At 44.2% G+C, this 71417-nt stretch overlaps 3 protein-coding genes across 6 annotated transcripts in view; 1 reads left to right on the forward strand and 2 right to left on the reverse strand.

The window, feature by feature from the left end:
- Positions 1-540: 540 nt before the first annotated feature.
- On the forward strand, positions 541-20472 carry C10H10orf71 (chromosome 10 C10orf71 homolog). Of its 4 annotated transcripts, XM_052799657.1 has the most exons (5): positions 541-827; positions 5013-5075; positions 11745-11915; positions 12792-13191; positions 13825-20472. In XM_052799657.1, exon 5 carries the CDS (start codon positions 14004-14006, stop codon positions 18651-18653), a length of 4650 nt encoding a protein of 1549 aa, XP_052655617.1. In that variant the 5' UTR covers positions 541-827; positions 5013-5075; positions 11745-11915; positions 12792-13191; positions 13825-14003; the 3' UTR covers positions 18654-20472. The 4 variants fall into 4 exon arrangements, with proteins under 4 accessions (XP_052655617.1, XP_052655616.1, XP_052655618.1 ...); XM_052799656.1 differs by lacking the exon at positions 12792-13191; XM_052799658.1 differs by lacking the exons at positions 5013-5075; positions 12792-13191.
- A 12162-nt stretch (positions 20473-32634) lies between these two features.
- Positions 32635-53090, reverse strand: DRGX (dorsal root ganglia homeobox). The gene is made up of 6 exons (XM_052799353.1): positions 52885-53090; positions 49923-50020; positions 49558-49659; positions 46799-46971; positions 46347-46459; positions 32635-35465 (listed from the first exon to the last, which is right to left on the reverse strand). Exons 1-6 carry the CDS (start codon positions 52916-52918, stop codon positions 35200-35202), a joined length of 786 nt encoding a protein of 261 aa, XP_052655313.1. The 5' UTR covers positions 52919-53090; the 3' UTR covers positions 32635-35199.
- Positions 53091-67596: 14506 nt separating this feature from the next.
- LOC128146753 (bone morphogenetic protein 7-like) overlaps positions 67597-71417 on the reverse strand; it is a 6416-nt gene continuing 2595 nt past the window's right edge. The window contains exons 5-6 of the mRNA XM_052798460.1: positions 70570-70771; positions 67597-69396 (exon numbers count right to left, since the gene is read on the reverse strand). Of these exons, the coding sequence (XP_052654420.1) occupies positions 68954-69396; positions 70570-70771 (645 nt within the window). The 3' untranslated portion in view covers positions 67597-68953. The remainder of the gene's footprint in view (positions 69397-70569; positions 70772-71417) is intronic.

Raw genomic sequence — 71417 nt, forward strand, 5'->3', positions numbered from 1 at the left:
CAGAAACTTAGCTTGTTGACTTCATGGCATATTTCCCCTATTATTCAACATCCTATTGCAGTTCACCAAATGAAATCCAATGCTGGCATGTGCCTCCCAGGAGGGCGGCTGGTCTTGTTTGCTTTGGAAGGACAGTGGAATGGGGTCCTTACTCCAAGAACACTGGATACATTTGTCCAGCCTTGATGATGAAATGAGCTATTTATGAAAAAGCACCATAGGACAGTAATGTGTCACTCATGCGCATACTTCATACACAGTATTTTTAATGGTGACCTTAATAAACATTTTGATTCCCACCTGTAGATACAAAAATGCAGTGCTTTACGGTTTGAATCACTGGCAGTAGCGAGCCAATCACACAGCATTACTTTCTGTATTAGTTATCTCTGAAGCATTACCAATGGTGAATCTAAATGTAAAAATAGCTGATGACTGTTTGTTTCATCTGTCTGTTACTTGACACCGCATGGTTATTCCAATACGTATGTTTGCCTCTTCCCCACCATGATCTCCGTTTGGTTTCCCCTTGCCTGATAACTATTTAAATACATTTTACTAACTTTGGATTCCTTGCTCACTTCACTTCACCTGGCTGGGCAGGTCTGCGAGGGCTCAAGGGTTAGCTCCTCCACTTTTACTATTTAATTTATTTTTCAGTGCTTGTTTCTATTAAGATAACCATGTTCAGAAGGAGAGTCTGAAACACATAAATAATGGGACGTGCTAATAGTAAGCAGGCTGCTGTAAAATGTGCTGGGGCTTTGACTTAAGGGAAGAAAGCGCAGCACTGCACTGTCCCTGATCAGGAAGCTGGAGCACAGAAGGTAAGGGGGAAGTGTATGGGTGTTTTTAAAGCAGGGAAATGAAGAATGGTGGTGTCTGAGTGTGTGAATGTGCGTGCACTCAAGGATCAGTTGTGTACTTGATCAGATAAGAGAATTTAAACAGCATTTATATCTTTTTTTTTTGGTGATTAGAGGTGGAAAGTCCTTTCATTTTGTCCAGCTTTTTTCTGCTCTGAAAAATGCAGGATCGTCTCTGAAAGTTTGTGTGTGGAAAGAGACATACATATAGATTTGTATGCAGTGATTACTTTTTATGACACATAATTGTTTGGTAAAGGGTTATGATGTTTTTAAAAGACCACTAAATTGCTACAAAGCTCCATTTAATTGTCCTCCGCACTGTGCTGTAAGCAACTTTAAGCAAATATACATTGATTTTATTTTCCAGATGATTTCCTGCCTACAGATAAGATAGTCTTAAAAATTTTAGTGATTTGTATAAGGGTTTGAAGGCATCTTTATTTCTTTTTTTTGGAACAAATAGGAAGAGAATAATTTAAATATTTTCTAGAGTAATTAGTATTCTACGGAGCCTGAAAAAGTAAAATAGTTCAAATACCTAGGCAGTGCTAAGAGGCCACTATAAATGACTGTGACTATGACTTGTATCCAATTTTAATCAGTGGAAAATTTCTTAAATGGCATAAGCTTTTCTGAGTCCAGTTGTTGCAGAACTTCTTAATCTGCCATCCCAAGGAACTGCATTTTATTAGCCTAGCTGCAGAACTCAGCAGCAAAGTAAGAACAGAAATAATTAAAATTGAGCTTGAGAAGCAAAACTGCTTGTGCTTTTTTAAATGGCCTGTGAACAGGCAATCTGATTAAATCTGAAGAGGGAAAAGTGTTCCAGCAGCAGGCCAAAGTGACTGGTTCACACTGACTTTGTACAGTATCAGCTAGAGCGTTCCTCACTAGTCCTCTGCCATTGCTGGGAGGGAGGCTGGGGAGAAGGAAAAGTGAGAAGAGATAAGAAGGAGAAATAAGCTTTCTGGACACAACCAAAGCCCATGGATCTTTTCCTTCACTTGTGCAAGGAAATGACCATGTAAAAAGCAAATACCCTCAGTTAAATGCTTGAAGGATAAGGCCTGTGGAAAATACTAACAAATAGAAGATTCCCAGTATATTGGAGCCCCAAAAGAACTAAATTTCTCCATCCTTCCATGCTTGTCACTAGGAAGGTATTTACATACCTATTCACAACTTAGTTATCAAAACAGTTGTAACAGGCACTCACCAGTGAACTTGAGGGTCACAGCTGGGTAGAGGTATGCAGGTATAATTGCATCCCTGCACCGCAAACCAAAAGCATGCGGAAATTTCACTCTGTAGCCTTTTATTCCTACCTGCTTCTCTGAATGTTTGTCTTGTCTGTGCTTGCATTACTAGACCTGTGCAAAAGGCCCATGAAAATGTAAATCCCTCGAACACCAGGAAAAAAGCCAACTACCCTATGAGCCAGGTTGGGAGAAAATACCACTTATCTGTATCAGTCTTTCCTTTCTTTAGTCTAGCTGAGTTTACACACACAGAAAGTTGCTGGCAGAGGCAAATTCTGCAAGTGGTTTTTAGCTGCAGGCGTTTTGCTGTACTGGCTTGCCTGCAGCCGGGGTGCCAGGTCACACAGAGCTTTGTCTACTATAAGCGATTGGGTGAGTCCATTGCTTTTAGAGCTAGCCTACATTGCTTGAGGTAGTGTCACATTTTGGGACCAGCGGTCTGTGAGCCAGCTGACAGGCGTGTGGGGAAAGGGAACATAGTGGGGGCTGCATGTGTGATAGGGGAACTTTACCCTTGAGGAAAGGTTGTCACTCTTCAATCAAGCCTGCGTATGGTTTGGGGTGGGTCAGTAATTGCTTATACATACATATCTATAGGTGTATATATACATTTGTGTGTGTATTAAGCTTGGTGTTTTGTGACTATGTTGCTGCTTGCCAGGTTTTTATGGCTTTCAAGTGTGTATGGTCAGATAGACTGCCACTGAGAGCCCTGTCCCTTGGCAGCCACAGAGAGAGAAACTGAGGCAGCATTGAAGCCATAAGAGGACAATGCTTTGCCAGAAGTAAGGTTTCCCTCTCTCTTGGGTTCCCCTGCCAAATGATCCTCTTTGGACAGGCTTAGAAAGCAGATATTTAATTATAGTCCTAAGTTTCTTTATCATCCACCTCCTGTGCTTGCAAATAATGATATACAAGAAGGCATTAGCTAGTAATGATTAATCTAAATCATCTGGTAACAGTCAGACCAATCTTCTTATGAGTCAAGCAGGTCAAATAGTGATGCATCTTTATTTTCAGTCTCTCACACAGCTACATCCCAATAGTTTCAGGGATGCTTTCCATGTTACTTACACACTATGTCTAAGGCTGTTTTGGGAACTGTGATAGGGCTATGACAGTCAGGTACATGAAGGCCACCTAACTCATACTTTCCATTTGGAAAAGATAGAGATGAAAATCCCCGCAATTTTTTGAAAAGTCTCTAAAAGAGATGCATGTGGTTACCATTTGGCTACACCTTAACAAGCAGAGTCAGCAAACAGCAGTATCTCGCAGTTTACAGCTACTGTAGATCCTCAGTCTCAGATGTGCCTCTATCACCTTTACCTGCATCAGGCATAAACTGTCATACCTTAAGGCCAGCTTGGCTTGCCCTGTCAGCTTCATTATAGACCCTTGTACAATTCTGCACACTTCTGATGGTTTCTGTTCTGTTGAGATGTATTTCAGGTGTGTTCCTGTCCCCATCTTTTGTATGTATCAAAGCACAGGGCTCCATTGTGCGGAAATTGGAGCAAATGCCCAGGACTGTCTGGGATGTTGGTGAAGAAGCAGCAACATGCTTAGAAGGAACTGGCCCATGCAAGCCGCATCCAGGGTTTGTGCTGGGGCAGTGGGGCAGTATTCCTGATCATGATGTTGTTGTTCACTGAGACTCTTTGTTTTGACTGATCTGCTTTGAAGTAGTGACATTAGGACTTAGTCAGTTTCTCCAAAACTGAGAAATTATTCTTTCACCAGGCTTCTGAATTGAATGAAGCAGTAGACAAGTAGCTAGAATTGTCACTTGGGGTGTAGGGGAGAATTGAGGAGGAGGGCTGGGGGAAGAAGAAGTGGTTGGTGACAGCACTGGGCTGTGGGTGATGCTATTGCTTGCCTCCAGGGTTTTTGAGAGGGTCTGGGTGGTCTGGAAAAGCACTGTGATGACAGCATCACTGAGGTTGCTGAGGGACTGATTCAGCCAGAGTCACCAGCCTATCTCTTAGGGAACAAGTGTGGATTCTGCTTAAAACTCTTGTTATTTTCCTTTCTGTCTTTTGCATATATTCTTTACAGAATAATCACAAGAAATGCCTTAGCATGTGCATTAACTGTAAAGAATGAGGAATTGCCTTGGGGACACACCATTAAATCATAACAATGAATCAATCTCTGCATAGGAAGAGGGAGTCTGCATTTCCCAGGGGAAAAAAAAACAAAACAACTCCTGTTGCACAATGAAGAGAGAACTGGAAGGAGCTTCCATCTTGCTCAGGACAAGACCACTGTCTGGTTTTTGCATCTCAAAAGGAGGAAAATACTATGGCCTCCAGAGAGAATACCTGGGGGCAAGGGTGGGTGGACTCTCCCCTGCCCTCTCCAAGTCCTCCCATAGGTGGATAGCTCTCCCATGGCCATCTTCCAGACAGCAGGCAGGAGTAAGGCAAGACACAGATTTTGTCCTTCAGCTGGAATGGCTCTGTTATAATCACAAATGGTTGAGGAGCAGTTTGTCATCAGAGGGAAGATGTTACGTGAATGGATGGTTGTGTGCTTGAGTCGTGTGCCCTGGTATGTATATAAGTGTGTATTTCCCTCCCCACCATACTGCTGGCTCAAGAACTGAGCTCCGTTGACTGCACTTGAAAGCTATATCAAGTTGTAAGTAAGAAATATCTCTAGTCCTGCAGTCTGAGCCAGAAAACCTTGAAAACCAAAGCCTCTACCTTCTCTGCCTCCCTCTGGTACATATACCTATTTGTCTTTGGAAACATAAGACAAGTGTTTCAGGATATTGCATGTCCCTAAATCCCATGGAATTCGTTGGGTGAGAAAACCACTTAGAACTTGAAACAATTTTGAATCTAACACGTACAAATGGCTTGAATTCTTTTCTTTATAGAAAACAGATTCAGCAAAATCCTTGTCCAAACCTTGGAAATATCCAGAAGATATTAAGGAGCAGGTGAGACTACCAGTAAAAGAATAATACTTCTTTTCTGCAAGCTTGTTATTTCCTGAGACTGTATCCTGTGTGAGTGGGTGTGGGTCAAATTCTCCTTGTCAAGAAGCTTAAATGGTCTAAGTGTAAACTTGACAGTGCAGATGGTATCGGTGTGCTGGGGCTGATGAGGAGCACAGTGTAAGTAAGTGGGGGATGGTTTCAGATTCCCAAGCTGGAAAGAGAAGTGAGGCATGGCTGGTTGATAGTTGCAGATTTCCTTGTGTAGGTCACAGAGGAGAATACACCTGCTTCCCTCTTGTGTCTAACATATACTTGCTGTTATCATTACAATTTTTCCATGACAGGGGCTGGGGACTGTCTGGCATGCTCCTTTACAAGGCATCCAAGCCATTACATTTGCTTTCTTGACCATGTATTTTTCTTCCCTTCCCCCTTTGTCATCTCCTGGCTCTAGGCATTGTGATGCTGTGGTACTCTACAACTTTCCCTCTACTGTGGGAAAATCTCCTTTCTCCCACTCAGGAAATGAAAACTCAGAAGCTTTCATCCTCTAAGCCTTGCTTGAGACTAAATGAAGGGAGATGAATGCCTGTCTCATCAGCCAAAATCCTGTCAGTGCTCAGTGAGGGGGCTGCCCCAATGCAATGTCAGTTGTCACCTTGAACTAGTGAGGAAGGCTTGAGTGTTCATGATCTCAGAGGGATATAGGTATCAAGCACCTGAGGCAGAACTGAGATCTTTGCAGTAAGTCCATCACCTGCAAATCTGGAAGGATTTCACTATACAATATTATGCCAAGCTACAGCACCACACTTAGTTGAAGGGGTTTTTTTTTTTTGCAGAGGCTCATCGTAAAGTACCATGTCTATGAAGGGCAGTGGGAAGATACATTTTTGCCTTAACTGACAAAGGTTAAGCTCTTATTGTGTGATTCAGAAAACATAGATTTGGTTCCCTGCCCTGCCACAGATGCCCTGTTTGATCTTGGGCAAATCAGTCAGTTGAAGCTGGGCCTTAGCTGCTGACCTGTAAATGAGACAGAAATCCTGCTTGCAGTGGGAGAGTTTGTAAGGATAAATAGCCACGAGGTGTTCATGTACCATATTACTGGGGAGCTGTATAAATATCTCAGTGTATAATGACTGACCTAGTTACAGACAGTGGCCTTTTCCAGTCAGACATTTAATGCCAAGAAATGCACTGTTTGGGTTCAGTTGCTTAAATGTCACTTGTCTGTGATGACTTCAGGTCATGAGAAGAGCACCATCCCTTTGCCTTGTGATTCTTGTAGACTTGTGCTGTTTGTCCAGTGCTGCACCTGCCCTTTGCCTGTGTTAGTCATAGGCTCTATGCCTTTGACTTCCTCCATCGTGTCTGCTTGTTATTGACTCTTCAAAGGCAGTGGATAGGGCTCAGGTAATGAAAAGACTGAACAAGAGTTGCAAGAAAGCCTCAGTCCAGATACAACCCTTTCCGAGAGACATCTCCTTCTTCCAGACTTGACAGGCCTCTTGGCAGGATGGGGCATTTGGAGGACATTGGGAAAGGCAGTCTAGAGACCAGCTGGAAATAACTGTTGGGTCTTTGCCATTGAACGAGAAAGGGAAAGGTTGAGAGAATTGCCATGAATCTCCATAGCTGTTGCAAGGAGTCTCTATTCCTCCCATTTTTCTTCACATGAGGTCTTCATCTCCCAGTGCTTGAAGCTTTGTGGTCTGAGCTGAAGAGGTAAGCGTTCCAGCTGGGGCCTGGAAGAGGTTCACATCCTTTGGGGAAAGGACACAGAGCAGGATATATAACACACAGTCATTAGCTAGGTACACTCCTTCCTTGCATTCATGCTTCCACCAGGTTGCACTGACCTTCCTTGAGCTGTGAGTCTGATGAGTCTCCAGTTCCAGCTCCCATGGCAACAGATGCACTAGCTTCAGTAGAGCTCACTGGGAGAAAAAGACTTCAGCTGTCTTTTCTGGAAAAAAAAAAAAAAAAAAAAAAAAGGTTTGATTAAACAAATAAAATCACAATCATATTCATTTTAATGACATTTCCCCTAGAAAGACAATTGGAAATTATTTTTTTTATCATTTGGAATATTTACTTAGGGAAATTTCAAAACAAGATCACATTCTCTGTTGCAATACCATCAGAGTATTGTTTGATGTGGAAAATAAAATGAAAAGTTTCACTTAATATTGAATAGCATACACCCTCTCTGACTTAAGGACAGTAAAAATATACTATTTTAACTATTATGGTATATACTACATGCTACTTCTCATGGCCTATAGTGTAAAAATAGTGAAATAATCTGAAATGAAAAGATTTAAAAAAAAATTCTGAATGAAATTTTGAAATTTCTAATTTAATTTCTCTCCAGAATCTTTATTCCATGTGAAATTTCAAAAACAATCTAAATGAGAACATCCTCCCATCACACACACACACACACACACACACACACACACACACAGAAACACATTTCCAAAAGATGATATTGTCCACAGGATGGCAATTCAGATTGGCAGACAACTCTGCTGGTCCAGTCTGGGACTGCACAATATCTACCACACCACTCTTAGGTCTAGGTATTCTAGTTAATATTGCAGAAAAGAGAAAAATTACTTTATTCCAAATGCACTGCTATTCTCAGTGGTGACTGATACAGGTTAGAAAATCAGAATTGTCCAGAGGACATGATTTGGTGGCATAGCAATGTGGTATCGGTTCCAAATCCTTTTCCTTCCCATGTTGGTCTGAATGCCACATGGGGGTGAGGTTTGGCTCTTCAGAGATGTTGGATTTCACTTTACTGTGGTTACAGTTGCTTATGTAGCCTTCTGGATAATGCACCAGTGTTGGCTTAGGAAGTAGATGTATTTAGAGTCACCAATTCTGTTCTCAGTTATTCTACTGACGTCAGTAAAATTACTCTAGATTTATATCAGTGTAACTGAGAACAGAAGTTGGCCCAAAGTCAAGAACAGTCTCTCCTCTTCTCTGGCCCAGGACAAGCTGTTCGAGACACAATTGCTGGGCCAAATCCTCAAGAAGAATGGACCCAGTCTACACTGGTTTGGTGCAGACACATGGTTCTTTCACCTTGCTTTCCAGTGCAATGATCAAAGATCTGATGCTGGAATAGCTGAGGTCACCTTGTTCTATGCTAGTCAGTTCTGTCAGTATTTGGGATCTTCACCCTAAGCTGGACAGATCCAATTCTCCACCCTCCAGCAGCTGGAGCAAGTATTTGTATTTGAGCAAAGTGGTTCCCCTTTCCCCAGGCAGGAGAATTCACTTTGGCTGCCCTTTATGACCACAAAGTATAGATGAAAGACATCTTGCTGGATGAGGGAAATGGAGGCTCGTGCTAATAGCTCTCGTCTTAAGAGCATCTTAATCCAGAAGTTGCCTTTCTTGACAGTTCAGAGAAATGTGGCTGGAGCACCGCTGTCTCTCTTGCCAGGCAGCTCCCCTCCTTGGTGAGGGTGTTGTGATCCTCCCCCCAGTTCATGTGCTCCAAGGGCTGCTCAGAGACGCAGTGTGGCTGGAGCAGCCCAGGCAGCAGGACAGATCAGAGAGAGCATTTGGCTCCGATGCAGCCCCATACGACCGGCCCACACACCCTTGGCAGTCCAACCAGCCCAGTACAAGGGATGTTTGGGTATTCTACACCAGACTACAGGGGTTCTTCGTTTCTCCCGGACATCCTTCTGGCTCCTTGTCTCTGACAGGGACTCACAGGGTGACCTTTAACTCCCTGACACCCTTTTGTCTGTTTTCCTAAATATGCAATGAAGACAGCAGTACTGTGATCATTGACCAACAGCAGCACACTCAATAGGCATTCACAAACTGATCACTGCTGCCGTGCAGTATTTTCTGGCGATATCCGAGAGAGCTCACTGAGCCAGCCCCGCTCAGGCTAGCGACAAGCTACCATTGGCTGGGAGCGTTGTCTTACCCTGATGACACATAGCTGAACAGGCCTGTTCCCATCCAGCCCTCTCATCTGACTATGAGCAACCGTGTGTGCCATGAACAAACATGCACCTGTACAAAAAAGTCATCAATTCATTAGGGATTCTCCTATTTCCCATGGTAAGAAGGACTAACTATTCATTGTCATGATGAGCCCTTGGAAGCCCAAAGCAGTGGCATGTGTGCAAGTAGAGCATGCCACTGCATAAACCTCAGCCACCAGTCACCATAGGGCTCTGAGTTTTGGGCTGGAGTTGTGGATGGATACCATATAGAGAGCACTACATGAAGAAACCAGCTTACAAAGATTTAAAAAAAAAATAAATAAACCTTCCCTCCTTCTCCCTTCTCTTCCCATCCTCAAGGGGAATGCAGTGCTGCTGACTTCAAACTGCTATGCAGCTCCCAAGGGCTCTGCCAAAATGCCACTGCGATGTCTCATGGCACAACATTTCAGCCAAATACCAGCCCAAGGGGAGTGGGGGAACCAACCAGTCCTTTATATATTGCAGCAGCAGTGATGTCACACACTCCAGCCAAGTTTGCTGGTTTGCCCAGCTCCTGTCTAGTGCAAAAAGTTGACATTCAGTCTGTGCCAGCCCAGGAATAGTCTCTGTAATTTAACCTCCTCATCAAAACTTGTTAGGCACTGAAGAGAGCCACTGAAAAAAGCCTCCTATTTAAAAGAGAGGGGAGGTTGGTCTCTGATTAAGCTCCTTGAAATCTGTACATTCATGCAAGCTTTTTCAGTAGCTAGTATCAGATGATGCCTACTGCAAACACCTCACATGTTTCTCAGCTTTTCCCAGGCAGTTCCAGATGTGCAGCATTGCTTTCCTCTGTCTTGAAAATACACTGAATTCAGACATCCTTAAATGTTTGAACCAGCTGAAACCTGACCTCAGCTCAAACACTGCACCTTGCTTGCTGGCTGCCATGTTTGTCCAAAAAGGTAAAGAAATGGGACTTTACCAGGTTATTAAACCAGCCATGAACAGCTGCTTTGTCCAAGTTCAGAAGTTGTCATCATATCTATCCAAGGGATAGCTAGATCAGTACAGTGCTGCTGTTTCCATCCAGTCCCAGTAGTGATCTGCAGTTTGAACACTTGGTGTAGATACAGCTTTTCCAGCTTGAAACATTACACTGCCCAAGTACCAGTATTATGGCCAGGCAAGACAAGGATCTTCACAAGGGTTTCAGAGACAGTGACAGTGGCTATTCTTTTCTTAATCAGTGGTGCTGAGTTGTTTTTGTAACAGTGACACCATCTAGGAAAATAATTGCTGAGATTACATCATGATCTCCATGTTTATTGTTACCCTACTCACTTTTCAGCAAATGTTCTCAGTTTACAAGGGACAAGATGTTTCTTCAGACCTCTGTCCATGAGATCTGAAAGCCAAGCTTCCTCCTGGTTCAGGCACCACCACCAATAAATAGTGATAAACATTGTGCTGCTGGAATTTAGTCAACGGCCCCATTGATGAGTGAGCCAGAACAAAATCACAATCTCCCACGGCTGTGTTGGCTTTGCACAGTTAAGAGTACCACAGAAGCAGTAAAATTGTAATTTAACCTCTGAGCAAAGAGATAACTGAGTACACATCTCCGCAATGAGGATGCTTTTTTACGTTTAGATGCAACCAGACATAGCATTGGGGTTTTTTGCTTTGCTTTTACTTTTTTCTTACTCAGACATCTTAAATGGACCACAAAAAGCTCTGATTGGTACAGGCTTGTCCCTAAGCTAACACTGATAGCTGTCCTTCCTCAGGTAAGGTGTAGGAGACCATCCCAGAGGCTGAGTCCTTGTTGCCACTTTTGCCAGTGTGTTTTGAATACCACAGGCTGTCACAAAAGTTTCCTTAGAGCAGACCCTTGCTTCAGGAAAATCTGCTGTATCTACACCTATGTGCATTACCTCAGGGCCAGGCAGTTCTTGTAGGAAATGGATATATTCTTGCAAAGATTAAGCAAACTAGCCTGAACCTTGAGGGTCTCTACAGCAAAAGGACAGCAGCAATGCACGTTCACCATAGCTGAGCTTTCCTTTAGCATCTCCTGACTCTGGTTCGTGCATGGAAGCAAAAAGTTATTTTCTTTACTGTCCTTCACCATCCCAGCTGTCCACCCTTCCTCTCCTTTACAACAGGGGTAGTGTAAAGGCTGGACTTTCAAACCTCAGCTGCATTAGTTCCCACTCCATCAGATTGACATCTGTCTATACTTGTTGGCAGTAGGAAGTCATATACAGGGGGAGTGGAGGCACACATTTTCCTCTGCAGTCCCTCTGAAAGGGTGGCACAGCAGGGACATAGTCAGCAGCAGGGAAGAAGTCATCTGGCACAACCCCTCATTTTAACCTGGAGATGTCACCCAGCCTTTGCAATGGGCAGACTGCCAGGAAACCATTGCTCACTCAGCTGTTAGTCCCTGCTGAGACTGCCAGAGAGTGCTGGAGTCTGTGATAGTTGTTTGCTAGAAACCTGACTGCACTCTGCAAGCTACCAAATCCTAAAGGTATCTGGTTATTATCACTCTGGGATGGATACCTGTCTCTTTCGGTAAGAAATCCTGTAAATGACTCCTAAAATGGTTGTAAAATGTGAAGGAACAAATAAATGAATGAATACAGCATGAGACAACCTTCAGATCATGCAAACAAATGTCTTTGTTTTCAAATTGCAGAGTTCACTTAAGATCAAAAAATGCTGAAGGTCAGAAACATCCAGCGACACTACTTCTGTGGAATCTACATTACTGGACTATTTCTACCTCCTCACTAAAGATGGTCAGAAATGAAGCCAAATACAAGCATGAGAGGGAGTTCTAAAGATGAGAAGCAAAATTACATGGCAGGTATGTACCTGTACTTCCCACTCATATAACTGTTAAGAATCAAACCCGAGTGGGATGGCCTTTCATTTGTCTTCTCTTTTTTTCTTGCTGCATTATACACAGAAATGTATGTGCAGTGGGGGGAGTGAAACTCACTTTTGAAAAATCTTTGTACAAAGCAAAATGGAGAAGCTCTATTAAGCTCATTTTATTTCTGGTGTAAATCTATTGTAGTTCTGCATAAGTCATTGGAATTGTATGGCTGGAAGGACAGAATTGAGATTCACTATGATACTTTGAGTCTAGAAATAGGTTGGCTGAGGTTTTTTTTAAATAGAAAAGGAAGATGAAGAGTCTTTTCATTTGAAGAAACAACTGAGCCTGAGTAATCCAGCTGAGTAAGCCCAGTTCCTCTGACTTTTCATATTTTGACCAGTACTGAGTCACCATAGGGAAAAACGTGCCCTTTCCAAGAGTCTCACTGAGATGGGCCAAAGCGGAATCATGGATTTGGACAGCTGGAGGGGCTGAAATCTGGATTTCATTGCTCAGTTCTACAGTGGATCCAAGCTTGAGATGGAGGCAGCTTCCACTTGTATAGAAACTAGAAGCTGCTGTAGATGTGAACTGTGGTGTTTCAGCTCATCACAAGTTCATGATGCACTTGTACTAGGAAATGGAGAGACAGATGAGAATTTCCTTAAGGAGTAGGTTTTAGTTGGCTCTTGAATATGCTTTTAAACTGAGTCTCCCTGTAGTTTAGTCAATACCCTGCTCAAGCCCTTGAATGTGAGAATAAGTAGCTAAAGAGTTTACAGAGTAAACTTTAAAGAGTTTTAGTGTATAGATTTCAAGTACAGCTGAAGGGTCTGTTTTGCTTTTATTTGTTCCATCCAGAGATTCCCCCATCCTGTCTTCAGACTGATGTGGAGATAGACAAAAAGCACAACGCTGTGGGCCCTGACTGTGCATCGTAATCGGGGATTAATGGAAGGCTGTGATATTTTATAATTGTGTTGAATGGGTTACCTTTTGCTCTCAGCGCTTCTGGAACTGAAGCCAAATGCTCCCTGTGCTCCGTTAGTGGCTCTGCTGGAGTCCCCTAGGCACTCCTGCCTTCTGCTGGCTAAGCTGATATTAGCAGCCTCTTCAGTTTCAACACCAATCCAACGGCATCTGGATATGGGTGGCTAAAGGATTTTACCCCACCAATATATGCTTGGAACATGCTAATGCACAGTAAATCCTCTTTACCTGTAGTGCCATTCTGCTTTCTCGAACAATGGTTCTGCTCAGGGTAATTGTCACAGCGAAGCTCCAGCCTGATACAACCAGGCTCATCTCTATAGACTTCATTTTCTGCAGTCATGAGCTAACACATGAGTGAGAACAGAATCTTCTGTAATAACTTTATTTTTCACAAAATATTTTAACTTATAGTTATGATGTCTTGCCAAGTAAGTTTTATGAACTTTTCTTTCATTTTGAACATAGTGTGCAATGATGTACCCAGTGACATTCTTTTTTTAAGTAAGTTTTGTCCCTTTTTATTACCAATTCTTCCTGGCCAAAAAATGGCTAACCTTCTTAGCTAAATACATGCACAGCACTTGGAAGTGTTTATGGTTGGAGGTATGGAAAGGGAAGTACTTGAAATTTGGCTCTTATATCCTTGTTTAAGAGCCCAAGTAAAGAATCTGAGGTGAAACCACTTTTTTTAATGGCACTTTCCAGAAATTAAACTATCTACCATGAGCTACTTGAATTGACCAAAATAACAATTATTTTTCATGTTGTTTATTGTGTTGCTAGCATCTTGTTTAGAATACATGTAGGAACAAATTAGGCAGTGACAGATATATCTGGAAAATGCTCTCTGTCTGGTGGTGTTAATATAGAAAAATGATAATTTATAATTTTGGCTTTGCAGAGAAGAAGGTTTCCTTCAGCTATTCCGTAAGACGAATCCATGTGCAGCAGCACCTTCTGGAGGAATCACTTTGTGCTTGTGAATTGCAAACAGCTGGAACCACCCCACGCAGTCATCTGCCTATTTGACACTTGAAATAATTAATCCTTTGGATAATTCATTCATGACTCCCATGAACAATGCAGGGAAATAAGAAACATACAGAAGGACATAGTGACTCCTCAAGTATTGGGAGTCTCCTGGATGACACAGACAGAGAGGTGAGCAGCCTCACAGACCGGGCTTTCAAAAGTTTGTGTGTGGCAGAACTCGAAGACTCTTACAATGAACCAGATCTTGCCATTTCACCTGACTTTGCCCTCCAATTCTCTGCTAAATTTCACCCAGCGACATTAAACCATGCCATCAAGAAAAGCAACATCTGTAACAATCTAACAAGAAACAATGAACATACAATATGGGCTTCCACATTCCAGCAGTTACAAAATTGTGCTCCAGAGGAGAAAAGGATTGCTAAAAATAATTCCTTTGCCACAGAAAGGAAAAAGCTGAATTTGCCAGTCCCTGGTCCAAGGAACAATAAACATGTTTCAAAAGTGTCCTCGTTGATTAAGACATTTGATAAGACTGCAGACCAAGGGTCAGGAGGTTCCCTGATAGCCATTAAGCAGCCCATTAAGAATAGCTTTCAAAAATGTAAATTAAATCATGGAAATGATATGGCTTGCTGGGATGACACAGACATTTTAAGCATCCACAAGGAACTTTCTGAATTTTCCGAGGCTGGTCAAGGTAGCCACTGTCTCAGTGGCAAACACGAGCCACAGAAAAGACCTAATAAAATAGACCTGAGTTATTGTGGCTCTGCCGGTTATTATCCTGTGCTGATTGAGATGTCAAAAGTAGCCAAGTCAAATTTTTCCCGTTCTTCTAAGAAGGCTTTAAAAAACAGAAGTATGAAAGTTAATGAGCCAGCAAAAAAAGGTAATTTTCTTCACAGTGAGAATAGTGCTTTTGAATCATGGAATGTTCATCATAAAAAACTGACTGAAAAGGAGGAATTTGTTGATATAAAAATGAAAAAGGAAGGTCTTACATATCTGGAAGAAGCACCATTTATTAAAGGATCCCACACACGTGAACATAAATTGCCACCTGTCAAGACCACTGTAGCCAAGAAGCAGGAGAAAGATTTTCAGATTAAGCCACCTCCACCAGAAGCTGCTTTCAACATCCCTCTCTCAGCTGTGTATGTACCTGAGGGCCCTCTCCCTTCAGAAACTGAACTTCCTGCTGCTCTTCCCCCCGCGCCCCCCCCCAGGATCCACGCACAGCAGGGTCCCCCTCGGCCACCCCCTGTCCCGCAGGCGCTTCCTCTTCCACCCGCCACCCAGCAGGGCCATCCCCCAACACCCCCTACCCCTGAAGCCCCTCCTGTGCCACCACCCCCAGTGCCGGCTCAACTTTCCCCCCCTGCCTTGTCCCAAGCCTCCATCTCACCCCAGTCCACGTCCTACAGGACGTTTTCATCCTCACCCATGTCCCTGGCACCCAGCCAGCCTCCACCGAGACCCCTGGCCACCTTAACTGAAGAGGAGGCCCTCAGTCCCCAACTGGGCAATACCTGTCCGCCCTGGAGGAGACAGAGGGCTACAAAAGGGGCAGCAGAGAGGAGACACACCTCAAAGGAGAAGTTCACAGCCAGTGATGAGACCTGCTCATTGTCCGAAAAGGCGACTGGTGCTGAACCTGGTCTGGACGTGACTCCTCTGACTAAACAGGTAAACTCCCCTGGATCGATCAGTCCCTCTTTCAACATCACCGAACTCTTAACACCCATCATACCACCAAAACAGGAGGTGGACGCTGTTGAAAGTGAGCTGATACCGCTGACACCTCCTCCCACTGAAAGCATGGCATTGAGAGACCACGAGGGGAGCACATTTGGTGATTACAGGTCTCGGGATAGTTACAAATCAAAAGCATCGAGTTTGTTATTCAACTTGAAGGATGTGCGTAAACGTGTTAAAAGCATTTATACCCCTTCCCCCCTGTTAAGGGCTTTGGAGGAGAAAAATAAAACTAGGGAAAATATACAGGAGAGTACAAAAATGAATCCCTCACTCTTGACTTTACAAGAAAAAAGTAACAAAAATATTGGAGAGAAAGATGAATCGAGTGATATGACCTCCGTATTGTCTGGCAGTGTTCACAAAAAGGACAATAAAACTGATTTAACTGGACACTTTACAGACAATTACCTGACTTTGAGTTCACCCCAGACAACAGCAGACCTTTTATTTTACCGAACTGGAGACAACTTGCAGCAAGACGATTCAAAACATGAAGATTTAGTTCAAACCACAAGGGATAATGAAAACTTCCCCTTGTTCAGACATGAATCAAATGAACCTGATTTAAGAAAACATCTGCAGTATCCAGCACTGAAACCATTCAGCAGAGACAATGCAGATGCGACAGCTGGGCAGCCCATGCAAAATCCCAGTGTCCAGGGTGAGGAAAATGAGAGACAGGCTGCTATTCAGAATGAAAATTTTGCCTTCAAAATTCTCCCAAACCAACTCTCACCAGCAGAGGATGTGCCTTACAGTGCCCCCCAAACCAATATGGTGGTACCTGGCCATGAAGCAGAAGGCAAAAGAAGCACTAGTTCTTCGGAGCAATCTTTCGTTTCCACGGTAGAGCAGCCACTTCAGGAGGAGCCGTTTCCACCAGTGCCCCTGATGCAGAAGGCATGCTCTCAAGAAAGCCAGAGGACTAAGAGTGAAATGGGTGCAGACAGTAAGAAAAGCCACAAGGAGAGAGGGAAAGAGGTTGGGGAAGATGAACTGCAATATTATGCTTGTATCAGCTCTGGTACTGGTACAGCAGAGAAGAGAGAGGGGAAGGTTACTGGGAATGAACAGAGCAGTGTGATGAAAGAGAATCTAAGGAGAGAGAAAAGGGAAGAGGCCGACAGCACAGATTCTGCTTCCAACAGTATAAGGGACATGTCCATCCCCAGGTCTGAGGAACTACAAACACCACCATCTTCAAGCTCAACCAAACCCAGTTTGTTTATGATTAAAGATAACACGTTCAGGTCACCTCAGGTAATAAGGGCTGTCAAGCTGCCCCTGTTCAGGTCCTTTTCCCTGGATGATACAGTAAGCAGCAGTTATAAGGAAATGGAAAGTAGGTTTATGCCCCCAGCAGAGCACAACAAGCAGCTCGGAAACCTGTTGCATGCCCAGGAGGTAGGCTGGTCAGCATCGAGGCACAGAGGGCAGCAGAATGTGAAGGATGGAGAAAATGACAGCGGGAAAGAGGCCAGGGAGCCTGGATCTACTTCAGCAACACTGGATCCCAGCCTTCTGGAAGATACAGAGAGCTTTTCATTAGGGAAGCTGATGGAAGAAGATGAAGAGACTTGTGCTTTGTTAAATAAACTTGGGAAAATGAATGAGGAACGCGTCTGCAGAAGGAAAGAGAAGCCCCAGACTAGGAAGGCAAGACACAGCTTAACGCAGCCAAATTTAGGTCTGGAAAATGAGCAAGCACAAAACAACCCTAGCTATCCTGCAGAAAGAAAGATGAATTACTTCAAGAATCATCATTTATCTAATCGCAGAGGTGGCTCCTGTGCAAAAAAAATAATCACTAGGGAGACAATTTCCCCTGTGACTGGCTCCATATCAGAGGACCACATGTATTCTCCTGTACCCCATGAAGCTTTAGAGGACGTCTTACGTACAGAAGGTGCACCGGTTTTGTTAGACAGTCTTGCATGCTCTGCTGTTACAAGCCCCAGGTCAGGCAGCACAATGCACTCTCTTGCTGCCAGTTCATCGTCAGACAAACCAACAATTTCTGGCCTTAGAGAGACAGAGGATGTTATAAACCCTGCCTTGCTGAACATGGCACTAAAAAGCCAAGCTGATATGTCTGCAGAACAGATATTTGATTCAGCACGGAGGAATCTGCTTTCAAATTCTGCAGGGGAAGCTGAGAGACTGGAGCCCAGAGGACCTGGGGAGAGAGCAGCAGGCAAGCCTCCTGCTGTGCCACCAAAAACAGAAAAGGCTCTGCGGCGGGCCAAAAAGCTGGCAAGCAGGAGAAAGAAAATGCAAGAGCAGCAGAAAAAACATCAGACTGAGTATACAGATGCTGTAGGGAGAAAGCCTTCTCATTCTGGACAGACACTAGCATCTCCTTCACCCTTGGGATATTCTCCTCTCCATCCTGCCCCTCACTCAACTTTTACTCCCACAGAAACCAGTACAGGAAGACCCAGTGGTACATCAGCAGTAAGCCCTTCACCCTCTTCAACCCAGCGTAAACTCCTCCAAGACCCTGACTCTGGTCAATACTATGTAGTTGATTTACCAGCTGAAGTTAATTTAAAGACATTTTATGACCCAGAAACTGGCAAATATGTTCAAGTCTCAGTCCCTTCCTCAGAAGGAAACTTATACCAACCCCCCTCTTCAGAAATTATGAATTCTCCCTATGCCTCCTATCCTAGAGTGCTGCCTTTACCAGCTTCATCTGTAGCAGTGCTGAAGTCACCTTCTCAGCTCTCTGAACCTACCTGGTTAATGCCAGCTGTACCAGGAGAACCAGCTGAACTACCTGAAGATGGCCAGCAGGATTACGGATACAGTGAAGCTGTGGATACTCAGGCCTATATTGAACCAGCCTCTTACTCCTACAGTCAAGACACTGAAGAAACTCAGGTTCGCTTAGGAAAGGACACGAGCCCAACCCCAAATACTGACATAGTGTCTCTCACTGAGTTAGATGATTTTGCTGCTGAAGGAGTATCTTGAAAGCTGAAGTAACAAAATATGCCAGCTAGTGTTTTTAAGAACTGTTTGGACAGACACACGCACACAAAAGCACATGCAGATTTGATGTTTGTACAACACTTTATGTCTGAATCTCATTGTGGTTTGGGTGGGAAGGAAAATGAAAGCTGACCATGAAAGATGCAAGGTGATGATCACTCTGAAGAAGAGTGAAATTGAGCAAGCACCAAATTATCAGTGAGATGAAGGGGCAATGCCAGCTAAACAAATAAATACAACAGTATGAAGCCACTGCTTGCTGCTGCTGCTGCTTTGCCATTATGGTGGCTGGGATTGCCAAAGCAAGTGTCCTTTTGCCCAGATGTGTTGCATGATATATGATATGAAGTAAAACCTATGACACCATCCTGTCCATCCTATGAGACCTAGGACAGATGCCGCATCTGCTAAACTTTCCTCACTCACTGCCTTTGAACTATACTGACAGGTAGAAAGCATGGCTACAAATATGCCATAAACCCAAGATTCATTTTTTGCACACTTTGATCGCCCAAATGTTATTGACAAGAAGATTGTATACTGGATGAACAATACAACAGCTGCGTCAAAAAACATTTAAACAACCAGAATACAGTTGCAGCTGCTCCAAATAAGTTCCCCTAGAGTCAGGGGTTATCTATAATGCAGCTTAAAACTTCAACTTATCTTGATGCTTGGCCTGAGATATTTTGGTAAGGAGCAAGGTTGAATGAAATCTCATAACAGTATTTAATTTTTTGTTAGGATGAGAAGATCTTTGCTTATTATAATTGAAATGCTTTTCATTTTGTTTTGTTTTCAGAATCCCACTGAAATACAGCGCTACCTTTTAAACCCTGAAAAACATATGTAATTTTGGTCTTGTGAATTCTTTGATTTAAAAAAAAAGAAGAGAGATAAAAATCATCCAAAGTGTTAAATTTCTAGAAAAGTGCTTCTTTGGATTATCACTTTTCTTTGAAAGATCTGTATCAAAATATCACTCATCCTTGCATAAGCTCTTTTTTATCATCATAGATAATGAGAGAACCTTGGTGAAAAGATGGAAAAATTGAATGTAATGTGCCTGCTTATAAATATCTGTATTTGGAGTGTTGGTTTACTTTGTCTCATTTTCATACTGTTCTCCCCAATTAAAACTGAAGTGCAGGAGATCTAAGGAAGAAATATATCTGACTTTCAGCCTGATTCACACCTTAGGCTATTTTTACGGGATTGTTTTCAGTGAAGTGACTCGACTTCCTGAAAAGAAAGGGAAAACCCAGACCTTTTGTTAATAAATACAACACGGAGATGGGACACAGGCACTGCTTCACTCTCCCAGTTTTAATATCTATGAGAGAGGTTTTCTTCAGTAAATTCTTAATTTCCCAGCACCAAGGCTGCTCAGGACACAGACCAGCGCTTGGTGGTTTGACTCCTTCCCTAACCTGAACTCAGCTCCCAGCCTTCCTCCATCCCTGACAAGAGCCATACATTCAGGACCTGTCCTGATCCCACCAGACACTTCCTTTCATCAATGCTATTTGCTAAAACATTTCCCTTAAAGGGGCTAGACAAACACTAAAGACATCTCTTCGTTGATTTCAGTGGGGTTTGGATTTGGTCTTTAATGGTTTCCTAAGGTTCATTTCACCTGTTATGCAGAGTTGTGTCAGATTTGCCATTTTGTGATTTGGCAGGGATGGTTGCAGCAGAGGTGTGGGGTGGAAATGGAGAAGCTTGTACTGTTTTGGTTTGGGTTTTGAGCACATTCAGCCAAATGTTCATATCTGAATAAACAATTATTGTTCAGTCTCTACCCTTGAAAGTTTTCAACACCTGGCTGGATAAAGCCCTGAACAACCTGGGCTGGCCTAGAGCTGACCCTCCTTGAGCAGGAGGTTCATCCAGAGACCTCCTGAGATCTCTTGCAGCCTGAATTATCCTATGATCCTATTCTGCAAACATTAAAATTTTTAAACCAACTTTGACTTGGAACTCAGAAAATGCAGTCTCCCCTGGGAAAGGGCTCATTTAGAAAGAAATAAAGAATTTGAAAATCGAGAGTGTTTCAGGAACAAGAATAAATTTTCAAGTTGTTAAATTAAGGGAAATGGCCCCTTTTATGAATATTTTTCCTTTTTTTAGTCACAAATATTTTGCTAAACTGACACAGTGCCATTCATGTTGCACTTCTCTGTTGCTGTCACTGTATACAGCATAATGTCTATCCAGTATAGAGCAGAGTGTCATCTACATGTTAAAATACAGATAAATAGATCTATTAAAGTTTTTCATGGTACATTTAGACAGAACCTATGTAACCTGAAAGTCTAGCAGAGCGTACAAGCCATTTTTTTTGTTTGATATTACAAATTTAAATGCCCTTAACAGCCACAAGTCAAGAAGTCAGCAGGTTCTCAGAGGACAGGATAGAAGCTTACTTTCCAAGGGGAGACTGTGGTTACAAATTATCTGTGCACAGATATAAAATAAATGGTAATTTGATAAGCAAAATATACAACTGCATTAAAAAAAACCACCTCTTTTTGCTTGGTTAACTGTAATTTGTTTTGTAGATGTGCACACTTCTCTTTCTGCACCCTTTTTTCATGGGCCTTCTTAAACTCTTACTGTGGAGAATGGGATCATCCAATATACTACTTCCAGGTACGCGAGGAAAGCAGGTTACATTTTTACTCTACTGTGAAGGTAAACTGTAACGTGGGCATCTGAAAAGGAGCCAGTCCTAACCTGGATACCAAATACATTTCAAGTAGGACTTCTTTATTTTGGCCAATCCTTTCTGCTAGCTTAAGGGAGTTGCATTCGCAGCGAACTGTGTCTCTAAACATGCACATGTCCCAGAGGGAGTTTGACCTAGGGAATTTGTAGCTAAATGAAACAAACAGAACTGGGGAGTTTTCAAAACAAATATGAAAGTGGTTCTCATCATGTATCCAGAGCTTTCCCTAGCACACTTTGCCACAGGGAGTGAATGATATTATAAAAGTGTTGCTCCAGGTCCCAGCCTGGTACTGACTTCATTTGAGTATGAACCCATCAGGAAACCTGTCTCTGGTCTAGATCACGCTTTTGGCCAACTTCTAGCTAGGCCATGGGAATGTGTGTGTACAAACACACATGCACACATATAAACAACCCTATATAGAGATATATAAAAATATATTTTGAATATATATAATATACCTATAAAACTGCTGCTTGCATATCAGTGTAAGACAGCAGTAACGCCTGTGATGGTGAACACAAAATGTTTGCGTGTTAAAAGGAAGCCAAATGACATCTTTTCACATAACAAATATTTTTCTTTCCTTACCCTTTTCTGCTCATGTTTGTTGGGGTTTTTTTCCATTGCTGCTGTGGGAAACTATGATGGAAGAGGTCATTACTAGGCAAAATGACAGCTGTGAATTGACCTCTTTCTTTGGGGGGGGGCGCTGCGGGAAATGTGCAATAGTCATGAAAGCAGGTATAGGAAAGTACTGTTTTGTGATGCAAACAACAGTGACATTAAATCATAGGTTAAAGAGGTGTTGAGGCAAACTAAGCTGAATTCTGCCTTGCCAGCAGCCGGTGGTTAGGACTAAGGAGCACAGCAGGCTCTTTGCATGCACAGAAGCACAGCAGGCTGAAGGGAAGAGAGGGGCATTGCTTTCACTGCTCCCCTCTCCTGCACGTGGTCTTTTTTGCATGTTGCATTTCTTGGTGCCCTGAGGCTTGTTTACAGTGGTGCTTCTTCCTTGGCAGATGTGACTGAGGCCAAACCTGGCTTACCTAGTCTTTGGCTTGAGGGTCAGAACTGCCTCCCTTCAAACCTCCTTCTCCTTCTGGGGCAACTGCAATACCCTCCAGTCCAGTTGGCAAATGGCAGCCTTGGACTGCCATCCCGCAGCCATGGCTCTGTCCCAAGAGCTCAGATTTCCTCCTGCAAAATGCTGGATTTGTTTTAGAGAGTGCAGTTTAATTGAAATGGCCTACATGCATGGATTTTTATGAGCTCCTCCTTGGGTATTCAGTGCCTTCCTAAGTCATCTGTCCAAGAAAATGTGTGTTATTGGCACGTTCCATTGATGTAACTGTATCTGCGAATAAGTAATTATTTATTAATTAATAAACAAAATAAATGAGACTTGTTTTACAATACTGAAATGACTTCTAGCCAGCGTTTTCATTTTAATTTTACCTCCAGTTATGCCAGCAGAAAAAGTCAACAACATGGAAGTGTGTGTTTGTGTGTGCATGCGTGTGGTACACAGTTAAAAGCTCTAGGAGATGACTGGATGCAGGGCATTGTCCCCCTTCCTCCCTCTCCTAAAGAGAGGGAGCAGGAGCTGGCCAGAAACACCTTTGGCCCAGGACTCCTGCGATCATTCCCACCCCACCCTGCTGTGTGAGGGCAGCGGTCTGGCCAGAGGACCCTGGGGATGTGGTGCCAGCACCCAGTCCAGCAGCACTGGAAGAGGATCACCTTCTTGCTACCACCCAGAGGACATCAGAACTTTTGCATTCCCTGTGCCCCATTCGCCTGGGGGAAGTTACCAGGTGTGTAACTTGCCCTTTTCATTACTAGCCAGTCCTGCAAACCATATGTCGTCTCCAGTCTTGTCAGTGATGGTTTCACATTTTTTCTCAGTTTCTCTTCTTGTCTGCTGCATTATGAAACACAGTGGAGACTCTTCTCAAAGTGATTTTGGCTGAGTCCTTGTCCAGACTGGCAATTTTATTTAGATCTGTTCTGCTTTGATCCCTAACTAACCAAGCAGTCCTTGCTGACAGTGAAAGTGTTACTGTGGTTTGAATATAAGACAGCACAAACAGAAAAGTTGGCTAGTTATGTTTTTACCAGAAATATATTAACAGATTTTCATATCTGTATTTGGAAGATATACTTTGTTTCCTTTCTGAGTAAATAAAGAACTCTAAGTTTGATCCTCTGTCTCACTGAAAAGCAGCATCAGAAGCTGGTGATATTGTACATGATGGGTTACATGGGCTCTAGTGAATACATACAAATGTGTAATTTGGAGCAACTGGTGTACATCAGTCATTTTTATTAAAGACATTCTGCTTCAGAGCCTTATAGGAGATAGAAAGAACATGAAACACTTGAGTAAATTGAACTTCAATGTGGTGGGGGTTTTTTGTGAAATGCTCATTAGAACAACAGAGGTCAATGATTAATTTATCTTTAGGATGATTATTCTGGTCTTATGATGATTTTACATTTACCACTGTCCCCTGATATTAAAGATAATATTGTAATTATGGGGTTTAAAAGGGTAGGGAATGGCTGAAAATGACCTGTGGTCTTCCCTTGCTACTTTTTGATATTCTCAAAGTTTTTGTGATGTTGATTTTTTACATTAGATAGTCAGGTCTTCAGTAGTCTATGGCCAATTAGAGACTTGTTTCTAATATGCTACTGAATATACTTAGAAAGCAGCATTTCAATAGTGCAGAAGAGAAATCGTTTATGTCCCAATTGCCTAAAGCTCTGTGTTTTTATTAAAGCAAATTTAACTCAAGCCTTTGGGGAAGCAACTTGCAGTGCTAAAAGATAAGCACTTTCCCATGTCAAAGTCCATACTGAATAAATCAAGACCAGGGCTATTCTGAAAGAAGGAGAGGGGGAAGACTCTCTGAGAAGCAGGGACAATCTTTTAAATCCTTCTAGCAATGGAAAGAAGTTGAACTCCAGCAAAAAGTAAAAAATGTGCAAAGCTGGAGATATATTTTAAAAAGCCAGGGCTTGTCAAAGTCAAGCTGCCTGATGCTGGCTTGGACTCCCTTGTCCTGGAGATCCCTGGTGTGTTCACACTCCTGCCCACTGGCATTCAGTGTCAGAGCCTCATCTTCTCACAACTGCCCCTCCAGTTGCTTAAAGCTGGCATAGGAGAATGGCAGTATTCAGAGCACACAAAAATGGCCCCCCTGCTTATTGCCATGCCAGAAATGCCAGTGTTGTCACCAACAACATGAAGCATTTCAGGTGAGCTAAGGTGGCCTTCTTCAGGATCTTCCTTACACTGACAGGCCGCAGATGGCAGACAGACTGAGATAAACAGCAATCCTTTCTATTCCCAGCACTGATAAGCTGCAGAGGATGTGAAATGGATCTGGCCCAAGAGAGACCCTTTCTTTGATTGCACTGAGATTGCTGAAAGTCTGTTGGCAGAATCGGTTTCTGCTCGCAAGCGCTGCCTGCCTGCCTGGATCAGGTCTCCCGAGACTGCGTCCCTTCCCAAGGAATGTGGATGAAAACATTTCAGAATTATTCCATGCCAAAACCGTCTGTGGCTTTGTGAACTTTCCCAAAGGAAAAGTCAGAAAGAAATGAAAGAAGAATGTCATATTGCATTATAAGACAATGTTATTGTTGATAATACATCCATACATGGATGTATCTAGGTATGTCTGCGTGTCTGTATATAATTATAGTATTCATGTTCTACTGAAGTGTTTGGACGTGATCTATACAGTGCCCTTGAACTGTCCTTTGCATCTCCCACCTGTCAGTCCGCGTGTTCTGTTACTTGCAGGGCCTGCCCCAAGGAAGCTCCATTTTCCCCTAGGCTTCCCATGGTCCACTGCCCCGGGGAGGTGAATGTTCGCCTCTTTCCGTACTCTTGCCAGGACTAGGAGGTGCACCTGGGATGCCCCCATACCTCCATCTCTTCTGCTGGAGGAGCGAGCCGTAGCCCTCACACAGATTCCCCTTGCTAAAGGTGGTACAGCTGGTGAGTCCTGAGCAGTCCCCCGGGCTGGGCCACAGGGGACTGTAAAGGGAGATGGAGAAGCCCTTTTGCTTAATACTCCCCCTTCATGAAACCACTGCATTATCAACGGGAGACAACAAACACTTCTCCTGGCAACAGGATCAGCCCCAACCATCCAACCCAGCAGCATAACTGGCCCTAGCACTGATCCTACTAACAGTGAACTTCTTACCTTAGCAACCAGATGAGCCCTAACATAAACCGAGCAGGATCAAATACCAGCTGGAGTACTGGCCCAAAAACCTACTGACACAGCCAAGTCACACCACCACACCTTAGCAGGAATTTTCCAATAAAACAGCTTCTCTGCTGAAAAAAAAAAAAAAAAGGCTGCTGTGACAACACTGAAATTGCTGGTAACAAAAGCACATTTGGGGTGGTTTTTTTTCAACCACTGTCTTCTGAGCTGGGAAATTTGCTGAAAAATTTTTGAGAAGTCCCCATTTGCTTACATATATGTATAAGTAAACAGTCCTAGACCTTTTCTTTTGGATTGAAACAACTTTCTAAAGAAATAATTCATTTAAAAACATGTATTAAGAAGCTGAAACTAAAGCAAAAGTTTTCAAATATCTCAGAATGTTTCCAGTAGTCCAAGTTGGTTTATTACTTTGTGGTTTGTTGGGGTAAATATTGTTTTGGCTTTTTTTTCCCAGTGGTTGGGTTTTGGTGGTTTGGGGGTTTTGTTTGTTTGTTTGTTTGTTTGTTTGTTTGTTTCCCAGTTTGGAATGAGGAAGAGACATCACCATCAGCAAAATGGCTATGTGAGGGAAAAACGGTTTCTGGTCGAGTCACAGACAAGTGCTCCTAGTGTCGGCTCCCACCGATGAGCCACTGTGGAGCTCCCTCTTGTGCTGGACTGTCCGTATCTCTGGATACAGCTGCCATCTACCCAGCTCCGTGCTGACAGTCTTGTTATTAACACTGAGGGGGGGCTCTTCCCGCTGCTAACTGTGTTTTCAAGTGGTAGAGGAACCTGGTTGTAGTTTTATATCCTTCTGGGCATCCAAGACATGTTTAATGGTGTGCATTATCTGCATCCCTGGAGTATACTAAGAGAGGTTATCTGATCGTGCTCAGTAGGACACGAACCACGTGGTTTACACTTGTCAATTTTTACGCTTCTGATCTGAAAAACCCAAACAACAGCCTGGTCCTTGAAAAGCTTCCAGCCACATTCCCGCTGTGAGAGTGGCACTAATGTAAAAGCAATGGTATATTCCTACTGTGCTTGAAGCACTCCTTCAGGGGGCACAGCTTTGTCAGTAAAACTGAGCTTTGTACCACGGCAGTAAGACCACCCTGTAAATAAATCCGACCCAAGTGGTAAAACAAAGGTTTTGTACATGTGACTGCATCTGTACTATCGGCTTTTGCTGGAACAACATTGTCAGCCAAGGTCGCATATGCCTGATAGGGCTGAGCAGGAGGAAGCCCATGATCCTCAGAGGCCATAGATAAAACCACATAGATCCCAATGTGTGCTTTTTATTCTGGCTAATCTTAAATTCAGCCTGAATCAAACTAAACCCTCGCTCATTCCTAATTCCTCCAAATTAATGCTCACATTGCTGTGTATACACCGTTAACTAATGCAACACACAGCAGACATCATCTTCCATACCATGCTGGGCTGTTTGAAGACTTTTCTGCCCCTCGCTGCTTATTGCTGTCTCTGCCAGGAGAAGCACTTCACAAGGGCTTCCCAGTCCGCCTGCAGCGAGCCCAAAATGCTCCCTCCTGCTGATAGAAAAGTGAGATCCTGAGCTCAGGAAGAGGGAGGGTCCCAGGCAGAGGGCAGGGGGGAGAGGGTGAAGGGAAGAGCAATGTACTTAAAAGGTGTCATCATTTACAAAAGTAACAACTGGGCAACGCAAGTCCATTTTGTGGCACGTGCTAAGGTTTGCTCTCCTATGGGCCTTGTTAAACTGTGGCCCAGATATATCCACCCTGACATGCAGGAGCTATGAAATCAAGGCTAAATCACCTGCCCATGCGGTGGCAGTAGGAACAAGGTGTCTTCAGTACCTTGGCTCCTCTTTTCCTGGCTCATTAATGTAATTCTAAAATCTAATTAATAACATGACTCTCATTTATTCACTCCTTTCTGATTTTCACAGTGTCTGGCAAATGGTGTATTACAGAACAGAAGAGTGCCAATGTCACTAAAGTAATTTTAATATGTACCTGATTCGTTGAGCTGGTGCAAAGGCATAGCTCTTAACTCACTGGATTATTGTTTAAAAAGTTTTATTTGATCCGAACTGGGCAGAAATTGGAAGATTTCCAGAGCTTCCCATAAACGAGGCTTCCCAGCCTCAGCAGCTCTCCAGACACTTGACATTTGTACGGAGCAGCAGACCTATGGCATTTTAACAAAACAAATTGAATCCAACCAACACTACCTCAAAAGAAAATTTCAGTGCAGATCTAGTGATCCCTTTGTGTGGGGCAAAGAGTGTCACTTGTATCTTCAGCTGTACTGCTGCTAATCTCTGGTGATGATGTGATGCAGCCGAGTCAGTGTGGCATTGAGCAGGAGGGTGACCCAGAGGCACTGAGGGGTCCCAGATGGCTCATGAGCCCTCACTGAGGGGACAGCAAGCCTCCCAAGCTATGGAGGCTGGTTCAGTTACTAAAAAAGGGGACCCCCTTAGCAAGAAATACCTCCCTTTGGTACATCTGCACTGAAGAAAAGTTACGTAGGGCTCAGGATGGCTGGGCACAGTGCAAAGGGATCACTAGTAAGAAAGCACTGAGTAAGAAACCCTCCTTCCTTTCCTTCCAGCTTGGACCCAGGTTGTGAGCTCCATCCCACAGCCTCATAGTGGAGGTAGGGATAAAACATGCAGCGAGTCCTGGGCTTCACTGACAGAGAAACAGCTCTGTGGGGATCATGAAGCTGACTCACCTAAATGCAGGTCCTGAGCCCCATGGAGGGAAACCCCACCAAAAAGAGATGAAGCTGCAGTTTGTGCACGCACACACACACACGAATGTCTGGCTGCTTGTCTGTGTTATTTGTCTGAACAGCAAGCTGCAACATCGATCTGGATTACTCCCAGGTTCAGCCCCACAGGAGAAGTATTCAGGTATTTGGCTTTCTGAGTGGGATTTTGAAACCTTCCTTTCTGATCCCTGTCAAATGGTGATTGTGAAATCCTCCCTGGAGAACCTCTGGCTCAGTCTCAGTTAGGTTTAGAGAGAAACACGAGTAATGGTTCAGAAGATAGATAGGATCAGCTCTTTTCTTCTGTACATCTTCCTTCCCTGCCAGCAGCCAATTTCTTGTGCACTGCTATAGAAATATTTCTAATAAAAATGAACAACTCCCAGGGACGCTCCTATCCCTTGTTGTGCCAAGGACTGGTGATCACATCAGCGTCTTGGTTCTCAAGCATCTGCCAAAACCTAATGGCTTCAGCCAGCACGACGGAGCAAGGGTGAGCCAGCTGTGACTTAACAGGCAGAATTTAGGTTCCTGGGGAGTCTTCTTTGCAGAGATGGGCTTCCTCATTTAATGGGCTTTGGATCTTATTTAACACATCAGCTCATGTACAGTGCGGGCGTAAAGAAGCTGTGTGCATATAATAAAAAACCTCCAGCCTATTCAATACCTAGGGGAGTTCTAATAAATTTGCCACTATAGCAAGTGTTAGTCTCTAGGGTCAATACTGAATGCTGGAGTTTAATAAACAAAAATTCTGAAGCAGGAGAACTGAAAGGTAAACTAGTTCAGCTGACAAAGCAAGCACAATTTAATTAGAAATTAAAAGTTTCTCCTGGCCTTGACCAGTCCCAAGGTCCAGCGTCTCAGACTGGTTGTGTCTGGGCTGCCTTCTGATGGCTGCTCTCAGGGTGCATTTTCTGACCATATTATCAGAGGTCTCCGAACCTGGGCTGAAGGGCACTGCTCAGAGTACGCAGGAACTTGCATCCCAGAATAGACTTTGGCAGCTACTGAGCCATATATGTCCAGGCCATCCATGGGGCAGAAGATTGGTAAATCGTGAAGGATGACATACTTCCAGGTGTCCACCTGTGTATGGCATTAATGTCACAGTCCTCTGGCTTGCGCAGGGGCTTAGAAAGCAGGGCAGTAACAACCACCCTGCCATTAGACCAGCCCAGAGAAGTGGGTATTTCCTCTGTACAAAACCAGAGATGTCACAGTCTGAGGTGCTCCATGAGACAGTAGAGCGATTTAGATAAACTGTCAACTGTCCAAGATTAGAAACAGCTTCAATGTTGCTGTCATCTTTTATGAGGAAATACAGATGCAAGGTAACTTGCAGGCCCATCAGAACAGACATGGGGTGGACATTAGATCTGAAAGTGATTCAGCTTACAGAAAAAGAGCTGCCTTTTGTTGCTTTGCATGTGAGAACGCTTCTTGGCTAGAATGACATAGTTGGTGGCGGTTTTTTCCTTCTCTGTTTCATGTTGTGGAAGTTACAGCAGTATTGCAAAAGCACTGACTACAGAAGAAACCATCAAGATTAAACACTCAAAGAGTTATGCAGGCCAATACTTTAAATCCTGGTGAGTTTTAACTAATACAAGTTTACCACAGAAGATATGTCACAGCTCCAAAAAATGGTGCTCAGACTTCTGAGACAGCAGACCAGCACCTACTTGTCTTGTGACAGAGAGCTTAGGGCTGGCAACAAGGACATTGTGGTTGGATTATTAAAATATTGTTGACACATGACTGTCAAATAAGGCTGGATTTTCTACATACCAATGAAATTCTCATTCTCACAGGCCAGATCTATGTAAAGGCTTCTTTGGTTGGTATCAGGAAAAGATCATATTTTGTGGTAATATGGTCACCTGAAGTCAATATTTTACTACAGTGCAAAGGAAGTTTTTAACTGGAAATAATAAAGCATGTTTATTGTACTCTCCTGCTCTTTTATTTATGGCAGGAGTGTCAAACTCTTCAATGGAGAGGTCTGAATTATGTACTCGGAGCTCGGGTATCAATTCAGGGCTTCTCACTTCCCCCGCTTCACACACTGCTTCTACCACACAAACAGCCAGGCACAACAGGATCTTTATTGAATAACAGCTCTTTTAGAGGGAGAATGTGCCATAGCAGCACACCACAAGCACTTCATCTCCATCCCCTGCTCCCTCGTGGTCCACCCAGCAGCAAACAACTTCCTCCCACACTGTGCTGGCTTCTTTCTGCTGCAGGGAAGCAGAAAGCTTAAACGCGCAGCAGAAGTGCAAACTTCCCAGAGACGCAGCCCTACCAGCAGGCTTTTCTCCCTGGCCCTGGCACAGGATGGGGGAGTCCTCTGGGAGGTGCAGAGAAGTTCAGCCCAAACTCAGCAAGGGCAGCAACCTGTGGGGAACACAGAGGGGAGGGCGTCGACTGCAAGAAGGAAGAGTTTAATGGTATACCAAGACCTTTTTCTGCATGCACATGGCCTTCAGCATCATTGTAAATAACACTCTTAATAAAGAGCTAATTAGCCTAACAATCTCATTACTATCCAGCATACAGTGTAGGAAGGACTAGCCTACGGCATAACTGAGCGAAGGTGCATTCTCGGCTCCACGTTTCCTGCTATAACGTATGTAGGCATAGGGAGGCCTAAATAGATGTGCAAAAGATAAAAAGCACGGAGAGCTGAGAGAATGGCATGCAACCTTATAAAGAAGGTCCCATGGCCTGGCGCTTTGCATCAACCCCCCATTAACAGAACCCAGACCAACACGCTGCAATAACCCCACACACAGGTCCTGAGCATCGACTCCCCAGCTGGCTCTGCCGTAGCCTCCCCGGTGCCAGGCTCAGCGCTGGGGCAGGGCTCTGCGCAGGGCAGGAGGGACTGTGGCGTGGGGACGGCACAGGCTGAGAGTCAGCACCAGTGCTGGAGGCAGGACCACAGGCTTTCCACAGAGCGGTGAGTGAGGATGTCTGGAAATGGCCTGAGCCGGGAAGGTGGGGGATGAGGGGAAATCTGAACATTGTGGATGTCCGTGATTTCTTGAGAAAAGAGGTCAGGACTGGAGATGCTTTGCCAAAATTGCACAAGTGACATTTGCACAGAGACTGTTCATGCTATGTGTAGCTCATGCTAGTATGGAAATTCACAGAGAATTACTGCAGGGCATCTAGTGACAATGCAGTAAGCAGTTGTTAAACAAAACATCTTTGTCTTACATCCGTCTCTCAAACCTTGGGCTTCCATTTTTCCTTCACAGAACTGAAAAAAATATGATGCAGGCTGATTTTGGAATAGCTCGCATGTAAATCATCCCCTTGGGCTTGGGCCTCTCATGCTGGGGTTCAGCCTGAGTGACTTTTTATAGCTGAGTTATAAACTTTTAAATGCCAGACTTAATCAGAGCTACTGAGATGGCCATTACAGGAGTGGTTTAAAAGTGGCAGAGCCCTGATATATGATAGCACAGAAAGAAGGTAGGTGGCTCATCCGTGATGGGCAGTCCATCTGGAAGGGAGCAGGGTCTGGTGTCTAGAAGCAGGCACAACTGAGACACAGGTCTCTTGAGTTTTGCTCTTGCCCTTGTGCTACTGCTCAGTGACCTCCAGCAAGTTCCCTTGGGCTGTGCTGCCCTGAGCAGACAGGTGTCAGACCAAAACTTGAAAGGAAAATGTGGGTCACAGTGCCCTGGTTTCCCCAACATGCTAACGAGAATGCAAATATGTACCTGCCTCCCCTAGGGAAGTCACAAGAATTCTTGGCAAATTGGCCTAGGGTTAAACACGGTGTTGTGCAGACTCAAAACATGCAAATCTGAAAACTTCATTTATGGCTGACTTCTTAGAGCAACTACCCACAAAACCATACTGAATAATTATAATCACAGACACATCAGACACTGAAAAGTCTAAAAGACTTTAGGATCAGGCTTAAGGGGGACTAATGCCGCTTTGCTCTTAACAGGAGGCTCTGCAAAACTTTGAGCCCCCTAATTTTGCAAGTTCTGAGACACCCAGCAGGTTCCAGCTGTGAATCCGAGAGCATCCCCCACTCTGCAACATCTTTGTGGTCTAAGCAGAACTGGGCAGTCATCAATGTGAGAGCAGATGCTTGGACGGAGAAATTGATCTGAATGAAAACAGTACAGAACTTTTGGGGGTCTTCTTTCTAAATTTATTCAAGTATTAAACGAACAGAAACTACAGCATGCATCAGATACTTTTCTTTATTGTACAACAAAACTATGGACTTGTTTGTATTTGCAGCATTTCCAGCAACATCAGGCAGACTTGTCGATGTTATCCAGTTTTGCACAGTCACTAGAGTGTCGCATCATGAATTATTAAATCAGTGCTTCGTGGTAATACATAATTTCTTATCAATTATTCATGCTAATGTGCGTGTAGTTTACTTAATTGTGTTATTGACGATCAAAAGTAATTTCCTGAAAATCCTCAAGGACAGAAAATTTAATCAGCGTAACTACTTTTCAGATGCAATGCTGTTAAGTATTCTTAATTTGCTCAACAATTCACTTATTTATGTACCTTTCTGGAGGAAATACGAGTTTAATCAAACAATTAGATTGAAGAGTTAGTGTACAGAAGGGCTGAAGTTCAACTGAATGCAAGGTAATTATGTTGAAATGAAGTTGGGCCTGCCTCTTTGGAGTGGATTTTTTTTTTAGTCTTTTTTTTGGAGAGGGGGGCACAAAAAAATTCTGATTTGGAAGATCACTAAGAAAACAGTGATTCTGTCTTCTCCAACTGCTCCCCACAACAAAGCACACAGCAATTTGTTTTATTTTGGTGGAAGAAAAAGGTTGTTGCTGTTGTTTAAACTAAGCCATGATTTGCAGCCAGGGAAGCCACCTCCACCTGCAGTTCAGCAGAGCAGCTCGTGAAGCTGGAACACAAAGGCAGATCACAGACTACTGCGTGTTCCCCCCTGCAATTATGACAGTTCAGGATTGCCAAAAGAAACACACAGTGTGGCAAAAGTAAGGCAAAATGATTCCATTTGATGAATGTGGGCCCTGTCAGACTTTTCTTTGTACTTGGATCCAAGGACAGACCCAGCAATGTCCCCTCTGATGGCTTGTGTCCAGAAGACACAAACCCCACCCTGGGGGAATGCCTGGCACCCTTCACTCCAGGAGCAATCAAGGTGCTTGGTGCTGCCAAGCCACCCCCTGAAGACCAGGGCTTCCACCCTTTGAATGGGTGCTGACACCAAGCCCTGCCTCCAGGAAAAGAAGCTGTGCACCAGGGGGTATGGGAGGGTCCTGCAGAGAAGTCCCAGGTTCTGTGAAATTCGTGGGCTGAGATCACTTAGGTGGGGGAGAGAAATTTTTGCTGCCAACCTTAGTCGGGACTGCCTTTCCAAGCACATCCCCAAGCTCAGATCCTGTGAGAAGCCAGCCACAACCCCCTGTAAAAGCATGTGCTCAGCACATTGCAGGAGGTCCTCAGCACAACGTGCAGGATCAGAGATGACAGGAATCCTTCTACTAGCCTCCACATTACTTGGTCAAGTCTCAAAGCAGTGGTTTCACCCTGTTGTCCAGGGACATCTGTGGACAAGCCTAAGGAGTCTGCAAAAGGCACCTGAGAAAAGCAAGTCCTTGTCACTAAGTTTAAATCTGCATATGCATTTCCCATGGAAAAAATGTGGGGCGCCCCAGATTAAAATGCCTGCTCTAGAGCATCAGATCTTAGTCTGCTTTGCTTTGGGGCGTTTTGGGTCAGAGATAAGACTATATTTCCTGAGGCATCAATTTCTCCTTTGGACTGTGCCCATTCTGTAATAATTAAGACATTTTCATATCTAGATTCATTACAACAAGCCTTCAGTGAATGGAATAGTCTGATTTGGGATGGCAAAAAGGAATATCCTTCCAAGCTTTATTTCCTCTTTATTAAAAACAAAACATGCGAGGACATATTTGCAGCATTGCAATGCAGGAATATTTTGGTTTCCAGTCTTTCTTTCCAAGAGAATGACGCTAAAATACCCCCAGCTTCGTGCAGGTCTAGACTCAACTGCACCCTCTATTAAATACCAGCATAACCATTTGAAGCTATGAATGCTGCTCTGGAGTCATGTGTCTTTTATGTCTAACCCAGGGAATGGCAAGAGTAACAGACTAATGTTCACATAGAGACTAGTGCAAGGATTTTATTCACGGCTTAGCTGATCTCAGCAATTTCCCAGTAATCTACTCCATGGAAAGTTTCACTTTCGGGAAAAAGAAGGGAGAAGGGAAAAATTAAGAAGAGTTTCATTCTGTTTTCTGCTTTTCTTACACCTGGCTTGCCTGGGATAGATTTGCTTGAAGTCAAATCAGAAGACAGCAGGACAAATTGGTATATACCTGCATATTCCTTTACCTCTGCTGTGCGCGGTGGGGTAAATGATGCCTGGATGCCTCTCCTGCCCTGGACCTCGCGTCTGGAAGTGCTGCCCTGCTGCCAGCCCTCCATCTCATGTGGGATGGGAAGCTGAGATGAGCGGGAGCAAGCCAGGATCGTTTCAGTGTCCCTGGGGTGTGAAGGGGAGCTAAAAACAGTTTCACGAACGTTTCCAAACACAGATAGTGCCAATAAATCAGGGGAATGAACCTACAGTGGCGCAAGAAAAGCAAGGGTGTGTGAAAGGCAGCCAAAGAGGCCACTCAGATTTGCCAGGTCCCTGGTGGCCCCATGACATCCTGCCGGGGCACGGCCATGCTGCAGTTCACCCCAGCGGTGGGTCCCTGCGCTGAGCTGAGGGGCCGGCGCCGGTCCGGTCTCATACGCTCTTCTCCCCTTCCATGTGCTCCTTGGACGGAGAGGGCTGCTTGTCCTGGCTGCCCTCGGGGCCGGGTTTGGTGGGAGGAGTGGGGCTGCTGCTGGTGGCGGGCAGGAGGTTGGCAGACTGGAGCACAGCCTCCGAGTGCTCCCGGGCCTTCATGCGCAGCGCGGCCACGCTGGCGGTGCGGTTGCTTTGGCAGCCGTAGGTGGGCAGGAAGGAGAGGCCCATGGGGTCTGGAACGCAGCACGAGCACAGCGGGCTCCCTGGGGAGGAAGGAGACAAGGCACCGTCACTGATGGGGAAGGTCATGGGGACTGTCTGACTGTTCCCTCCACGGTCAGTCTGGAGAGGGCAGAAATGGGGTTGGACTCTCGAATGGCAACAAATCCCTCCCCTATTGACCTTTAGTGGGTACATAGATGTTCTCTGGATCAGGGCTAGAAAAGCCAGATCCTGTTCTGCTGAGGCCCACTGTGCAGGATCTTACGCTGTGAGTCATCCAGGGTGACAAACAAAGTGAGCGAGGGCCAGCAGAGTCAGAAGCAAGCAGTGAAGTTTAGTTCACACATGATATTTCCCCACAAGCGAGGCTGAGCTCGTCCCCTGCTCTTATACCAAGCTGCTGCTCTGTGGCTACCTTCAGCCCCATGCTGGAGGTGTCCCCTGCCCTCCACCTGCACACTGAAGCCTGATCAATTTGGGCAGCTGCATTTGGTGGGGGTCCCATCATTTATCTACACCTGAAAGCTGACTGCAGAGAGAAAGGTGAAAATATTCTTTCTGGTTATTATGCAGGAATTAATGACCTTCTCCTATCTCACTGTAAGATGAGATAGGCTTTTCCTTGGCCAGGCCGATGCCAACTATTGGCATCATGCCTACCTGCAAGGGTCTGTTCTGCCCTTACCCACCCAATGTCTGTGTTGCTTAAGGATGCCACCTTGAAGAGAACGGCCCCCAGAAGTGAGCCAAGGCCACCTAAAGCTGCTGCTGCTGACACAGCTTAAGAGTCCCATCAGGAGAGACAGGCCAGACCATCTCTACCCTGTCATCTGAGACACATGGGCTGTTCCGAGCAGGCAATAAAACACTGGAGAGAGGGTGAAATGGGTATTCCTCTCCCTTTTAAGCCAAAAGGCTCCCCTGCAACCCACTACAGAGGCAGTCTTGACTCCACCAACTGCTTTCTGAGCTGGACCACTGCAGGCTCTTCCTCTAGCTTATCTTCGATAATGCTGGGACTTGGGCCAGTCCCCAAACAAGCACACCTGGAAGTGTAGGTTGACCACTGGGCAGGACATGTAATCCATCCAAAAAGCCACCCTGGTACCTAGCTTAGATGCATCTATTGAATGAAGGAGAATGTGTCAGAGGAGTAGGGAGGGGAGGAGGGGTGGAATGGCTGAGCTACTACTTTAATTTGCTCTCTGGTGAGAAACATTGGGTGGCACCATTTTTCCACGGGTATCAGAAGCCACGCAAACTCCACATCCTCTTCTACGTCCCTGGCAAAAGTCTGTCCTGTGCTGATATGCTACCTCCCAACAAGAAATAGCCTGGCTGCGCACATCTTGACATGATGCAATGTCTTCCTCTGATCTTTCCAAGCCAAGGACTTGCTTTAATTTCTGCAGTTAATATTTGAGTTAAATGGCTCATGACTAAGTGATGGAACTAATAACCTGCAGGGAGCAGGTAGTCTTTCTTTTACACTTCTGCTCTTGGTAGCAACGGGTCAGCACCCATCTGCTAGGGATGAAGGCAGACAGTTGTTTGTTTTTAGGATGTTGGCAAGACTTCTACACAGCAATTGTCAGAGATTAGCAGCTTGCAGGTAACATTCAGGAAAAAGTACTCTTTGCATTTTAAAAAACAGAATCTACAAGGGACAAGTTATTAATGTAACTGGAAAATCTTCTCTTTTAATACTCCTCTGCTAGAGCATATGATCAGCAAACCAACATTTCCATGGGTCCAGGCATTCAAATGAATGGCACAAGCAAGTTTCAGCACTTGACTAAAATCCTCCATTTTTTGCTTTTAGCACTAGGAATCTCAATCTTGAATTCTGTGGCTGCTTTGAGCAGGTCAGAGGAGGGCTTATGACAAAAATCCACTCAGTAACACAACCAACCAGTGCTACCACTATCCATGCTCATAAAGTCATTTTTTGCCCTGTTGAATCACAGCCACTTCAGGGGTCCTAGATGGCTACTGTTTTAACAAGAGGGAGGAGAGGAAGATCGGCACTTCAGAGTCCCTACAGTTTGCAGCAGGTCTTTAGCTGCAGAAGCCACACAGAAGTCTGCTTTTTCACTACTATTAAGCCCCACTATCTTAAGGTTCAGCTCTGAAATGGCGGAGCATGGAGGCCTGCCTGTGCATCGGCTTTGCACTGCTGCTTTCTAATGCAACCTGAGTGAGACTTTCAAACATGGCTGTTCAGCTCCCAGGCTGAGGGGAGGGCTGGCCTGTCTGCGGTACCTAATGCAGGACCGAGCACAGACATTGTCTGCTTAGTGGGAGGTGGGGGAAAGTGGAGAAGAGTCTTTCCCTTTTCAAAAGAGCAGGAATCAGCTCCATCCCCTAAGAATAATTTTCATTCCATTGTTAGAGAGGGATAAAATATTTATCAGTCTTCAGTACCAATCTAAGCTTGCTTAATAATTAGACCTGATATTACCTAGTGGCTCTGCAACCTGAGGGTGCAGTTACCTGTGGTGGAAACTAGGCTATCTCTAGCAATAATTCACCCATAAACCATTCCTTTAATTTTCACTGAGGTTAAAACACTTGCAAACAACAGCTCACACCCCCCCCAGAAAGTAAAGTAACATGTCATTTGCTCCAGGGTCCAGCTAGAATACAGGAAAGTAGAATTTAGCTCTGTTTCTTTTTAATGTAGGTTGTAAGGAAGGTTGAATCTACTTTGCAATTGTTTGTGTCTGCAGGTAGTAGGTCCAGTGAAATCTGTCGGACTTTGCTGACACAAAAACCAAGACAAACAATGGGAGACTCAGGAGCCCAAGGTCTCCACCTGCCCGTCAGTCAGCCCACAATGGACAGGGTTGTGACTTTCACTGAGAAAGAGGCATCCACATATAGCAGACATCAGTGGTTTTTTACATCGTATTGCAGTAACCCTGAGTCCACAGTGGGAAAGGAAGGAATCATTCCTAGTTATTTCAGATCCTCAGAGGAGTTTAGGCACCTAGCTCCCATCAGAATCAGTGAGGGTTAAGCTGTTAGCCCTAGATCTTGATCCAGCTTCCACTAACATCTATGACAGTCTGATATTACTTTAATGCCATTTGGATCAAGTTGCTACAATACGGACAGGGTACCATTTTCTTTCTTTCAGGAACTTACTGCCTCCTGTACACAAAATTAAAATACACAATTAGATTTCCATTAACTTAGAGCAAATTCTGCTGAATTGATCTGAACCTCCTTGTATTCCTATATGAGATCATACTTTAAATGCTCAGCCTGAACATAAATACTTAATGTAATAAATACAGTCTGAAATATTTGATCCACTTGGCAGTTTAATTGATCTACTACAAAGACTGACAGGAAAAATTAAATTAGTTCTGTCTTGTCTCTGCCAACATCACATTTCAATTGTAACAATATTTGATCTACATTTTTGGTTGTGGACTCTTCTGTGAAGTTCCAAGGTTCAGTTTCAGCTGAGAAGAGTGAGGTGGGAGCGGGGCCCTTATTGATACATAAGTATCAATATAATATATAAATAAATATATATTTACTATAAATATATAAAAATAAATATATATTTAAAATATATATTTTGTATTTCAACTCAACAATTTAAAAATTTACTAGATGGCTTTTCCAAAGGCAAAACCCCAACTCCTTCCCTCTTTCAGTATTTGTACATATCAGCATTTGATATGGACAGCTGAACAGCAACTTGACACAGATGGAAGCAAGGAAAAATTCCCATTTAAAATCCTCACCTGTCAATGCATGCTGTTTAGTTTTCAGAGGAAATATTATGCTTGATTTAAGCATTGTTTTCTTCTGATAGTAGTCACATTGGTTTGCTTGAGCTCTAAAGCCTCATAAACTCTGAAATCACTTTCACAAGGGTTAGAAGGTCAACAACAACTTCAAGTTCATAGTGTCATTTACCCATGAAAGGTGATTCAAAAAGGGAGCTCCCTCTTGCTCTTCATATATGATGCCAACACTCTGTCTATTAAAGCCTGAGGCAAAAGCAGGAAAAACAAAAGTGTCTTTATCCAAACTTTCTTGAGCTCTGAATCAGGAAGTTCAGAAGAACAACAAAGGCATGAACTTAAAGCCTGAAATGGAGAGGCACCAGATGCTCCCAGTATAATTTAGGGTAGCCTGAAGGCTGCTAAGTTGTGCTAGATGGTTCCTCCTTCTAGTGCCTAAGTGGTTAACTGTGGAAGGCACTCTGTGCTGCCCAGAGGCTGGAAGAGCACTCCAGAGCTGACAGCAGAGTCCAAATGTTATAATTTCACATCTCCTTGGCTTGTGAACCGTATATGCCCAATGAAAACAACAAAGAGCTGGTGATCTGACTCAGTTGCTCTAGCAGGAGCCTTTTATGTAAATAACTCCACACTGGAACTGGAGGATTTCATCCTCCTTTATTTGTGCCATTAGTACTGTTCCAAAAAAATAATTCTGAAGCCAGGACCTTTCCTGTTTGGACAGGAAAGTTGGCAGCAAAGCCCACAAGAGCTGGGAGAACAGAACCAGTCCTTTGAATACTGTCAGCTCAGCAACCATTTACCACTCTTCTGTTGCACATCAAAAACATGATCTGACCCTAAATCCTGCTGACATGTTTCACTCCAAGAGGGGTCAATAGAAACGCCTGCCCAGCTAAGGTCCACTAATCTAATCAAGGTTTGTCCTGGAGGAACAAGCCAGCACCCATTTCCTTCCCATGGCTCTTAGGGCTCCTAGTATCTGCATATTCCCTAATATTTGTGATAAAGAACAAAAAAATCTACCTGCAAGGTAGGACAATGCTAGAGTCAGGGACCTCTGATATGGAAATCAAAGTAATTCGCTTAAGGTCTGTGCATCTGCAGCAAACTAAAGAAATATTTTAGATTCTCTAAAGTCACAGTGACAGGTAAACTACGGAAAATGCCAAATAGAACCCACTTGATATATTTGCTATATTACATGAGAAAAGTCAGTAAGTCCATAACCAAGAATGACAGAGAAAATAAAGGACCTCTAGAGTTTTGATTCCTGTTCCCCAGTCTTATAGTAAGCAGTGGTGCTTCAATTCAGTAAACACCAGTTCAAGGGTAAAAGTTAGGTCCTTGAACACTTATTTCTCAGCCTTGGCAATGGGAATTGCCGACTGTAATCGAGTGAATTCTCTTCATCTTTCCGTAATAGAAATTGAAAAGGAATGGGTGGGCAGTTCTAGTTGTTGCGGTTTTTTTCCTGGATACTGCAATTAAGCCTCCCTAATATGAACAACAGCAACCACAGCAGCAACAAACCATAAAAGAGCCTAATCAATGGTGCCCTGGAATATCCACTTTGATGTGCATAATGCAATCCTGCTTCTCTATCAGTGGTGTGGAGGTGCCGTGAAAACCAACTGAGCTATAACTTGCGCAGAGCAGAGCTGTGGGTGAATTATGAAAGTAATTCCCTGGCAAGTGTAATTATTCCTCTCCTCATACACTGCACTCATCACAGGGTCTGGGGAAATTTCAACGGAATGTAACAGACACACTCTTGCCCTCAGCCACCGGAATGGTAGAACACTTCCGCTAAAAAACGGGGATTTTTGTTTACACCCATTAATAACATCTTCTACATTAATGAATTGCATTCATGCTGTCATCCATTAAGAAGGTACTTTGAGGTCTCTCTCTGCACAGAACACTAGCTTCTCCTGATGACTCTATTGTTATACAGCCCATAAATAAAACAAGTATTTTCCCTTCATATTTGAGGTCTGCAATTAAATCTACTAAATGGACTGCAGATGCATGGTTTACAGTAAGTGATTCATCTTGGAAGATCATGGAAATGTCGAAGTCACCACAATGAAGTAGCATAGTTGTCAAATTAGGACAATTTCAGAGAGTAACAAACACCAGAAATTTCATCTATGCGAGCCAACCTGTTTCCTGACTATAGCCAGTGGTGAAGAACTAAAACCCTGAAGTAGGAAACCCTGTATACCATAGAAATTATGATCTTATGTTAATTTTTCAAATGAGAAATTGTATTTCCTGAAAGAATAGTACATAGTGAGGTGATAAGGTAGTTAACAGATGCTTGCTACTAAGTACAGCCTCTGATGTGCTGAACTTCACAGAGGGAGAGGATTCAGCTAAGGAAGGAAAATGTCTGTTGTATTACTGAATGCAGAATATTTGATAGAAACAGAGAAAAACTGTCCAGTGGTAATATACTCTTCTCTGGAACACTCTGAGCTCTGATTTACAGTTCTGATTGTTATTGTATAGCCAGCCTGCTTTCTTCAGTGTCCTGCGGTGGTAATACCATCCCTTTGAGGAAAAACAAAAAAAAATCTCAGTTTCAGAGACAGCAGGGTTCATGGGGCATAGTGCTTAGGGAGAGTAGCTTTCTTCTCATTCATCAGAGCAGACCTGGTCTCATGCTCCAACAATACCCCCCATTTTCCTAGAAGTGGCACATGTGGGGTTCAGATGAGCACTGCCTGTTGAAGAGTTGCAGAGCCACACAAAGCACGAGGCAAGCCTACAGTGCACCGCACAGTCTTTCCAAAAGCAAAGTTGCAGGCTCAGTCCTTGCCCCACGCTAGGCTGTCCTGAGACTTCTTGTCTCTACTAGACCAACTTCATCATCAACTATTATACCCTTATACTACAAATTAGATCCAGGAACCATGTGCCCTAGACAATTTATGCAGCCTTGGAAATCTGTGTCTGGAGCCAAGCAATCAAAATCAGAGAAGGAGAAAGAGAGGTATTAGTTTCTTTACAGAAGACAGAGAACTCTCAGGTGGCAGAATGAAAATGGTCCCTGAGAGCATAAAATAATTATTAATTAGTTACATCGCCATCATCACTTGTTATTCACTGTATTGATTTTAATTGTCTCCTACTAAAGCATTAGTCAAATATTACTCACTGAGACCAACGAAGTGTTGGCTCACAAGCCCAACAAAGCACGTCTTGTCTCTTCAAAAGAATAAGAAAACAACCTAGACTTCCCAGTAGTATCTGATGTGCTGAGAGTGCCCATTTGTCTGCAGGCAGGTTTTACAGCCTTACTGAAGAATATGATTCCCTTTACTGGCCAGGATTGTTCTCCCAATGGTTGGAATACATATCTATTTATAGGATCCATATAGAGGAGCTGCATTTAATTTGACATTTGCATAGAAGAAAGCAGGGTCATGCACCAATTGGTAATGAAATAGTGCTTTGATTCTGGAGCAACTATTTTGCTTTCAAAAGCACAGAGAATTCCTGGTTGTCCTGGTTTCGGGTGGGTTAGAGTTAATTTTCTTTCTAGTAGCTGGTATAGTGTTATGTATGTTTTGCATTCAGTATGAGAAGAATGTTGGTAATGCGCTGATGTTTTCAGTTAGTCTAAACACTACTTAGCAATAAGTCAAGGATTTTTCAGCTTCTCATGCCCAGCCAGCAAGAAGGCTGGGGGGGCACAAGAAGTTGGGAGGGGACGCAGCCAGGACAGCTGACCCAAACTGGTCAAAGGGGTATTCCATACCATGTGATGTCATGTCCAGTATATAAACTGGGGGGAGTTGGCCAGGCTGGATCACTGCTTGGGAACTAAGTGGGCATCAGTTGGTGAGTGGTGAGCAATTGCATTGTGCATCATTTGTTTTGTATATTCCAATTCTTTTATTACTGTCATTATTATTATTATCATCATCATCATTATAATTACTAGTTTCTCCTTTTCTGTCCTATTAAACTGTCTTTATCTCAACCCACGACTTTTACTTTTTTTTCTGATTCTCTCCCCCATCCCACTGGGTGGGAGGGAAGTGAGTGAGCAGCTGCGTGGTGCTTATTTGCTGGCTGGGGTTAAACCACGACTCTGGTAGTTTCAAAGCATGGTTGGCACAAAAGAGATACCAGGAAGAGCTCTTGATCATTTCACTCTTCAATAAAACTTGAAAAATCTTGGAAAACCTTACTACTTGCTGAATTTCTCCTTATCCAAGCAATCCAAAAACCAAACAGCTCAGCATTTTATGCCCTGTGCTGAGTTTGATGGGATTCTGTGCGGCATAAAGTCCTATGCCATCAGAATCACTGTGGCAGAGTCCTGTTGGCATTTCTGCTGCAAAATGTGACTAGATTCTCAAGGGAGAAGCTTAGGTCACTTCATTAAGACACATAAGGACACAGACTAATGCCCACCTAAATGTAGGGTTAGTTGTCCTTCGACAGGCCTGAAGTGTACAAATCAGCTCCTAGCTCAAAGGAGGAAATGAGAAGGGAGAGTCAAACAAACTGAATTGAGCAAGATGAAGAAGGTCATATAAAGGATTTGTGAATGCTGTGTCTCTCCCTGTCCTTTCCTCCCTTCCCACAACCATTATCTCTTCCTCCAGACTGACATGTGAGCTTGCTTGTGCTCTCAAATACATTAGTTTAGGTGAACCATCGTTCACCTGGTCATTTCCATACCAAAGAAAAACAAAATGTGAATCAGGCCTGTGATAGATTTGGTCCACTCAGAACCTCTAGAGATCATCCTGTTCATCATTGTCAATTAACGAGACTGAAGCTCAAGGTCTGCTGTGCACAGCCCCTACCCCAGCCCAAGTGAATTGCTCTCGGAGAAACAGGGAAAGAGGAACTTGTGGAGATGAGCCAAGCAAAGAGGAGACAATACTCTGTATATAAATACCACAAGAAAGGCACTACAATTGTTCTTTGCCACCTTATGGAACAACAAATTCTTCCTCCTTAACCTCAAAGCCAAAATTTGACATTACTGAGACCTAGCTGCAGAAGAAAAACATTGCTCCTCAAAGCAGCAGCTCAGTCTACCAGTTCCTTGCAAGTATAACAATATGCTGACAGGCATAGGCAGCTCCACAAAGTTCCTGGTAGGTGGATATGCAGTTGCAGATGCAAAAAAGGTGGATATACAGATACAAATCTGTAACTGGATTTCTTAAAATCAAAATATACCGCATTATCACATGCCCTTGCATGTATCTGGAGATTTCTAGTGCCAGGCAGCAAATATAAACCGGTCATCTCAGCAAGGAACTGCATATGTAGCTGACACCATTCATCAAGAGAATACACATGCATCTGATAATGACCATCCCTATACAAATTATAAAAATCTCTATATTTACATTTGGGACCAATTTTTCAGGAACACTGCCTCTTAGCCTGGGCAACTGACTATCTAATAACTCTCTCTACAAGAGATTCAGGACTAGGATTTTTCCTGCCCCTAGGTTGTAAAACTGCTATCAAGCAAAAAGGAGCAAATTATTAATTTCTCAATTTAGTGGCTGAGCTGTAAAATCACAGAAAAGAATATCTGGAAGTCTTCCAAATAAATAAAACTAAAAAAACCCTCATGACAATTTTTTTCATTCATTTTTATTTCATTTTTCTTGTTTGTTTTTTTTTATTTGGGTTATTTTTCTTAAAATTTAGCTACATTTAAACATGAAACACGTGAGAACAACGTATTGATGCATTTTATTTTCAAAATGCTTAAATGGAAATTTTAAGAAAAAAAACCCCCCACCTTACTTCCATCCAAAATTATTCACTGAACACAACCCCATTTCCACAACTTTCAACCTGCCCGGGACTACATTTATCAATGACCTTTTTGCCTGAAGAATTTCACCTGTATCTACTCCAGAGAGGCTGTTCCTGCCCAGTGAAAGAAGCCAAAAGGCTCTGCCCTAAAACTTTGCAGTCACAGAGCAGACATGAAGAGGTCTCATGCAGTCCAACAGCCGCTGCCCATCTACAGGGTTTAGGTTGACAGTCATCCTTTAAGTTTTAGGGTTCAGGTCACACCTGTGTGTAACTTTTCTTGATTCAAAATCACAGGTCCCACACCTATCAAAATACCAGTAGCTGTATGGTGTGTCTGGCTTCAGCTTTTTTGAAAAGACAGGAGGGAAGGGGGAACAGGGGGCAGGACACCGGACTTAATGCAAAACTCAGCAGTTCCAAGCATTTACTTCAGGAATATACCTTGGGAATGCTGATCTAACTGGAAATACTCACGAAGAGCATGAGGTATGCCAGAGAACATAGTGAGAGGTATCAGAGGACATTTGTGTTCGTAGTGGAGGGTCTTAAACTGGGAAACTTTCCTCACAGATTATTGCACCACATTGGGGCACAGAGTAAATATATGTGCCACTTTGTGCTTGGCAGTGCTATGAGGCTTTACATCCTATAAATCTATAAATTGAATTCATCCTGCTTACACCCTTAGTCTTATAAATTGTTAGACTAGGAACAGCTAATGGATCAGCTGGTGATTTATTTTTAAAAGATGCATACTGATGCTTTTTGGGAACTGAAAGGATATGGATATACCCTGGATATACCCTTCCTGAAGCCTGGGTCCCAGGTAATAAGGATTTACTTTGTATCCTCCCCTGTCTCCATGCTCACACTTTATTCAAATTCTCAAAGTGGACATACTGTTCAAGAAGAGAAAGGTCTGGCATTGTGCAGAGATGTACTGCAAAGGAAACCGCATGCAAAGAGCAGATGAGGCATCGGTAACAGTGCCAGGTAATGTATAATGCAAAAGGATGTGTATAACTAATTTATTAGTATAAATTTGACTCTTAAAAGAAAGTATATGCAAGGAAAACTCTAAAGGAGAAAACCCTACCTGCCTTGCTCCTTGAGACAAACCCTGACCTTACTAAAACTAACCAAGTAAAATGAAGGAGCTTCGCCACAAATGATGCTACAACAGGAGACTCACTCCTGTACCTGCCGCATCAGTCAGTGCAATTACTGCCAATCATAACAGAAAGAAGGATCCATCATTTCCCAAAGACTTCCCCGCTGCCTCAAGTGGGACCATGCTGCTTAGCTTGAAAGAGGCACTCTTTGAGCTTATCCCTGAAGTTAAACCAAGTCACTTACCTTTTAGAGAGGCGACATGGGATAAAGCTTGTGCATAGGTGGCTGTGTTGAGAAGAGTCCCCGGCAGGCAGGAGGGGAAGAAAGGTCCTGTAGGACCCACTGCTCGGCTCAGGCTGATGGAGAAGAGAAAACAAGTTCCTTACAAAACTACAGAACTCGTTGGTTCCAAAGACAGCATTTGTGCATGCACACAAACACCTTGGTGTCTCAGCATCCAACTAGATGGGACCAAGCCTGGATAACATTAGCCTCCCAAGACCACCAGCTTCTCAGCGTCTCCACAGGGAGCAGTGAGTTGCAAGAGAGACAGCTCGTCTTCTAATGATTTGGGCTCTACCTGAAGATGACACTGTGTAGGTCAAGGCTTAGCAGCAGTCAAGTCTGTATATGTACATATGTATGATGCATGCTTGCCCCAAAGAGAGGCAGTTGATAACATGTATTATTCTTACCTCTGCTGGATCTCCAGACCCTCTTTTTTATTCCTGGTTTGATCTGCTGGAGAAGGGGAATTTAAATTCCTTGCAGGAGGAGCCACCTCAGCCATTGTTTCCTTAGAGCCCTCTTGGTCAGAAGCACCCCTCTCTGTTTTCCTCCATTTAGCTCGTCGATTTTGGAACCACACCTGGAGCAGGAGAGCAATCCAGGCTGAATACCGTGTTTAGCCAAATGCAAAGCAAGGAAATTGTAAATTGTTACTCTGGTGAAATCAGTCATTTAGAAGCTTGGCTAAAAATTCCTCTTATTTTGTGTCCCCACTGTTATTCTAGTTGAGCCTTAGGATTACATTTGTATGTGGACTATTTCTGTGTCTGGAAAACAAGACAGGAATGTCTAAAGACATTCAAAAGGCATGTTAAAAATAAAAAAAAAACATAAAAAAGAATTTTGATGTTACTGTGCCAGTTAGCAAAACACTTAAACGTGTACTTACCTTTATGCACATGTTTAATTCTCACTGATTTCTATGTTTTAACACGTCTAAAAGCCTTTTGTATAGGGATGGACTTAAATATGTATCTAAGCACTCTGGCAAAACCATATATGAGTCTTTAAATGAGCTGCTGCTAGAATCAGAGAGGTCAGAAATGAAAAGGTATGTATTAGGCCATCTTATCCAGCCCATTTCCTGGAGAGGACTGATACTTGCTGTTATTCCTCTGATGTATTTGTCCAGTCTGCATTTAGACGACTCAAAAGGTGGTAGATACTAATTTTGGAAGATCATTCTGCAGTTTAGTACACACCATTTCCAAAACTTACTTTTTCCCTGTAACACAATTCAAATATTCATGTTCTTGATTTTATCCCCTGACTTTGAGTCCAAACACTTTTTTTTTCCATTTACCTTGGAGCTTATGCTCTGAAAGCACTTTATTTGAGGTGGAAAATGCCAAGCCTCTCTTGAGGTCAGGAAATCCACATTTTAATACATGACTTCAAGTATAGGCGAGATATTGTTATTATTATTATTCTCCTCCTCCAACTCCATTTTAGTTAGCTGCCTTTTAATTGCATGTATCAGCAAACGTTGAATAATGATTTTATCTATATTCTAAATTTAGAGCAGTTAAATGCAAAGCAAAATGCAGACACTTTCTTGTGTCTTAATTGAATGAAGGTCACAGCTATAACAACATTTAATTGAGCTATTTTTCATTATCATATTTTAATGACTTTGCACTGACAGTTCGCCTGCTTCTGAGGAAAGAGCATGATGAAGTCGTTTATTTCCCTATTTAGTTATTGTTTGACAACATCATCTTCGATTAAGACTCTGCTTTATAGCACATTAATCATATTTGAATGAGCAAGGGGTATAAATGTAAACATATCTCCCATCCTCTGTGTTTCCCCATGTCCCTGCATGAAAGCAGGCTAAACAAATGCTTGCATCTATTGTCTGTTTGCATAATAGCCAACAACAAGGCTAAACACCAGTCCTCAGCAATCTAATTGTCACCACCCCTATCTCACCCTTGCACCTTTCAGGAAGAAGTTATGATCTTCCACTTCTGAATGCTCAATAATTGTCCCATTTATCTCAATTTGCAGTTCAGTCTTTAGGCACCAATAGCCAAAATGGCATTTTTTATTATTTTTTTTTTAAGCCAGTACCTACAATGCAGTGGCAAAAGGAGATTTTCATTTCCAAATAATAATCAGTTTAATTTGCCCGCATATGACCAATGATTCATGTTCAGATTTAATAATCAGGATCGCATAATCTGATTATAGGAGAAATAATTTGTTTACAATCCCCAATTTACTGTGGTGAATTCCATTATCTCTCTTCAGCCATTGGGTTTTAAGAGATACTAACATGACCCTAGGGAAAAAAAGGCAAGCTATTATATTTCCTACAATTAGATCTTTGCATAGTCTTAACCCCGAGCACCTAAATAAAAAAAATAAAAATAAAAAAAACCAGCGTGCAGAAAAGCCCCATAAATAAAATGAATACATAATTGTGTTCAAAAAATGGCTTGCAACTCTGTGGTGGATGCCTGCAGAGTTACAGGGATCCATCTCTGACAACTGCAGGACTGCTGTTCTTAGCAGAGCTTGTAGACACACAAAGTTAATCCCTGGATATGGAAAAACAAACACCTGGATTAAAAAAAAAAAAAGTGGGGAGAAGGAAGGAAGGAAGAAAGGAAGGGGTGGAAAAGAGGGGGTTTGAAAGAGAGTAATCGTGGCCAATGGTATTTATTGGATCATATTAACAGTGTGGGAATTGCTCTGCAGGCTCTTTAGCTGTTTAAGTGTTTAGAAAGAAGGAGAAAGAGAGAAAAGTTGAAGAGGTGCAGAAGATTTCTTCCTGGCAGTTGGGCTCCCTGCAGTTGACTAACCCCATTGCTCGACAGTGGTCATAGTTGCTTTGGAGAATCACGTCTCAGCTCTTTTCTCCACACACACACCCCCTCCAAAAGCAAGGAAATGGATGTGCATTGATGTAATTTAGTACCTTGGAGACGCGGACAAATTAGTGTAGAACATTATCACTAGTTAATTATGAATGACCGATTAATCAACCTAATCTAATATTCCACATTATGTTGATGTTATTAAAGTGCATCATGAAAATGACAGATCGTCTTCATTTGCGTTCTTTGGCCAAATGTGCACTCTGCAGTCATGATGTCAAAAAAAAAAAAAAAGTTTGCCAGTTTGAATACCCGAGAGTTAAATAATTCCCCAGAACGTTTACCTGCACCCTGGCTTCCGTGAGGTTGATTTTCATAGCCAGCTCTTCCCTAGTGAACACATCGGGGTAGTGGGTTTGGGCAAAAACAGCTTCCAGTGCCTCGAGCTTGTGGAGGGGAGAAGAGCAAACACATCTGTCAGGGGCAGGGCACGGCTTGGGGCGCGGTGCGGTGCGGCCCGGGGAGCTGCCAGCCCGGGGGGCGTCTGTCCAGCTGCCCCAGGGGGGTTTCTGCGAGGGATGGGGAAAGCGGGGCCGCCCGAGGCAGCGGGCCGGGCAGGAAGCCGGGCGGGGCGGGCAGCGGGCAGGCAGCGAGCAGGCAGGGGGCAATCGGGGCGCAGGTCAGGGGGCAGAGAGGAGCAGGCTCCTACCTGCTGCAGGGTGAAGGTGGTGCGGTTGCGGCGCTGCTTCCTACGCAGGAACCCGTCGTCGAAGTCGCCGGCGGAGTGACCTCCGAAGGGGGCCGCGCCTGCGGGCGGAAAGCCGCGTTAGGGGCCGCGGGGCGCGGAGACGCAGCCGCCCCGCCGCGCCCCGGGGGTGGGGGGCAAAGAGCCGGGAGCCGGGGCCGCCCCGGCGGGGCCGGCGGCTCGGAGCCGTTCGGGAGCGGGCGGGGAGCGCTGCCCCATCTCCGCGGGGCGCGGAGCCCCGAGCACCCCGGCCGGCCTCGGAAGCACCGCGGGATCCCCCCGGGCAGAGGCTGCCCCACCGGGCCGGGGGGTCCTGCCGGCGCCTGGGGGTCCTGCCGACCTGACCTCACCCCGCCGCGGGTGAGGGGCAGCCCGCCCCGGGAAAGGGTCCTTTTCGGGACATTTGTGTTTTAAAAGGACGAAGAGACGAGGCTTTCACCTAGGCGTGGTGACGGCAGCTCGAGCTCCTAAAAGCCCCGCCCGTCTGCCGGGAGAGCAAGGGGAAGCCCCCCGGGCGTGGAACGGGCAGGACCGGGGCCGTTGGCAGTTTTCTGCCCGCACTCCCACACACCCTCCGACCACCGGCCGAGCCGCTCCCCCAGTGCTCGCCCTCGTGCCGGGAGGCGAACCGCCAACACGGGCACGGGGCTTCGTACAGCGCCGAGCACCGGGGGCGGCGGGAGCGCTCGTGGGGCTCGGCCACGGCTGAACCTCCGGGAGCCGGCAGCGGGGCTGAAGGAGAGCCCCTGCCCTTCCCCGGGGGGAAGGGGGGGACATGCGTGTCAAGGGGCCCGAGGGAGATATTGGGGCACTGTGAGTTTGTCCCTGGTCGGAGGCCGGGAGAGGGCAGATGACCCGCCGGGATGCAGACCACCTTCCGTGGAGTAGCCCCCGGCCTTCGTGGCTCCCCCAGTTACACATCACCGGTGCCCCGGCTGAAATGCTGCCCTCCCTTTCTGTCCGCTGACAAAACAAGGTTAAAAAACCAAACCCAACAAAAACCCAAAACCAAACCAACAAAAAAACACAGAACAGAAAAATACCCAAACCCACAGAAGTGTCGCTGACTGTCTCCAGAACCCTACTCGCAGACTTGCCCGGTGGAACACCCCGGGCCGGGCCGGCCCCGCCTCGGGGCACAGGGGCTGGAGATTGATGCTCATCTTGCGGCATCATTTGGAAGATAAACACGGCCCCTCGCACAGAGGGAGGGCTTGCTGCGGCCCTGGGAGATGCTCGTCAGAGAACAAAATACTGTTGCGGTGACCTCCAAAGCCCAGTCACTTCCCTCCAGCACCGCCGGGCCTCCCTGGGTGCCCGCACCCACCGAAAACGCTGGCCGAAAAGGGCTTTTCTGTTGCCGCTTCTTCGGTTTGGCGATGGGTGGGTGTTTGGGGGTTTTCTTTGGACGGGGTGGTGTTGTTTTTTGGTTTTTGTTTTTTTTTTTTACTTGGGATGCTCTACGCTGCTTTAACCCGTTAGCAGGGCAGACAGGCCACCCCCCCGCCCCGCTGCTGCCCACGCCGGGAGAGCGAGGGTCCGGCCCCGGCCCGCCGCCCACAGCCCCCGTCGCCGGGAGAGTCTGCAGCCTGCGGGGACCTCTCCCCGGCTCGGGCCGCCAAAACCAGGCACCAGCCCCAAACTGCCACCGGAGAAACAAACAAACAAGCAAAACCAACCAAACAAGAGCACGTTTCCAAAGCTGTCTGCCAAAAACTAACGAACAAAGCCGTGCCGGCGCTCGGTGGCACAGGCGGGGGCGGCAGGGCGGGCTGGCGGGGGGCGGAGGGACCCCCGGCACTGCCCAGCCCAGCCCGGCTCCCCCGGCCGGGCCGGAGACAACTTTGCGGAGCGAATTTTCCAGTCGGCGATGCGCAGACCGGCCTGGGTCCGCTGGCAGCCCTGCTGAAAGGGGGGATGACCCTTCCCCGGAGGAGGATGAAACCTCTGGACCACCTCTTCCTGGCAGCGCTACAGAGAGGAAAGCCCCTTGCTCGCTGGGTGATGCCTATGCAAGGAGAGGGGTGGGCGGGCAGGGGGACTTTCCGGGGACGGGCCCCTTCCCCCTCCGTGCAGCCGCGCCGAGCACCGGCAGTGCCCGGGCACGGCAGGACAGCCCGCCCGGAGCTGAAGTTGCGCGGCCGAGGCTCCGGGGATGCTCCCCGCACTACGAGCGCTGGCCGGAGGGAGCGGGTGCAGAGGCCCCATAAGCGGGGGTGACACGGGGAAATCCCGAAGGTTGACATATTTTTAAAAGAGGAAACAAATAAACAAACAAAAAAACCACCCCAAACAAAACCCTCTGATTAATAACACAAGGAAAAAATCCTCCCAAATATTTATTTTCCGCTTTTTTAAATTTTTTTTCAGCCGTGCCGCGTCTTTCCCCATCCTCCCGCAGAATGTTTGTAAAATAGCATTAAAGATTTATGCGGTCCCTTTGGCTGGAGGGAGGAGGCGTGACCACGTCCTGAAAGTGTCCCGATTACAGCCATGACACCAACATCTGTGCTGGGAGGGGAGAAAAGCATCTCTTTCGTAGCCTGAGGCTCAACTGTGGGATCGCTATCCACAGAGGGGAGGCAGGTGGCAAAATGACGGGGGTGGGGTGTAAAAACAAGGCCTTTCCAACAGGAATCAAATTAAAAAAAATCATGCAATCTTTCTTTCCATCCTGTGACAAGAGGGTAAAGCTGGGTGCGGGGAGGGAGGTTAGGGTTGTCTTTTCTCAAGGAAAAAGACGATGCGCTTTTATATTTAGCTGTATCTATAGATCTGCATCTTATCTCAGCACATATCTGTACCCCGACAGTCCTGGAGCAAGTCAGACCACAGTTTCTCTCTCCATCCCCCAGCGCACCCCCCATCACCCCCCCCCCCGAAGTTCAGCTCTTGTACTTACACGTCTCTGTGCGACAACACTCACCCTCTAGCTGCGGGGGGCAGTGGAAGTAGAACATGGCCCTGCGCCCGGGTGGGCGCCCGCTGCCCGCCGCTGCGAGGCCGACGGCGGCCGGGGCCGGGGCCGGGGCCGGGGCCAGCCCGCGGGGCGCGGGGCTTCCGCGCACTCCCCGCACCGACACAGCGGCACCAGCTCCCCAGCCGGGCACCGCCACGCACCGCCGAGGTGTCTCCTGCCGACCTGAAGACAGAGAGAGGGAAAGAACAGAAAAGGTGAATAACCAGAAGAAGCACCTAGAGAAACTCATTGAAAATCCTAGATCCCATCCCAGAGGAAGCAGAGAAAGTAGTGTCTAACCCTGTGCAACGAACTGAAAAAGCCAAAGGCAGAAAACTCCGTGGTAGGTGCACAGTAATCAGAATCAGTAAAACTTTGTTGCTTCTCTTTGTTTTTATTTCGCCCCCACCTAGCAGATTATCTATCTCTTGTTCTTCCATTCATCCATGCTTCTATCTATCTATCTACCCATCTGTACATTCATCCATCTGTACATTCATCCATCCATCCATCTATACATTCATCCATCTATTTATCTATCTGTCTGTCTGTATATCTATCTAACTATCTAATTATCTCAAATGTTTCTTTCCGGAGCAAATAATTACATAAAGAAAAAACAATGCTTATAGCTAAAAACGAACCGTTAAAAAAAAAAATCTAAATTATTCTGCCTAAATGAAACAGCAATAAAAGCTAAAAGCTGTCTTCTTTTTAAAGCATCCAACACACTGGGAGTTGTGTTCGGGTTGGAAACTAATGTCCTCGGCAAAGAAAAAAAAATCTATTCAAATTTATATGCAGTCATATAAAAAAATCCAGAAGGCAAATAATAAAAATAGTAATCCATACCTAAACCGAATAGAAGTAAAAATCACCAGTAAGGTTTGGGGGTATTTTTCACTGGAATAAGGCGCTGTGAGTTGTTGGCTGCAGAGACAGAAGGGCTCTGTGGAGTTCTGGAAGTGGCCAGATGTCTTTATATCTGTCTACAGCATGCTCTGCCTCTCAGCACTTGCCTTTATAATCTCACGCATAATTGGCCTTAATCTGATTATTTCCAGCGCTGTCTACAGTGAGTAACTTGGATAGGTCTATTGGGCCCTACAAATGGCCCACGTGGTGTGCAGAGCGGGGGGGGGGGGGGGGGGGGGTAAGAAAGATGAAAAGAAAAACCCCATCATTTCTCAGCAAACACCAGGAATGTGAACAGCAGCAACAAAATCCCATTATTTTCTGAGCGTTGGCGCTCCGGGGCTCGGCGGCCCCCCCCGCCCCGCACCCCCCCGCCCCGCTCGGGGTGCCCTGGGCTGCGGGGCCGGGGGCGGGCCCGCCGTGCCGTGCCGTGCCGGGCCGGACCGTGCCGTGCCGTGCCGGGCGAGCCCTGCCCCGCCGCCTGGACCCCGGCGCTGACAAAGGGCCGGCTAATTGCCGCCGGATGCGTTTTGGGGGCCCGCTCTGCACGCGCCTTGCCTTTCCAAGCGCTCGTACCACGGCAAAGTTTGATTTTGTTCACAGCGAGGGGTCTCTGGATTTATGCTCGCTTCCCGTCTGCAAATGATATGCGGCGGGACCCTTTGCAATTACTTTTAAAATGCATCCGAGACATAGGCTCAGCGGAGAGAGATGGCCCTTGCCTCAGCCCGGGTGAAAATTAGACTTTAAAGTACCCAGATGAAATTTTCAAGTCAGGGACGCGGGATTGGATCAAATCACATAAACTGCAAAAAAAGCAAGTATAATGGCGCATAATTGGTTCTGTAATAGCATTACACAAGGATAATAGCCTGTTATGGCCCCCTGCACATTAAGTGCTTCCCTGGCGTAAAGCCTTTATGATATTAAAGGGGGAATATAATGATATTTTGGTTATTAAATGCGTGTAATTAATTTATGCACCACTGAAAATAAAGTTGGTATTATGACCCACTCAAGATGCATCAGAAGATGTAAGTCAGACAACTGTTGATAAGTTCTGGTGTCTATGTTTCGTCTAGACTGCTGATTTTATTTTGGAACAATTGCTTCTCCGGCAGACTACACAAATTTAATATTTTATAAACATTGCAATGTTCTGTGCAGGAAGGGCGAGCAAATCTACACAGGCTCTCTCAGATCTGATGGGAGTTTGAGGACATAGCACGTTCATACCAGAGCAAAGGAGATGGATACAGATGATACAGGTGCAGAAATAGATAAGAGAATTTGAAGAGACAATGTCTTTGGAAAGTTATTCTGCATGTACGACCTCATTAAATAAATACTAATAAGCCTTAGAAATATCACCTGCTCTATCTGCTTTTCACACGAGGCATAGACGTGGAAATTCCCCTAATGTATATTCAAGCTGAAGTTATGTTTAGGTCCCGTAAAGCATTATTTTAGCAAAGCGAGGCAAAAAATAATTGTAGGCGAGATCCAAATTGATTTGATCTGATCTTACCTTATCCATTCACCTGTAATTTTAGCATACTAGTGATAGATTTAGAAAGCTGCATTCAAACATGTTTATATATATATATATGCATATATATATTTACATGTATACACATACACAAACACTGTTAGGGATATCGCTGTTTGACAACAGAGATTGACTTACCATCCAGGCAAGCCTCTGAACAGCAAAGTATACTATGAATTGAGACGGCTTTTACAGCACGGTGCAAGACGCAAGACCAACGTTCTGAATCCGACTGCACTCCTTAAAATAGCAGCACAAGCTTTAGGTCAATTAACCTTAAAAAGAACATCATAACCCAGAGGTACTGTCTGGATCTCCCCTGCCAGCCTCTCCATCCCGAGCTTTAAAGTCCACGCAGGGCCAGTACTGCAGGATCCCTTTGCACATAGGCAGATGTGCCTTTTCCTCTGACGTCGGGAAGTGAGTGAGAGTGAGACAGAGTGTTTTATCATAAGAACCCCTAATAAAATAATAATAACTTCATTATGGCGCTCTCAGGCCTTGCTCTAGTCAGGGGGCTGCATTGCCGTTTTGGCTCCAAGACTCACTTTCCCCAGCAGTTTGAAGCCTGCAAGTTCAGCGTATTGCAGGAGGCAGAGAGGGTGAAATGGAGCACGGGGAAGAGCTCCAAGTCGCTGCTTTTTAAACAGAAGCAGAAGGACCCCGAGCCGGGCGAGGCTCAACTTTCTCCCAAGGAGCAGCAGCTGCAAAAACAAGGAGATAACTAAGCAATATATAATCCCCCACCCCTCGCCAGTTCGGTGCCTGTTTAATTTTAATGCACGAAACGTGGGGCTGACATAATTAAAAGTTAGCGCTTCGGAGTCTTGGGTGCCGTTCTCGGGCGGCCGGAGCCCAGGGGCGGCGGCAGCGGCGCCGCGCGATTCAGCACCACGGACAGCGCCGGCCGCTCCGCGCCCCGCCGGCACCGCCCCGCACCGCCCCGCACCGCCCCGCACCGCCCGGCACTGCCCGGCCCGGCCCCGCACGGCCCGGCCCGGCCCGCTGGGGTGTAGCGCGGGGTTAGTCCCTTCTCCGGGGGAAAGCTGTTGTCAGGGCTGTTTCCGGGCCTCTCCGTGTCACCACTCTGCAGGCGCTTTTCTGCGAAGCTGGGACCACAGGAAAAAAAAAAAAAACAACAAACCCCAGTAAACTGCTTTGGATCATGGCTAGTATTTCTCGGGTAGTTCCTCTCATCTAGCTACCAAAGGCAAGCACTAAAAACAAGCTGTAGCATGAAATAACATACAGAGGTGAGCTACAATATTTCAGAAAAAAAATCCCTTTTTATGCAAAGTCCTTGAAGTCTCTATTACATATATTATTATTATTATTATTATTGTCATTATTATTATTATTATTGTCATTATTACTGTTATGATTATTACATCAATATTAGTTACTAGGTCTGCAAGGAAAAGTCCAAGTAAATACAGTTCTGGGTAGACGTTTTGCTGATTGTGTCTGTCTTAAAGCAGAACTGTTCCTGTGCTGCACACACAAACATACCTCTTCTCATTTTATTCCCATGACAATAAAACCTAGGACTGAACTGATGAGCAAAATCACTGAATGGACATTTTCCTTGAGAGCATTCAGCTTTGAGGGGATCATTTGTAAAACTCAAGAAAGTCTGAATGGCTCAGGCTTGATGAAATGGCTCTCTTGCCTTTCCATGTCCAAACACTTCCTTTCCCATGATTCTCAATACCTGACCACAAAAAAAGGCTAGCAGCTAAAAGGTTATTTTACCCTAATTCATGTGCAGTAAAATGTATTTTCCAATTAACCAAATTTGCCGATTTGTCCCGCTTGGACACTCTTATAATTTATAATGTAAAAGTGTTCTTTCTTTATCTAAAGACCAAGGTGACTGCTTTTAATTTTCTGTAACCTCTTTACACTTGATGTTCACCAGACTCATAATGTTAATTGGCTTCATGTACGGATCATCAGTTTAATGAAGGAATAAATCCTATGTTGCTTTATGTCCCTCTGTTTTAACAATGATTGCTTTAATGAAGAATGTGACGTGTTTGAAATCAAAGCTGCAGGAGACACTAGAGGGTTTTTTTTTATGATGACTGAAATGCTTATTTGAAGCTAAAACCATGGGTTTCCATATTTCAAAAGCTTTTCTTTAAATCATTTTCCACAGAAAATACTGACACATTCTTCAGCAAAGAACTTTTTCTTTGTAATCACAAGCAGAGACTAACACAGTTTTGTAATACAAACATCCCAATTAGGTTATGAAAATATCTCTGAGCTGATTTTATACCACTGCAGTTTTCATTCAGAGTTTAAGTAAAACTCCTAGTGAGTTAAAAGGAGTTATGCCTGCCTAAATAAGGAGTATTTTGGGGTAACTAATACATCTCCTTGTCAACCTACTGCACTTTCATTGTTCACATGTAGATGGAGAAAATTATACGGGAGAAAGAATTGTCAGTTCACACACAAAAGCTCTGGATTGCTGTAATCTATTTCTCCCCATGGGGATTTTAGGATTTCGGGAGCAAGGGTAAAATGTAATGAAACATGGGCTCATAGAGGTAGGTGACTGCAAATCAGAGCATCAATTAGGTCAAGCTGGAAAGCAGCAATTAGACCCAACTGCATGTGCCAGTTATACTAGCTACAGCAGGTTTAAAGTGTACAAAGCAAATGCATTCTGGTAATTGAACTTTTACGTTCCTGGTCCCACTTATAATGAAAGTAAGCTTTCTTTTTTTTCTTTTTTTTCTTTTTTTTTTTTTTCTCTAATGGGGACTGCATATACTGGATATATTTGTTTCTCAGTTGAGAGCTGCTGTCTGGACTGAAATTACATGATCCTTAGATAAGGGATCATGCAACATAGAAGAGGAAAGTCTCTAATAAAAGCCTGGGCCAGGGCTGAGCAACCAATGGATTTGGAGAGAAATTTCATGACATGGCAGAGGAAGCACATGAGAAGAGAAGGATATTAGCTTAAATTACATACCACTGAGAAGTCATTCAGTGTGCCAGGCCTGATCCCATGACCTCTTGGGTCCCCACAAGGATTATATTCATTCAACCCAGGTCACACCAAGCTTCAAGTAGATACACACACATCTTCTTCAATGTCCACCACACAGTGTCTAAAAGAATTATGTGTTTCGTTTCAGAGCTGGCCAGGACTACAGTCCTATGGCCAGAACTGTACAAACATGCAGAATGCAGCCCATAAACCATACTTTGTCTTCCCTCTCCATGAAGAACAAGAAGGTACCTTGTGGCATCTCTAGTGTCACAGAGGATTAGCCTGCCAGGAGCCTTATTCAATAGCAACAGTTCTCTACCTGGAGCTATGCCTTTACCAGACCTATGCCTGGTCCCAATACTGCTTACCATCTGAAGTGACTGGGAGTGCAGGCTGGGACTATGCCAGGATTTGCTGAGGAAAAACAACACTAGTTTTCTGGGGGATTTTCTGGGGGTTTTAGTAAAGATGTCATATAAAGGTGTTTTTTCCTAGATGTGCTCTTTCCCACTAAAATGAGTCTTCTGACCAAGATTTGTGAGAAAAGACTTCCAAGGGAGCAGCTGTAAGAGTGAGAAAAAGTAGTAGCATTACTTGAAGGTAGGAAAATGAGATACAGAAAGACTAATCGATTTACTCAAGTTGTCCATAATGGACAACTACTGCAGAAGAGAGTAGTAAACTCAGACTATGTGTGCTGGTTTTGGCTGGGATAGAGTTAATTGTCTTTCTAGTCACTGGTATAGTGCTATCTTTTGGGTTCAGTATGAGAAGAATATTGATAACACACTGATGTTTTCAGTTGTTGCTAAGTAGTGTTTAGACTAAGTCAAGGATTTTTCAGCTTCTCATGCGCAGCCAGCAAGAAAGCTGGAGGGGCACAAGAAGTTGGGAGGGGACACAGCCCCGTTGGCCACTTTGGGTCAGGTGCCCTGGCTGTGTCCCCTCTCAACTTCTTGTGCCCCTCCAGCCTTCTTGTTAGCTGGGCATCAGAAACTGAAAAATCCTTGACTTTAGACTAAATATTACTTAGCCACAACTAAAAACATCAGTGTTATCAACATTGTTCTCAAACCAAACTCAAAAACATAGCACTACACCAGCTACTGGGAAGACAATTCTCTACCCCAGCCGAAACCAGGACACTAGGACTAGGCCTTTCTCCATCCAAATCCCTCTGGAGTTATTTCCAAGGACCTGGATGCTCTGTGCTAATGAAAGGCATTGCTGAAACACTGATAATGGTGTTCACTGACATTCAGAAATTTGTTGATTCAGAAAGTGAGATGGAACCATTTGAACAAACTGAATATTACATGAATGAAGGAAAGGAGGCAATAGCAATTCATTCTTTGGGCTTAAGAACAAGGCAGTGCAAGGTCATGCAAAATTTAGAGACAGAGTCCTAAAGTATTCTTAAAAAAATTCAACTTGAGAGAACATCCATATAGCCTTTCAACTCTGGCTTCATGAACATTATCTTTCCCAACATATTTTCTTAAACCAGGACCACAAATCCCTTCCTCCACCCTTTCCTATGTCCTCTGTCCCATTTTCTTACCTTACAATACAGGTCCTATCACTGTCTCAGGCACCTTGGAGCATTTGGTGAAATAAGTCTGGAAGGCTTGAGACAAGACTTGGAACAGGAACAGGTTATCACACATCGTGGTACTTGCAAGGTCACTTACCTATCAAGTAAGAGCATAATCTACCTTGTGGGCTTCTGTGTGGAGAGGTAGTCAGCACACAGGGGTTACCACAAAGTGCTGATCTCATGACAGTGTGTGGTGAAGAAGGAAAGGGTGGGTGGTCTTGAGGAGCACAGAGCTCTGGGCAGCTGATGGACTTCTTATACCTAAGATTGGCCTTGCTCGAGAAGCAAGTGATACATTCATGAGCCATCATCCAAGAAACAACAGGAGAATGGCCATGGTCATGCTGTTAATCAGTTTGTTTATGCTGCTTGGCTGGATGGGAGCAGAGAACCCTGCTGGCATTTTCTGGAGTTCATTTAGGGCTTGCAATATTCAAAGCTTCAATTTAATGCTTTTTTTTTTAAATAGGTTTATTTTCTTAGCCTGTTCTTGGGCAAATTATACTTACACTTTCAAAGTTTACATTCACATTTTATATGTGCATTTGAGTTCTAGTCACAAGTCTCAGAACACATATCTCTTGCTGCCTAGAATGAGAATGAACCTGTTCAGAATATATTAATTGTTTTCTTTTTAAAGATTAAATGTTGAGCTTTGAACACTGAAGCTGTTCACAGAAAAAAAAAAATGCCCTTTTGACATTTTGTTTGAAAAATAAGAAAAGTTTGCAAAATGTCCAAAAGGTACTTGTAATGAAGAAAACCCTAAAATCATTTCAAATTACAAATGTAAAATTATGTTGTTGAAATTAGAATAAAGGATTATGGAACCCTGAGCAAAAATTTTAGTAAAATCTTTCTTTTAGCTTTTTGGCATGCAAAAATTTGAAAGCTGATTTGACTGCTTGACCTTGAAAATTCTCATGCAATGGGGAAAAATATTTCTGCCCATTCCTGCACAGTACCTCCTGCAGGAAAGCAGTGAGGCTGAAAGGTGTTGAGCCGCAGAGGCAGTTGGTGTCCTGGTGTGTGACCATGGTCTATCCTGTCCATTTACCAAAGACTGCTGCCTTTGAAACAGCTTCTGAGCTGTCGCACTTACTTATAAACCAGAATGAGGAGCCAGATGGTGACTTTAGCGGCTGTGGACCCACCTCAAGCGCAGCACATCAGCAGTGGCAGCAGTGTCCAGTGGAGGGAGGTGATAGGCAGCTGGAAATGGCAAGTGTGCTGTAGCCTCTGACTCTCATCCACCTGTACAGCAATTTTGGCTCCCGAAGCTCTATGGCCAGTTTGAAAATGTCACTTGGTGACTGCCTATCATCACTGTTCTGCCAGCGGGAAGTTAGTCTTGTGGTCCAGCTCTAAGACTACCAGGCTTTTGTGGGACTCCAGGAAAGCCACTCAGGGTGGGATTAATTTGATCACATGTTGGTGTCCATGTTGTCAGTATCTGAAGTTGGGCAAAGTGAATCCCAGCCCCATTTTCTCTAAGTCTCAGCCACCAGCCAGCCCAAGCACACGAGAAACAGTCCAATATCCAGGTCAAAAACCTCATCTTGGTAGAAGTCACTAGCTACAGTTAGGAATAGGACTTGAGCCTGTAAAACAAGGGCTGAAAATGCAACACCTGTGACAATGTACCCTTGTGAATCAGAAAGACTGTTACTGCAATAATAATTATAAATTATATTTGGAAACAGGAGCTTATTATAATCTAGGAGAAATAATCACAGGAAGTCTCAAGACATCTCAGAAATTATATGTTAGCTACCTGCTGACCCATTTTCCACCAGAAAACTAGATAGCAAAGTTTTGCAATACCATATGAAAATAAATTAACTACTTTCATTTTGTAATCTATGCTATTATTGAGCCAACCTGTGTGAACTTTCCAGGGTAATACATAAATGTAAAGAGGATCACTAAGGAACTATGAATTTCCAGAGAAACATTGGAGAATTTAGAAGTGCTTTTGCATTGTCATAATCTTAAAATAAATGTGAGGTTTTGAATATTTTTTTTATCAAGACAAAATCTTCATGACAAAAGAAGCAGAAAAAACTGTGTCAAAACCCAGTGCTAAAACTAAATACCACGTTTAGGAAACAGAAAGTTATTCAGGATGGGAAACAACAAGAACCACATGGAGTTCACCAAATGCAAAGTCTTGCTCCTGGGAGGGAACAACCCCATATATTGGCACAGGCCAGGGGCTGACTCCTTAGTTTATCTGGGGATCCTTGTGGATAAGGACTTGATCATATGCCCTTGGTACATCTATGCAGTGCTGAAGGCTAGCCCCTAACCCCCTTCTGGGTTGCACTAGGAAGAGAATAGCCATGAGGTCAAGGGAAATACTCAAGCTGAGAGTGGGTGTGCACTGGGACAGGGGCCAAGAGATGTTGTCAGATCTCCATCTTTTGAGATACACATAATTTACCTGGACAGGGTCCTGAGCACCCTGCTTTGACCAGAAAGTTGGGCAAAGATGATATCCAGAGGCCCTTTCCAGACTAATTTTTTCTGTGATTCTATTCTTTGATAAGTCAAGCATGGGAGTGTTTTGAGAATGGCAAACTAAATCACATCTTCCATTCCCCCAACATGGTGCACATTCCTCTTCTTCTTGTGGTACAGAAAGCATAAATCTTACTAAATAAACTGAAACAATTCTCAGACGGTATTTGTTGATCTAGTTAAGTTAGATATCGCGTGGATTATCTAATATGCGTACGTTTCGTTGGGTTTTTTTAAAGATTTGATGTCTTAGCTCTAACAGCAAATGTCAAGAAATCAGAGTTTTAACTCCTATTGCTCAAGTCTTTTTCTTGCAATATCATCTGTTCTAATTCTGATTTTGAATCACTAAAACCTTGACACCTTCCACTTACAGCCTGGACTCCAGCAGTAAAATAGGAATCCCGGGAGTAGCAGTGGAGATCCAGAAGTCACTGCTTATTCTGAAAATTGTGATCATTTATTCCCAGCAGCACTTTGCCCTGTAGGGCTTTCACTGTCAGGAAAGCTGGCCCAATTCTTAGCTTGATTTAACCCTAGGGAATTTCAGACATGTTTGGAGGAAATTATACTTGATGTTTTTGTCTATGCCTTTTGAGGACAGAGTTCCCTGGCTACCAACACTGGCTCAGCATATTCAGCAGAAAATTTGACATGGACAAAAAGTTGATTCCTACATGGATCACAGTACAGAGTCTACACTGATTTTTAAGTACATGCACCGCCTTTATGCTGTCTGACAACTCCCTTTAACTTCATAGTTAACCAAGCAAGATTTTCGTGAGCAGATCTGATCCAGTATACTGGGATTTATGCCATAATGCCACTTTGTGTCATGAGGCCTGGATTTACAGCATCACCAAATAGTGGTTCCAGTTAAAGGCCAATCGCTTCCCAGTAACAGGTCATTTTCCCACTTGCAGGCAAAACTTACACCTTTTGTTCTCCAGACCTGGACAGGCTGTGATCTTGCTCTGAATTAGGGCAGTTAGTATCTGCACGAATCTGTAGCTGCACACATCCTTGTGACAACAGAAATTTAGCAGTCCCTCTTATTCTGTGAATGGCTTCTAAGCAATAAACCCAGTAGGAAGAAAGAAAACATTTAATTAGCTGCTTTAAGGCACGATTGTCTCATTCACCAAAGGTCAATTCACACCTGCTAACTACTCTCCTTGGAGGTGAGCTGAGCTACACTCCACACCAGAAAGGGAGAACCAGCCTAGGTGTGACATACTTTTGCACAAAGCCATTGAAGCTCACCCTCTGGACGTGGCAATGTTCTCCAACTAGCCCCGAGCGCTCCACCTCGGTTAGGTATAAGTAGCGCCATCCTTGGGGAAGCAGTTTGGGATGAACGAGGAGGGAGGCTGCCTCTGAACAGGAATGCACGGGCCCACGGGTGTACATAAGAAAGAACCCACACGTATACAACGCATTTGCATGTATATATTTGCATGTGTGATCTTAAAGGGACTGGAGACAATCTGGAGGGTTCGGTATCTGTGGGAAAGCCCTGGAACTTATGATAGGCACCCAGCTTCTCTCCTCTCTTCAGGACACAAGCTCCGCAGGCTATGAATCAAATACTATCCTCCATGGGTCTAAGTAAAGCATCTAAGCGCCCCATTTCCTACACAGAGAACAGGAACCGTAGTAACTAGCCCAGGCAGCCTGGAAACAACTCAGAGCATTCCTAACTGGATGCCTCATACTGAACATGATTTTCAAGCCTGCAGAGCGGACAGAGCAGAGGCTTTTCAGCTGCTTACAGCACTGCTGTGTTCCAGCTTCCTTAGGGCAGGCACATTTACATTATCTCCCCCCTCACAAAGGAAACCATCCCAGAGCAATTTCCCCAAGCCCATCCCTTCTGCCTTACCCGCCCCAGGACACCCCCAGCATACCCCTCCCCCTGCTTCAGTGCCAAGAAGCACCTTCTCATCTATACCTTGCGACAGGAGCACCACAGAAATCCCTTAAAACAAACATTTCTACAAACAGGAGACCATGGAAGTCTCATCTCTTGTGGATTTGTGCTCTTTACCATTAGCTCTCCTCCACAACATACTCAAATCCCACTTCCATCCCACTGCTGTGTTGTCGGCACCAGGTTTAGTGCTCTCCCTACCTTACACGATAATGCATGTGACTGCACATACCTCACGTACCTGGACCTCTTTAGTTCCAAACCCGGGCCAAATTCTTTATCATGGGGTTGAGCATAACCCTACAGCTTTACCATGGGGTTGGATTCTCCTTCTAGGCATTGCCTGAGTCTTTCTGCCCCTGAAATCCTGCTTGCCTTGTTCCTGTGGGTATAAAAGGCAAGGTGTGTTATTTACCAGAGGAGAATCACACTGATCCCATGCTATGGAGAGGATCCATAGACCCATTAGCTGTCAGAGATCCAAGCCAGCAGGCCTTGACCTGCAGAGCTGAGCGCTGTGAATGGCTAATGGGGCCCTCTGCTGCTTCCAGCCACCAGCTGAGCCTGCTCAGGCAGCCAGCCCCACGCCTGCTGTAGCCATGCCCTCAGTGAGGCTTGGAGCTGGAGGCAGGGGAGAGATGCTGCAAGGCTCTCAGTCCTTTAACATGGGGCTCTTCCTCTGTATACCTCCGAATTTCAGTCTGGGGTGTCGATGCTCTTGGTGGCATCCTGCGTATGAAATCTGAAGTCATTCCTTTTTGTTTCTGCTCTTTACAAGAAGAGCTCTTCAGGGCCAGGTGTGCTCCTCGTTGGTCTTGGTAGAGCGTTTATCACAACGGGGTTTGCTGCTTCCCTTGCTTCTTCTTGCTGCAGTTGTGATGCAACATGGTATTAACAACGCACAACTTGAGTCACCAATCCTTTTCCAGACTGTCCATGCTGAAGACTACCCCTATTCCCTCCAAAATCCTAGCTGTTGCTTTTTGGTATGCCACCTAAACATATGATGTTCTGATTAAACCAAGACTCCAAAGTGTAGCATTTCTTATTTTGGAATTCTTACTTATTTCAGTTAACGAATAGAAGAAAATGTACCTTTATTCTTAAAAAAAAAAAAAAGAAAAAAAAGAGCATACTTGTGCTTAATCGTTATTCTAATTACAAGTTCTGGTGTAGTGTAAATTTTTTCCCTTGGCATTATTATGAACCTCATTTCCTTACAAAGTCCAGGATAAACAATTCCAATATATTTTGTTTTAATTATCAGGGTTTAATGGGGCATAATGAGACTATGTTGAGTGGTGCAGAAAAAAAAATAATTTAATGTGTGCAAAACTACTGAGTGCTCCTAGCTTGACTGTGCATATTTCACCTATTGTAGGGCAGCACTATGTTAGCTAGTATTCAGTGTGCCCATCATTTATTTATTAATCATACTTGCTTTTCAATAGAAAATTTTCCTTTTTTTTCCTGGCATCTGAAACAAGAAGAAACCCATTAAGATACCCTGGAAAAATGGACAATTCTCTGAGTTGAGTGGTGAAGGATGCAGCTGATACACAGCTGATGGTGCTAGAAGCATTTGTCATGTCACAGACAGAAGACTAGAGTGTGTTAGACACAGAACCTGCCTCAGCCAGCCCATTCCAAATGCAGTCCTTCTCCCAGCATTATTTGGCAGTGAAAACTCCTGGCTTCAGTTCTCATGGCTCCTACCAAAAGAAGCATAGACAACATGAGTTGAAGTCACCATTCAGAAATCACCTTCTCTGGACTCTCATTGTGGATACATTTTCCCACTCCCAAGGTGTGGTTCCTACAGACTTAAAATGCCACAGATAACTTCTGCAGTGAAAAGGGAAAAGTGCAGAACAGCAGCCTGGGAAATAAACCAGTAAAGTGAGATTGCGACTCTTTACGCTTTCCAAGGTCCCTTTGCCAATAGCACTGAATCCGATGGCTGGGCGTGGCTGATACAGCAGTTTGCACCACCCTGCTACCAAATCTATATTCTACTTTACCAGGGTGACCAAATACCAAGATCAAAACACCCTTTTTTTTTTTTCCTCCTGCCCTACACAGAAGTTTTACATAGGCAGAGGAAGACTTTGGCCATTTGTCTGGGAATTCTGAACATGAGGCAGCGTGGTCAGCATGGCAACGATGGGCTATTCTGCCAAAAGGATGAACACTTTTGTTCTGCCATGCTGTGCACATACAGCAGGTTTGAAACGTTGTGGTACTGGAGTCCCTGTGCCTGCACTGCATAGCTCACGCACCACTAGTTCAACACGTGGTCTGCCAGATGGAAATACAGGAGCCCTATTACAGCCTGTTTCCGTGGTGTGGGGGAATCAAGCCTTTTGTCCCTAACAGAAATGGGCTTCTGAATGCTCCACTGCCTGTTCCAGCCTGGACCAAGCACCAAGTCCTTTGCCTTAACTGCTGCTCCCAGCAGCAAGACCTGCTCTTGAGGCTGTTCTGTCATCGGAGCGTCACAGCGCTGCTGATACTTACAACAGTCTCTGCAGCCTTCGAGAGAAACAACTAGGTGGAAGAAAACCCATCTCTCCACACTGACACATGCATGCCATCCTTTTGAATCCTTGTCTTGCTCAGGCTCCTCTGTTCCACCCATTCCAGGCTGTAGTTCCCATAAGCACATGCCTGGCCTACACATATGGGGCAGTCTTTTCACCCATATATTATATCTGTGAATAACTGTGTTTCTTTTGTCCTGGCTTTCTAACTTACTGAAATTTTAATGAAGGCATCCCAAGATATTACAACATACATGAAAATAAGGCCTTGCACACACCAAGAAAATTGAAACCATCTCAGGTATGTTAAGTTCAGGACCTCCACAAGGTAGGCTTTGTTACAAGCACCACATGTGACCAACCTGAAGGGCTTTTATCTCTACACCTAACTCAAGTAAGAGTTATAAGAAGCTTCAATGCAAGTTCCACTTCAGGAAAAATTACTGGATCCTCCCTGAAGGGAAACACATCTATTCTGCTTACCTTATTATACACCTTGACATGGAGTCAGAGGACTTGATACAGTACCCACTGAAGCCATCGGGAATGTCTTCTCTTCTAGAAAAGTATTTGATTCATGACTCTAGGAAGGAGGTTCAAATACAACACAAATAACCAGACCAATGTTACATTACATTTATTTGAAAATTAACATTTTATATTACAGATTAAGTTAAGAAGTGTTTGGGTTTTAAATAAAATAAATCTATTACAGACATCAGTATTTACAGAAAGAAAAACATTTACATAAATAATTTGGGTTTTTTTAAATCTCATTGGAGTAAAAAAATTCTCCATGAAGTTTCTACCCACGGGAGATGTCACATTCTGTGAGAAGTCAGCCTCCTTCAAGGATTAATGGAGACAAGAAACTTAACCAGGCTTAAGTTACAACTCAATGAGTTGATTGAGAAACTGCAATGGGCTGGTTACCTGCATTAAATTGTAGCAAGCCTGAAAGACCTCAGGGGGCCCCTTCCAAGTCTATGTCCTATTCTTCAAGAAGAATGGAATGGAATCAGTGAGTACCTTCCATCAACCTTGCCTCAGATACAGGACCAGGCCAGCATCCAGCATATTCTCATGGACCTCCAAAGCTTAGTGGTCCTCTTTCTTCCTGCTAAACTATGGGGATTCTGACCCAAGCTTAGGATCCCATTGTACAGCCACTGTATAAATACACAAAGGTGATCTCTGCTGCCACACAGCCTAACAGCCACAGCAGACCATGGTGGAAGAGAATGATTTTACAAAGAGGGGGACTGGCTGACCCTTCATCGTACAGAGGTGCCCCTGAGTTGAAAGCTATGTTTGCCGATTCACAGACAAACACTGACCTATGTGTTCCCTCAGATTGGCTAGCGAGTCCCAAGGGGACTTACAAGGTCTCTGCATTTGGTAGAGTTGCATAAAGAACTGGGGGAAGAAGGGCATTTCCGGGTAATGCATGAGCTGCAGATGGTAAAGGCCTCTGACATTAGCTCTGGGCAAACAACCATCCTGAAAGCTCTATGTGGAAGTGTACATCCCCACCAGATCATGCAGTCAAAACTGGATAAGGCTGTGTTACTAAGAGACCTGCACACCATCCTGGATTGAGGCAGGATACCGTGCCTGTTAAAGCATCAGAAATTGTGAGCCTCAATGTACAGAACAAGACCTTAACCTGAATGCTCAACTTAATGCGTTTCAACTCCGCCACATAGCAAGTTCCCATTTTAATGGTTTCCTCTGGTGTACAGGCACTCAAAGAGCTCTCTGTGCAGGTCAGCATACCCTCCAGAAGCCCACAGCTCTTCAAAAGCCAGCCTTAAACACCTCTCCACACAGCCATGGTGAGGGGAGAAGGATGTGAAGCACAGCTAAGTTTCTGGCTCTCCTGCCCTGTAAACCGAAATGCCATCTGCCTTGGTATCTTCAGTGGCAAATGGGGAACTGAATCCAGGCACACACCAAATACAGACAAAAAAAGGTCCTGTTAATGACAACCACACCTGGTTGCCACCATGTCTTTGTAATTTTTAAGGACCACATTCTCTTTGTCATCAAAGTAGAGAAGATTGAGGGACTTCAATTCATCTGGCACACAGCAGGGCGTGCTGACACCTTGAGACAGTTTAAGTGTATGGACTATGGACTGAACTGTAGCATGGTTTGTTGCATTTAAACTTTCCCCCAAGGGGAAAAGACAGGATCCTCTGCAATAAAATGCATTGTATCCACTTGGGTAGATAATCCACCCTGACCAGCCAATAGCACGGAAGTCAACGTAGAGTTCCCTTCGATGACATGCTGCTACCTGGCTTTTGGCAGAAGGGATTGCAGCAGCTCGAGGTCTCCTGCTGATGCTTCCACTGCTGCTTTTGATGATCTCAGTTTCATGAGGCATGCGTGAAGCATCGTTTTCGGCAGGGTTCATATCTGGTTGGGAAAGGAAGTTGTGTGTTAATCTTTCTCAAAAGAAATTAATTTCCTAAGTACAGTATTCTGCATGAAAGTCTATTCCATAAATCTACCTCAAAGTCTTCAGAGTAGATTTTAAAATGACACTTAAAACCGTGAAAGTACCAGAAAGGATGTGTGAAATTGCCATTTCAGCCATATTTCAAAACCTGCCAAATCTTGTGTTTCACTTTGTGGCCTGAAAGGCCCCAACTCAGCAGAAATACAAAGGAAAAGCTCAATGATATACTAAAGACATTTGGTGAACTCCACAGGCCCTTTTCAGGGCTGAATCTGGTCAGAATGGTATTAAAGGTCTTTGTATGGCCACTCCTGCAACACATATCATACTGAACAGTGCTAACGGAGGGTGGACATCACAGTCTTTTTCTCTCTCTAGTATTCTCTTTCCAGGAACTCTACCCATACATACACTTGCAAAACAGAGTGTGTTCCTGTAAAGCAATATTTTAAAAAATATTTTTCAGTTTTTGGATCTAAAAAAAATTACCACCAGGTTTACAGAACTCTGCTAGAGAATGAAGCTTACTGACAATAGGTTTGCTTTCTTAAAGTATCTTCTGAGAAGCCTTGATAAATGTCCATGGAGACCTCAAGATCCACGTACAGAGGCTAAAAACCACTGATACACAGGCTGGTAGAAGAACAATCTGCACAGATTGACAGATCACAAACAACAGGCAGGTCTAGGGAGTATCTTCGTTGAGAAATGGGTATCAATTTCTCAATCCTGGCACAGTATCCCATACAGAGCTTGATGCTCATTAAACTGGGATCTAAGACTTCACTATAAAAATTTTCTTTGGAAAACAAAAATAAACAGGCCAGCCTCATTTTTGTTTTTAATCAATTTCACCAGCTACTTCTTAATATTGATGCAATTCCTACACAGTTTCTTTCCAATATGCAAATTCAATCGTCTACAGAAAACCCTGCAAACCAAGATGCTGGGTGACCTACTAGCAAAAACTATCAAATCAAACTCTGATCAGTGACAAAGCTGAACTTCAAACCTGTTCAACACTGCAAATAAATACTGAGATTAGGTATACATGAGGTAGCAGAAGGTAAAAGAAAATGAACAGGGAGTTCATATTCTAAAACAGAGCTGCTGCTTTTGTGTGAACTTACTTGTGGAAGAGGGTACAAAGCTGGAAGACCTCCGTTTGTTACTGTTGGTGAAGAGGACAAGGAGAGCATTTCTACTCTCCTGCAAAGTGCCCTGGCTCTTGGCAAACTTAACCAGGTTGTGCTCAATTCTATTGTTGAACACATGTGTTGTAGTTATCAAAAAGCCATGGTTGGACCTGCTGTTTCCAACCCACTTGGAGACCTGTTAATGACAGGGAAATGAAAAATACTGTTTCAATATTCTTATTACAGCATTACGATTGAGCAATGTTTATATTAGAAAAAGGGAACAGGCAACAAGCCATCAGAGCATAAGAACATATATTATGAAAGAAGTGAGGTAACTGTATAGCTGAGACTCAATTGAGTTTAATATTTAAACCAGTAATTCAACATTTAAAAATACAAAATACCATATGCATTCCCCAAAGCTACATTTAGAGGAAGATAATTAATTTCAGAGAATTTACTAGTGAATAGATGAGTCTAGGAGTTAAAATTAACATTAAAATAAATCCTCTCTGACTTCAGCCAGGAATTTATTTTTCATAGCAATCTTAATAACACAGTAATATGAACTCTCCAGACTTTCCTTACCATTAAAACTCATTTAAATCTAACAAACATGGCATTTGAAGAGATTAACTTGCAATCAAGCAAATTTACTTTATCTAATTGTTATAATTACAAACTAATAGATAAGGCCAGGCCATTCTCAAGCAGGGCTATCATGGCTTAAGATGCAACTCCACCAATCATCCAAGTACACTCTTCAGTCTGATCATAAAGCTTAGGCAACAGAAAACACTGTCTGAGAGTACAGATTTAAACCCAAGAAACTGTATGTT

The sequence above is a fragment of the Harpia harpyja genome, chromosome 10, assembly GCF_026419915.1.
Source record: "Harpia harpyja isolate bHarHar1 chromosome 10, bHarHar1 primary haplotype, whole genome shotgun sequence".
NCBI classification, from domain to species: domain Eukaryota; kingdom Metazoa; phylum Chordata; class Aves; order Accipitriformes; family Accipitridae; genus Harpia; species Harpia harpyja.

Coding starts and splice junctions, on each gene's coding strand:
- C10H10orf71 (XM_052799657.1), top strand. CDS start 14,004: ATGCAGGGAAATAAGAAACATACAGAAGGACATAGTGACTCCTCAAGT.
- DRGX (XM_052799353.1), bottom strand. CDS start 52,918: ATGTTCTACTTCCACTGCCCCCCGCAGCTAGAGG. Junction 46,460..46,798: donor GGTCTGGAGATCCAGCAGAG/GTAAGAATAATA, acceptor CTTCTCCATCAG/CCTGAGCCGAGCAGTGGGTC. Junction 35,466..46,346: donor CCATGTCGCCTCTCTAAAAG/GTAAGTGACTTG, acceptor CTTCCTCCCCAG/GGAGCCCGCTGTGCTCGTGC.